This window comes from Schistosoma haematobium, assembly GCF_000699445.3.
Source record: "Schistosoma haematobium chromosome Unknown HiC_scaffold_406, whole genome shotgun sequence".
Classification (NCBI taxonomy): domain Eukaryota; kingdom Metazoa; phylum Platyhelminthes; class Trematoda; order Strigeidida; family Schistosomatidae; genus Schistosoma; species Schistosoma haematobium.
Genome location: NW_026137108.1, coordinates 68,737 through 140,825, shown reverse-complemented (window position 1 = coordinate 140,825; position 72,089 = coordinate 68,737). Strand labels below are relative to the sequence as shown.

Genomic DNA, 72,089 nt, shown 5'->3' with positions numbered 1-72,089 from the left:
CAAAAGCTGGAATTCGCTGCCAGCCGAGCTAGTCCAAGCGACTTCTCAGGAGTCCTTCAAGAGGCAACTTGACCTATTCTTAAGGACCAAGAACAGCATCACATTATGATTTACCAATCTCTTTTCCTCTTTTATTGTTAACATACCTAGGTTCCTGCCTGGAGGATTTGGTGATCCCCTGCTACTAGACACGGAAGCCTGTTAAGCGAAAGCTTCTTCTATTCCGTCCACAACCATTTGAACCATTTGAATGATATACGATTTTACTACCGCGAGGTTTAAAAATTATAAAGCGCTATCTATAGATAGCGCTTTATAACAAACGGTGTATACACCGTTTGTTCTTCTACTTTATTGACCACGGTTTTTGATTGAAGACTATAATGGTGTTATAACATCCGTTTAAACCTTCCGAACACCACGTTGGAATTCTGGCACGGATTATTATATTATAATACTATTGGACGCAATCATTCTCAATACCCCAAGCAACCCAAAAAGGGGAAATAAAGGCGAAGAAAGGGGAAAACGCGCCAGAATGTCGCCTTTTTCGCCCGTCCGGGGGAAATAATGCGGATTTTCCCCTTTTTGTCGACAAATTCACGACTTGTCGCCTAAATATCCGCCGAATTGTCTCATTTTCGCCTAAATATCCTCTGAATTGCCGCATTTTCGCCTAAATATCCCCTGAATTGTCGCATTTTCGCCTAAATATTCGCCGATTTGTCGCATTTTCGCCTAAATATCCGCCGATTTGTCGCATTTTCGCCTAAATACCCGCCGAATTGCCTACGTATGCGCTTAATTTTCTACTTTTCGCCTAAATACGCACATTACCTCCTATTTTCTATCGATCGACAGAACCCCAAAGGTCTCCTATGTTCGCCTTTATTTTCAAAAACAGACCAAACGGCGTACGCCGTTGGTGCAATTACTTGCAGAGAAACCTTCGTTAATCGAGTGAACTTATTTGTGGTTGTTGTTCTCACGAAGCAGCTCACAAGTAACATTTATTCTATAGTAACTGTTATTGTCTGTTTGTATAATATACCATTTGTATCGTAACTATAATTTGTTACTCTTGGTTTTTACTCGCAGACAGGCACTTTGGATTTTTTACCATTAGTTCTTTTTTAGTATATTATTATTAAACCAGTGTATTGATATACCGTTTATAAGCTCCTTTTGTTGGGAACCACCAGTCTCAATTAGATGCAGCTGCCTGTGAACAGATGTTAAGAATCTTTTTGACAGCTGGGACTTTTAGTTCATCAGACACTAACTCTGCTTGCATGTTTTCCTGTTAATAAACTAGACGCAGATGTTTGGGAATACTTAAACGGGAGCAAAATAATAAAAGCATTGCAATACGGTACTAAGCCCATGTTATGCTTTGCGCAAGTAATAGTAGCTGACCTTATCTAATATTCATGAACTCAAGGTAATTCACAACTGCATAAATTCTTTGCTAAAAAACATGTAATTTGTTTATTTATCTATTTCACATTTCTGACTAAATTCATCATTATTTTTTCATTTAGAATGCAACAGGAGTGAGCCTTCACAGACCCTAAAAACTGTTTCGCCCTTGGAACTATGGCCCTATGAAACTGTTTACGGTAGACCCACCGAACAGCAGATACTAAAGAGAATGCTGGACGTCCATTTTAGTCTCACAACCACTTACAGTATCTTTTGACTTCTTTTACTCTTTCGTTTGGAAGAAAACAACAAAAACTGCAGCTTAACATTACCAATACAACTTTTAAACGGGGACTTGGTTTAAACCTTTGTTTGATATTCGATTCTTAATGAAAGTTGTTGAATAAATTTTCGAATCTAATGGTACTTTGTCTTATCTACTTAATCGTTGCAAGAAACTTGTGATAAGCGAGCCTCTCAGCACCTAGTTCATGTGTTCAAATGGTTGTGGACGGAATGGAAGGAGCTTTCGCTTAGCAGGCTTCCGTGTCTAGTAGCAGGGGATCACCAAATCCTCCAGGCAGGAACCTAGGTATGTTAACAATAAAAGAGGAAAAGAGATTGGTAAATCATAATGTGATGCTGTTCTTGGTCCTTAAGAATAGGTCAAGTTGCCTCTTAAAGGACTCCTGGGAAGTCGCTTGGACTAGCTCGGCGGGCAGCGGATTCCAGCATTTGACAACTCCTAAGGAGTAGAAGTTGCGTCTACAGTCCGTTCTGCTATGTTGTCTCCAGTTTTTGGGTGTTACCTCTTAGGTTAGTGTTGGAACCAAGCTTAAGTAGGTGTTTGAGAGTGTCCAGAAGTGTTAAGGATACTGTAAGCCATTAGAAGGTCACCTCTAAGACATTTATACTCTAATGGGTAGAGGTTAAGTGATTAGAGGCGCTCTTCATAAGTTGATTTGGTGCATATCTTCGTCATTTTCTTGAGGAGTTAACAGACTCGAGTCCTCTCACAACTTATTCTAGCCATCATGAGTTGCCACGGCAACTGATAGATGGACACGCGTTACACATCCTAACCGTCCCTGCGTCTAATCCCATAGCTTCTTATTCAAATGTCATATGATAAGCAAGTAATGTCTCAACCGACACTAATGGAACACGCGTAACTCAGGCACTCTGTTTGGTACCTTACATTGGTCTACGCACTCACTCAGCACTTCAGTGAGAATGTTATTACAGTCGTGCTAAAAATCCCATGAACCCCTACCTCCATCAAAACAAATAAGTCTGTATTTGCTGCAAATAGCAATTTTATTTTTCAGAAGTAAGATATAACAGTTAGAATTACAGTAAAATGGCAGTATCCAGCAGATACATGTGGTACATATCTTCATCGATTAACTGAAATATTTTTGACACCATGAACGATGGAATTAGCTTGATGCAATTACCGAACATTATGTTGTACACTTTCGAAAAAATAACTAGCGAATTCTTTAGGTTAAAAATACACATTGATATGAGTGTTTTCATTAATTCTATATTAGCATATCATTTAGTCCCTATTACTTATCGAAATTAAACAGAAACACACAAATATATCAGGTTAATTAATACGTAAACGAGCGTCTTGATATGATATTATTTTCACTATATCCAGGAAAATCATTTACTTTCCAGTGGAGAATTATGACTAGTTATCTGTTCTGTGCATTTTACAGTTATCATGTAGATTAGACTGAAACACGACTAACCTGTATGTAACTGGATGTGGATATATGTCCATACTAATTGTATGCTCATGGTATGTTTCCTCAAAATATTGCATATTTACGTTAGTGTTGTAAACTCGGTGAAAAAATACCGACCTTTGAATTTGAATGTGTTACTCACCGTCATTATCCAAAATTTCTCTGCATTTTGCTTGGTCTCAGCTCTATTCGCTTTTGAGTTTATCATCACTCTCTCAATAAGATACTTGAGTACATACAGTTAACCCATGATATATCGATTTCCGCGTGTCAGGCTTCGAGTTTTATTATGCTGACCAGATAATCCTACTACGTGCATGTCGGTATTTGTTATATTCAGTTCCTTTATAAGCACAACTTCTTTTGTGACTTTCAGAGTAAACATTCGTTCCATAGTTTAAACTGTCTAAATTCTTATCACATTTATCAGATATGATTTGGCTACACGAGTTCGCGCTTGGGTCAAAACAGATTTAGATATCCAAATCAGTATGGATGCTGTTAGGTATCATTTGAGTCATTTTATGGATTCGCGTAAAACACTTTGTGGTCGTTTATGCACAATCGAAGCCAAAATAAAGTTGCCGACAAGACGGTCAACCTTATGATATGTATATTGAAGAAGTGAACAGTCTTACTGAATCGACTCAATGTCAAACACAAGTGATTAGCGATTTGCAACAAAAACTTATGGATGCCGGTGAAAGATCGTCGACAGATGCCTCCGGTCCACCTGATTCGACTGGTCAAATGCTCTCGTCTCGTTTATGCCAACTACATAGCATCCAAGAAGCACGAATAGCTTTGAAATATCTATTCAGACAAGTAGGTTGTACTTTTTATTCTTTTCTAACCAGACTGACCAATTGATGAATCTGTCCAAATTGTCAAGCTACATTTGAATATAAGTGGTCACTGGGTAGACATATAACAACATACGTCCGTGCTATATGGTTTATTAATTTAATGATGTAAGTTACAGCAGAATGTCGATTCTGTAAACAGGCTTCGCAAAGTAATACCAATAGGATATGAATTCCACTTATTTATTCTCTATAAAAATGTAGTGATCTGATTTGACTAGTGAACAGTTCTTTATTTTGCTTATTCTTGCCCTTTTTATTTATTTCATAGGCATCGTCATCTGAAGTTTCTAAGATTAATTTAGAAACTGAAATATGTGAATTGGAATCCCAACTGAATGCAGAGAAACGAAAATCTGAGGAGAATGTAAGTTGGAATGAAAAGTTTTCTACTGAAACACCAATACTCGAATGCATTTGTGAAGTTCTTAAGTCGATGCAAAAATCCTATACCATATGTGCCTTCTTGAAGAGGAGCGTTAGCCAGTATGCTACTACACAAATAAATTCGTTTGGCATAATTTTAAAACTTATGTTTGAATTGATCACGACATCGCTGAGAAATCGGCGAACGGAACGAAGTATCAATGACACTATAATGCGTCCCAGCCGGTATATTTAGAGGTCCTTCTGCTTTCCCACTCTTGATTTGTTCGATCGTTGATGGATTGACATCCACAATTGCTTGAAGCCAGTCGCGCACGGACTTTTTGTGGGAGGTTTTTGACGTGTTTGCTCCGTTCTTCAAAGGGCCTTAACACCGGAGACGGAAATCCATGAGGTAACGTAAGTGTGACATTTTAGGGTCGACCTTTTCTAACCCCTTCCTTCCTTGTGAGAAGGCCGCATCGCTGCAGATGCTGGTTGTCCGAGAGAAACAACTTACTGCTGTCACACCCATCTACAGTCAGCAGTATGACTTCGCCCTCCGACCTTGAGTTGCTGCTTTTAGTCTAACCGTTCTCCAATCGACCTGCCTGTCATGGTAGAACCTACAGGAAATATGTTCCAGCCAATATAGCTCGGTTGGGTCATCACGGTAGGCAAGCCTGACCACTGCGTCAAGGTAGCAGCTATGGTCGAGTGTCAAAGTTATGAATGGTCTGGAAATACAGTAGTGATAATATTTGTGTTGGCTGTGATTCTCCCCGTGTGCCGGAACCGAAGCAGGTGGTTATCTGAGGAGGAGAGCGGGCCCACCCCACTCTCGGCCATACCAGGGCTTTTGGGGTGATGTGGCTCAGAACTGGTTGTTATAAGGCGGATACTCTTACTGTTCGTTTTCTCTTAGATATTAGGTTTTAAGGTTGTCATATGACTTTTCATTCTACCTATTTATTCTTCTCTTGTCACTTTTTATAAGGGTTTGATACAGTTTTATACTGTCACTATTGCTACCACTTCTTCTACTTGGATTTTTCTTGGTAATTTCATCTTGTGATTAATTGTTGGGGCAACCTGAACCCAGCACACGTTGCATATGACTGATTGGTAGACAATCTGTTAGTCTGTGTTCATTAACATGATTCACTCCAACAGTTAGTGAATTCACGGCCTAATCCCAATTCTTTGTTTGATTGTCTTCAGCCTTCTTCGTTAGTCATGTAGGATCCATGTAAAAGATTTAAAAAAGCCTTATTTCAAACCAATAATCCAAATAAACTTCAAAGTCTTGAGGATTTGACTGACTCATGAACTGGTCCTAGGTATCATAGAATTACGTCTCCTGACTTTTCTTCCCTGTCTTGGAGATTAGACCTCCAGATTGAAAGGTTGACGACGCTCCTTAATAAAACATTCTTCGATCAATAACTGAATCGACTCGCAAATACGATCGTGAATACTTATGATGGATTTGATGATATACTTTTCCCATTTTATCCATTTAATTCAAGTGCTTCTTTTCATTCAATGTTAATTCTTATTTCCTAGCTCATATAGCAGCTTGCTTATGATAAAAGTTACTTCTAAACAAACTCAAGCTGCTGACCGGTCTAAATTTTCACTGCTCTCACCGATTATGGATTCCCAATAGGATTTTATCAAGGTGACAATAGATTACAGCCCGAATGTTATTAAGGATGAGTTTTGCTTCCAATTGGATGATCTCAAAAAAGCGTTTTTGATGGTTACTATAGTGTTGACCGGAGATTTAAATGCACAGGACAGGTCTCTAGCTACATAAAGGTTGCTTCGGGTGCTAGTTGTGGCTTGTTAATCTCAGGTCAGATAACTGTAATCTCCTGTTGCAGCTGTGCACTGACTCAACCGTTTCCTGATCAGCAACAACTTGCGGTACCGATGTGTCACCTTGGGGTGTCCTCCTAGCCTGGATATATCTTGGGCTTTGGTGGCCGGTCAATGTCTCATCCTGAACGGATTGGTATACTAAAATGGACCTCTGCTTCAGTTTCAACTAATTACCAAAAAGAGTTAGGTTGAACACTAGTAGTTAGTCTACCAAATAGTATATGAGCCATAACTAGAAAGAAATCTGTTTAGGGCTAGCAACTGTCAGTGCTTATGACTAAGTGGTCTGAGGTATTACCTGAATTAGCTGATGATAGAAGCCAATAGCATTTCTACTGTAGTTTTTTATTGAGTTCTTCATAAGGGTCATGGAAATTTTTTATCTAAGAGAATTCTAAAGCAATTAGTCCCTTTTATAAATTTCGATAGAACAATGAGAAGACGGATTTAATCTGAAAACTGTGATGTATTTGCTCTATACATTCGAACAATCTGGTCACACATACTTGTCAGGGCATTTTTTTATATGAAAATTAATAAAGGTCAATTAAATGAAAGTCCAAGTGAAAGAGTAACAAAGGGGGAGAGAAAGAATAAGAAATTGTAATAATAGGTATTCTCGATGGCTGCTTTCAATCTCTGTCTTAAAACTATGCTGTTGGATTCGCTTCTATATGGTAGATTGATATAAACTTTTTCTTTGGAACTGAATAAATTAGAGGTCTTGGCATCAACTGACTTTTACGCTTTTGCTATTAATGTATCAGTCAGTGACTTTTCATCTTTTTCCACCATGTCAAAGGTACAAATTCTATGAGCCTCCAAATGCCCTGGTACGGCCGAGAGTGGGGAGAGTCCGCTCTCCCTCTCGAAATGCTCTCACATGGCCACGCGTATATAGCTTCTGCCAGAGAAGTCCTACTCACTGCCTTCTCGTGGCGGTGGTGTTGCTTACGAAAATGAGTGGACGAGAAGCGAACGTCCGGCGCTTTAACCGGTTTCCAAATCAATGGTGCACATGGGCTCCAGTATTCTGAAGGAACAAATGGCGTATGGATCAATTGTTGGTCACCGGCTTCCATGGGACTGCATCTCCTTACGATGCTGCATTCCCTTGTGGATCAGACCTTCAGATCGAAGGCTCGGGGAGTGGCCTCCTAAGAAAATCACCTGCTTCGGTTTGGGCACCCGTGCAGTATCACAGCCCTCACACATATCGAATGAGATTTGTGTGGCGCATATGTATTTGGTGCCTCCTTGTACCAATATCTATGTGTTAAAATAAATAAATAATAAAGTCCCCTTAAAGAGACACTTAACCAGACCTCTTTTGCATTGCAGTGGACAGAAACTATGGAAATTTAAGTATTGTCCCGTCCAGATTGGTTTCCTACACACTGACCGTCTAATAGTGCCATCATCCTTTCGACTTAAAAGTATGTCTAAAAAGACTAATTGGCCATTACTTTCTGATTCATATGTCATCACAATATCATCTTGAACACCATTGAATTTATCCAATAATCGGTAAACATCAAAATCCTTATCACATATAATTAGAATATCATCCATGCATCTTCTATATAGAGTTGCCGCACTAATAAGCTCGCTCGTCATATTTTCCCACATATGACATGAATACATCAGCTAAGATAGGCCCAAACTGTTTTCTTAGAACGGAATGGTCTCTGTGATTGAAATCAGGTATACATATATCGTACATATTCTATCTCTTTATGGTTCTGACGTGAGCTATTTCATACTTCCTGTAAGTTTAATCATAACTGTCAACCATTTACTCTTTGACATGGAAACGTGAATTGAGATGTGATATAAAGTGTGTTCTGGGTGAGCAATTCAAGAGTGAGTTCACTTTACAGTTTAATGTCGAAGTATTTACTTAACAATATTTGTACATATTCATAGTGAGGTTAAATAGTTATTAAATAAATTCATTTTTATTTCCATTAATCAGTCAAAATCTGATGCAGATTCACATAAACGTCGATGTAAATGCCGAGGAACATGTCAAGCACGGTGTAGTTGTAAACGTTCTGGTCGTCCGTGTGTCCCATCACATTGTCACTGTGTATTAGGTCTATGCAAAAATCGTTTAGATTCATCATCGCAAAACAGTCAAATAGTCACTTCAATCGAAAATCCTGCAACTGTTATGGGACCACCATCTGGATTTCCCGTTATATTACGTCCCAAACGTAAAACTCGTGCATTACAAATTTGATTGAAGAACAACAAGAATAAACATATGACTCACACGCTGATGAATGAAACGTATAATTTAAACAAACAACAGACCCGTACATCCATATCAGAAAACAATGATAATGATGATTTACAATCTCCAACTGACTGTTCAACTGTAGCTTGACAATTTGGACAGATTCATCAATTGGTCAGTCTGGTTAGAAAAGAATAAAAAGTACAACCTACTTGTCTGAATAGATATTTCAAAGCTATTCGTGCTTCTTGGATGCTATGTAGTTGGCATAAACGAGACGAGAGCATTTGACCAGTCGAATCAGGTGGACCGGAGGCATCTGTCGACGATCTTTCACCGGCATCCATAAGTTTTTGTTGCAAATCGCTAATCACTTGTGTTTGACATTGAGTCGATTCAGTAAGACTGTTCACTTCTTCAATATACATATCATAAGGTTGACCGTCTTGTCGGCAACTTTATTTTGGCTTCGATTGTGCATAAACGACCACAAAGTGTTTTACGCGAATCCATAAAATGACTCAAATGATACCTAACAGCATCCATACTGATTTGGATATCTAAATCTGTTTTGACCCAAGCGCGAACTCGTGTAGCCAAATCATATCTGATAAATGTGATAAGAATTTAGACAGTTTAAACTATGGAACGAATGTTTACTCTGAAAGTCACAAAAGAAGTTGTGCTTATAAAGGAACTGAATATAACAAATACCGACATGCACGTAGTAGGATTATCTGGTCAGCATAATAAAACTCGAAGCCTGACACGCGGAAATCGATATATCATGGGTTAACTGTATGTACTCAAGTATCTTATTGAGAGAGTGATGATAAACTCAAAAGCGAATAGAGCTGAGACCAAGCAAAATGCAGAGAAATTTTGGATAATGACGGTGAGTAACACATTCAAATTCAAAGGTCGGTATTTTTTCACCGAGTTTACAACACTAACGTAAATATGCAATATTTTGAGGAAACATACCATGAGCATACAATTAGTATGGACATATATCCACATCCAGTTACATACAGGTTAGTCGTGTTTCAGTCTAATCTACATGATAACTGTAAAATGCACAGAACAGATAACTAGTCATAATTCTCCACTGGAAAGTAAATGATTTTCCTGGATATAGTGAAAATAATATCATATCAAGACGCTCGTTTACGTATTAATTAACCTGATATATTTGTGTGTTTCTGTTTAATTTCGATAAGTAATAGGGACTAAATGATATGCTAATTTAGAATTAATGAAAACACTCATATCAATGTGTATTTTAAACCTAAAGAATTCGCTAGTATTTTTTTTTGAAAGTGTAAAACATAATGTTCGGTAATTGCATCAAGCTAATTCCATCGTTTATGATGTCAAACATGTGGAAAGGCAAGCCTCGAAATAAACTAGTGTTATAACACTAGTTACTGAGATCTATAGATCTCAGTAATTCCCCGAAATGAAATTCGATAAATAAATAGCAAAAGAAATCGAAATAATCAAATGGTAATGATAATAAGAAAAACTAAGTACCGAGAATATTTAGGGAGTTGCAACCTCGCAGCTGGGTGATTTAATCATGGGGCTTTCACAGTTTTTCTTGATAATACGAACTTCAGATAGAGGTGAGCTATCGGAATTTCTCTAAATGGCCTATCCTGTCAGCTTTGCTCTTGATTGTTGTCAGTCTTTGATCGATCATTCCTTATGTGTTCACCTTGATTTATTATTGCTTCAAATGAGTGATAAATTGATTTTATTTTGAAAAATCTCTTGACTACTGATTGACCTGAGAACCGAGATTCTAAATAATTTTCTGACTTTCCTTGTGTTGCCTCAGTCCAAGATACCGTTCCACAGTCAAACGCGTATACGCAATTGCCTTCATACATTGACGTAAATGAAAATACGTCGTGACCTTGAACACGTAACTGGTGTTCATGTAAACAAAGAGTAAGATCGGGGCTATCGTGCCAGATGTACTTTTTATTACAGTTGGAGCAGTCTATTTTGTACATGATATCCAACTTATTTTTTTGGATCATTTCATTTTATCGTTTGTATAATATTTATCGAAATTATTTTGCAGGTTTATGAGCCATACCTATACACTAGAGAGCCTCAAAAATCAGGTTGTACTTTCTGATGTCCTTCATATATAGTAAAATAATCGGTTTGTGGATTTCTATATTAGATTTTGAGCTTGTTCATAAGTTTTATAGATATTTCTTAATATTGCGTGGACAGCTGTTCTTTTGGAAAATTCACCAGACATTTTTCTACATCTAGCTTCTTGACGACTGATTCCTACTATGACTAACATTGAGCACTGTACACGGGTTCTAAACTAGGACTAAATGACTGAATCCCCGATTTTTCGAGTTATTAATGTTTGTGATAAACAGTAAATTTGAAGATATTCTGACCAAAATTTATGCTAGTTTTAAACAATCATATAAAGCAGATAGACGTGGGATATTATATTTTATATCATGGCCTATCCTTAGATGGACAATCATTTAAAAAAGCCAGAAAGTATTTGAAAGTCGTTTGGTACTAGAATGGGACGCAATGAGCATCCACGACCACACCGAGGATTAGGCTTAAGAACTTAAAGTCTCGTGACAAGTGCTTAGCCTTTGGACTAGTCCTTATTCAACAGTTTTTAATTTTTCATATTATTCAATAAGCGATATTGAGCAACTATCTAGCAACACCTTATAACCTATACAAGTGGACCCGACTAATCCACGACCTTCACTGGAATTCGGGGAACTACCTCTCGACGTTAGTCGCTAGTGAGAACAAGATTGTTATTATTAGTATAAGGGACAAATGTACATTCATTCACAAAATAAAATACTTTCTTACTTTTTAGCATTGTTCCCTTCAGATACACATTTATCACGTCCATTTCTAATAGCCTTTTGACATAACAACAATTCTTTAAGTCGACGTTCAGCAGCCGCAGCAGCTTCAACACGGCGCTTTAATACAGCTTGTTGCCGTTCGTGCACTGAAACCATACGAGACATTTCACATTGAAGCCGGCGATCATGTTCTTGAAGTTTTGTCACCTACATAAAATGATCAAAATTATATCATCACAAAAGCTTTAAAAGATTATCTGAATAACAGTCGGAGCGTGTCTTATTAAATAGGATTTCTTGAAACTTATAATTTAAACATTTGACGAATAAGGTGATTTAAGTGACTATTACGCATATTCAGCCCACTAAGAATAAATTGAAGTGTGATAAAATAAAGTGGCACGATGAATTTACAAATTCTAGGGGTTATTGAACTTAGATTGGCTAGTAGGCAAAAACTTGTTAGTAAGGGGATTCACAGTGTAATCATGATTTATTTCAGTCAGTCAGCTATAACATATGACCAGGCACATATATGCATCGATCCAAATTGCCATAATTACTTAGCACAACAAGATCAACACCGAATTCATAGAAGCAGTTACTTCAATGGTAGTAATATATTCGACAAAAGATTGCGTATAAGGATATGACACAGGGATAAATAATTGGTTCATACAAATAAAGTAATTGTAATCTCATGGTTTAAGGTCAGACCTTCGCCATTGTGATCGACTCTGAGTCATAACACCCAGGGTCTCCAACCACTGGTTATAATAGTCGCGCGAACCCCAACCAAATAGTCAGCATCTACAAACATGGCTCAGACCAGAAGTTAGTGACTTCAAGGACTGGTGCAACGTTTTGGTTTGGACGCCCCTAACTTTCTCTCATCCATCCCTAACACTAGTCAGCTTTGGGCACCGTGGTAATCGATGTTCAAGCATTCGAAATACGTGGCCCAACCATTTCAGTCGATGTAGACTGACAATCTCATCAACTGATTTACCATCATCCCTAATACGCTGGCGTCTAACCTCACTATTACTTACCTGGTGATCCCAGTAGATACGAGCAATATCTATAAGACATCTGTGGTCAAATAGTAGTACCTTATGAGTATCCTCTACCCTTAATGGCCACGTTTCGCTGGTCGCGATATGATCAATTTGAATCCAGGCTTGAGATGCGACGGAGGGAGCCAGGTAGCACATCGACGATGACTGTGCTGACGCCTGACATGAGCACTCAAGTTCCCGGTTAGTACTACAATATCCGTCGAAAGCACTTTCTGGTGAGCACTTAACTGGTGGTAAAACTCATCACTGATCGTATCTGGGTTCTAATCTCTCGGAGTGTAGGTAAAAACTCTCAGTAAACTTACTGCAGCTAATGATCTTATCTTCAATAACCTATCTTGTTGACTTTTCGAAACTTTTCATAGTTCAGCATTTTCGTTTTCTAACTGGTCAATGTGTTCATTAGCGGCTTGAGGACGAGATTGAATGTCTTTCATCTAGACATGAACAAACCAGGAGAAGACATTAGTAAGGACGTGAATAGACTAGTAAAGGTGGTTGGTATTTCCTTATAAATGCTTTCGCAACAAGGAGTGATAAACTGAGAGTGGAATAAAGGGGTTTAGTAAAGAGGATAATAAATCGAGTGATTAGAATGGGAATCTGTGCCGTTTGGTGTGCCTGAAATGTGTCAGGCATGTCCAGCCATCGACTGTACGACACTTGAGTAGATTGAGAAAGAAGTTTAATATGATTGGACTAATGAATAGCATCTGCCACTGACTGTTAGGCTGAGACTGTATTGGATGAGAAAGATATCATTTTTCAGAGTTTCGTATCAAAAACGATACCTATGAATGAACACCATAAATTTGAAATCAATCGCAATGGAACAGATGTAGTTGTTCTGCTCTCTTCTCCGTCAAATCTTGGTATTTTAATATTATTTCATAGTTACTGTTGTGATATTTCACTTGTCTTATTCAACAGCATTTATTATTAATTTCAAAGACCATGTTGACATTCAGATAATTTTTTTCACTTCCTCAGATGAAATGAAGTATGACATCTTAGATAGATGCTTTCACGTTTGCCAGCCGATTACATGCAGTTGATTATGAATACAGCACCAAACCTAAGTGGTGGTGGTGATGATGACTAACCTCGAGCACTACTTTAAACGATAGTCACGTACTATTGGGACACTTTATATTGAACTTTTACCAAGAATTAGAAAAGATATTAAAAACACATGAGGATAACTACCAAAGGTGTGATATTAGGACAAAGCTGTCGAAAATGAAAGAATGTGTTCTCCTAAATAATAAAGTTGTTTCAACCATGGAGAAGAATGGTTATCTAAGAATCTGGTAATGAGAAATTAATTCAAAGTACTTTCTATTACACTAGCAACTGCATAGCCTAATGGGTATCTACATAAGCATGTAGATTAGGATGTGACACAGTAGTTTATATGATGTTGGGGGACAATGTATGAGTTTTGCTCTCTTAGTGGTGGTGAGACGTCATTTACAATGACATCTTTATCTTTCCATTCCACCCTATTGCTATATACTACTTATCAATATTCAGTAACCCATTTTATTTCCAATAACTTTTGGAAGTATAATGGGACATGCGTCTGCAATCATAACGTTCTTGAGAATTTACATAAACTGATGACATTCAGTCCATTGATTATGGTAACTATATCTTCGTGACATTTGGAATAGATATTTTTACTCCGATTGTTTCTGTTAAACCTTATCATACTGTAAAAGATTCCATACTTTGGTGTTCTTCGTTCTTACTTTGAGACTCTACAATTGTAATGTAGACACAGATAATAGCTGTCACATATCGTACGGTATTATGAATGACTGCGTACAAACTTGCCAGACACTTCATGAGTTCAGGGCTATCAATGCACTTCATATGATTTTGTAATAACAGTATCGTCTTTCCAGTTAATAACTCCGTTTGCAGCTATTTCAGGGTTACTGCCGATACCAAACACGCTTAAAGGGGTCAACCACCCCATCCCATAGAAAACAACTTTGCTAAAAATACGCCAACATAAATAAACAAATTAAACCATTCAAACACTATCGTCCGAGTTCAAGGGAGAATCATGACATCTCATGGTTAAATCCAACATTCTTCGGAAGTCACAAAGCTGATGTCCCTTCTAACAACCACAGCAACAATTAAAATAGGAACATGGAACGTTCGGACAATGTGGGAGACCGGAGGTATTAGTAAAATATTTGTGGATCCTCGGAGATACAAATTGACGGTTTTCGGAACCAGTGAAAAACAATGAACACATGCTGGACAGAAGAAGCTAGATACGGGAGAGATACCTCTGTACTCCAGTCACGAAGAACATAATTCTTTCAACACTCAGGGAATCGCTCTGATGCCGTTCAAAGAAGTACGTAATGCATTTATAGGACGGGTTTCTCAAGGATCCAGATTCATCAAAATGTCCTTCAAAACAAAGAAGGAGGGAATCACAATGAATTTTATCCAAGGATATGCACACACCATTCATTGCAATAACGACCATAAAGATCAGTTCTATGGGAGGCTGCAGTCAATCATAGCGAAGCACTCCAGATAGGATCTCATCATCCTGACAGTAGACCTAAACACCAAAGTCGGAATGGATAACACTGGATATGGAAATATCCAAGGACGACATAGACTGGGAGAGAGAAACGAAACTTTTGAATTCAATAAAATGGTCATAGGTGGTACAATATTCATGCATAAACACATACACAAAGCTACATGGGTCTCACCGGATCACACCACACAGAACCAGATTGACCATATTTGTATCACTAAAAAACTCACAATATCATTGGAAGACATGACAACAAGCAGAGAGGTTGATGCTACCACATCACCACCTAGTTGTGACCAAGATAAAACTGAAGTTAAAGAAATGCTTGACAACTGGAGAAGGTCAATTACAAAGGTTCAATAGAGCTTTCTTTCGACATACTAACAAAATAAAACAATTCAACAAAGCTCTCAATAACAAGTTCCAAGCCTTAAAATATCTGGTTTAGTATGATGAGAATACGATGGAGAATAACTGGAAACGGATCAAAGAAGCATTAACTTTAACGTGTCAGCCGTTTCTGGATTGCAAGTGATATCATAACAAGCAGTGGATCACTATCGAAACCCTGGACAAGATTCAAGAACGGAAGAACAAAAAGACAGAAATCAACAACAGCTGAACAACGACAGAGACAGTGAAGGCACAAGCTGAATGCACAGAAACAAACAACCGATTGAAAATGAACATTAGGGCTGGCAATCAGAAACACATAGAAGATCTGACAACTACAGATTCAACATAAAGAAATATCAGACAACTATATGACAAAACGAAGAAACTGGCACGAAAATGTAGTAAACCAGGAAGACCGTTTCAGGACAGAGAAGGCATCCCCATCACTGAAATTCAAGGACAGATGAACAGATGGGTGGAACACTTCGAGGAACTCTTGAATAGACCACCTCCATTGAGCCCATTATTAGACATTGAAGCAGCACACACAGACCTTCCTGTGGATGTCACTCCATCAACGATCGAACAAATCAAGAGTGGGAAAGCAGAAGGACCTCTAAATATACCGGCTGGGACGCATTATAGTGTCATTGATACTTCGTTCCGTTCGCCGATTTCTCAGCGATGTCGTGATCAATTCAAACATAAGTTTTAAAATTATGCCAAACGAATTTATTTGTGTAGTAGCATACTGGCTAACGCTCCTCTTCAAGAAGGCACATATGGTATAGGATTTTTGCATCGACTTAAGAACTTCACAAATGCATTCGAGTATTGGTGTTTCAGTAGAAAACTTTTCATTCCAACTTACATTCTCCTCAGATTTTCGTTTCTCTGCATTCAGTTGGGATTCCAATTCACATATTTCAGTTTCTAAATTAATCTTAGAAACTTCAGATGACGATGCCTATGAAATAAATAAAAAGGGCAAGAATAAGCAAAATAAAGAACTGTTCACTAGTCAAATCAGATCACTACATTTTTATAGAGAATAAATAAGTGGAATTCATATCCTATTGGTATTACTTTGCGAAGCCTGTTTACAGAATCGACATTCTGCTGTAACTTACATCATTAAATTAATAAACCATATAGCACGGACGTATGTTGTTATATGTCTACCCAGTGACCACTTATATTCAAATGTAGCTTGACAATTTGGACAGATTCATCAATTGGTCAGTCTGGTTAGAAAAGAATAAAAAGTACAACCTACTTGTCTGAATAGATATTTCAAAGCTATTCGTGCTTCTTGGATGCTATGTAGTTGGAATAAACGAGACGAGAGCATTTGACCAGTCGAATCAGGTGGACCGGAGGCATCTGTCGACGATTTTTCACCGGCATCCATAAGTTTTTGTTGCAAATCGCTAATCACTTGTGTTTGACATTGAATCGATTCAGAGGGACTGTTCACTTCTGAACCAGTTCAACCCAACAGCCAATAGCTTCAGAAATTGCTCCCTCATTTCTATGTGGCGAGTTGGTATTCTTCTAGCCTACTACTCCATTGACCAACATCTCGCCTAAAGGGAGTCAGTAGTCGGGGCCTGCGTGATTATCCTGACCAATGGTTGGAAGAACAGGGTGATATGGTGTAAAGTTCAATACAGTGGCACATATGTAATTACCACTCATCTTCCTTTACATCTTCATTTCCAGTGTTCCTCCATACGTTCCTTCTTTGAGAACCATATGTCCAATATGTTGTCATTCATTTTATCATTACCACCACGATTACTTCAATTACTTGGCTATTTATCGAGGTAATTTTGTCGCAGTGTTGATTTAGTAGGAAAACGTGGACCAAAGCACATTTGTGCTTGCGTCTACATCGATTAAAACTAACTGAATTCATTAATTCCTTAAGATTAAATACTTGCCACGAGTTGAAGGTCTAAGATTTGATTCTTGGAAGTATAATATATGTACACTACTTAAAGATTACACACTAAGAAAAAACAGTTGTTCAGTTTGCTTATTGGTTTTCTAGATAAAAGCTAAATCATGTCAACTATCTCTACCTAGGTTTGTACCCATATTCTACAATATATCAATAGTACAAAAAATCCTGGCTATCCAGATAAATATGATAGGCGATGAAGAGGAGAGTGAACATTACACATGTACTCACATTAATATCAGTCACTACCGTAAATGGTAAACTTCGTTCGCTTTCAATTTTTTTAAATTCACACCTTCTTTGTCTTCATCACTAGTGTTTACATCATCACCGAAGTTTAGGAATTTATCGGTAGCAATGTTTGTTTGCGGATATACATTCTCATCCTCATCATCACTTAACAAAGTAAATGTACAATTATTATTACTGCTATATTGACGAAGTATACGGGTGTTGGATGATTTGTTGTCGACAATCAGTCTAGTAGTAGGTGGACTATTCTAAAGAAAAAAAGATGGACAAATAAAAATATTAATCAAGCGACTGAAATTATTCAAAATATTTAATAATACTGAGTACAAGTAACACCGCGTAGAGCTAGTCCCGGTCCTTTAGGACCACAGTTGATCGTAAGCTTAACGAATCTACCTTGTGAAAAATAAGTCTACTGAAAAGAACGCTAACCACAGAAAACTAATTAGACCTTCAGCTGTGACTTGATGAGTCTTCATATAGAAGATTTATAGTGTCGAATTTGGGAAGTCGAGATTTTTTGAAAGTCAAGATGCCGACGCTTTTTCTGACAACCGAAAACAATGACGAATAAATGGACGTGGAATGTTTGAACAATGTGAGAGACGGAATGAGTTTTTAAGATAGTTGCAAAAATAAGACGAAACAATCTGGCTGTATTTGTAAGAAGCGAAACCCATTGAATATAGTCTGGGTAGAAAAGACAAACTTTAAAAAAGGTGTTGTCTTATTATGGTCATGAAGCACACGATGCTTCCCATATACAAGGTGTTGGCCCATAAATGCCTTGATAGGACCAAGGGTGGGGAGAGTCCGCTCTTCCTCTCGAAACGCTCTCACATGGCCACAGTATACATAAAAGCATCTTTCAAAATAAAAGCGGACATGAGTACAATGAACATCATCCAGTACTACCAAATCACCAACAGTAGGAAGGAGGATGACAAAGACTAATTTGATGAGAGGCTGTAGCTCATTCTAGAGAAATGGTCAGCAAGAGATCTGACCATTCTGATTGTGTACAAGACTGCCGCTTCTTTTCGAGTACCTATCTGGACTCTGAACATACCTTGGTCTGCGCCAATCTTGCCTTACTTTTCATTGGACAACGAAGTGACCACCACCAACGGATTGATGTTAGCAAGCTGGTTGCCACTTCTGTTGCAAGTAAGTATCGAACCGGGTGACCGTGAGTTTGACCATAAACGAAGGATGTTACGTACTGAAATTGGGCAAAGCTTGCGTAAGGACCGAGAAGCCTGGTGGTCGAAGCCTGCTAATGAGTTGGAAGCAGCAGCTGCATCTGGTAATTACCGGAAGCTCTTCCAACTCATCCGAGCCACTGGCAGCAAGAAGTCTGGTGTGAGTGAAACAATCTGCGAGGATGATGGGATGCCAATCACTAACATCCATCGACGTCTTGGACGATGGGCAGAAGTTTTCGAAGGGCAGTTCAACTGGCCTGCTGCTCCGGCAACATCGGTCAGACTGTCCTGCCCTCCATGGCCGGTGACGACTGATCCACCAAATGAGGCGGAAGTCCGCAAGGAACTCCAACTCTTGAAGCGTTACAAATCACCTGGTCCAGATGTTTTACCTCCGGCTTTTTTTAAACATGGTGGTGACTTTCTGACTAAGGAATTGACGACGTTGTTTACAAAGGTTTGGGAACTAGAGAGTGTACCAACGTCATGGAATGAGTCGATAGTCGTCCCTATCTTTAAAAAGGTTCACGTCGTTCCTGAAACAACTATCGGGGGATAAGTCTACTTCCGATTGCGTCCAAGCTATTGGCTTAAGTCATACTTCGTAGGTTGTTCAAAACCCGAGAAAGATTGACTCGCGAGGAGCAGGCTGGGTTTCGTTCTGGTCGAGGATGTATTGATCATATCTTCACCCTCCACCAAATGTTAGAACACCGCCATACTTATCAAAGGCCAACAATCGTAGTGTTTCTTGACATCAGGGCTGCCTTCGATTCGTTGGATAGGACTGTTCTCTGGGATTGTCTATTGAAGAAGGGTGTGCCTGAGAAGTTTATTAACATCCTTAAAGCCCTATATAAAAACACCCCAGGCGGAGTGAGGGCATACAACCACCTCTGTCCATTGTTCCATTCGAACAGTGGGGTTAGGCAGGGTTGCCCGATCTCACCATTCCTCTTCAACTTTGCCATCGATGACATTCTGGAAGCAGCTCTGGTGAATGTAAGTAATGGTGGTGTGGATCTGTTGCCTGGAGAAAGACTTCTTGACCTTGAGTATGCGGACGATATTGTCTTACTGTGCGATAATGCCCAAGGCATGCAATCCGCACTTAATCAGTTGGCAATCAGTGTCCGTAGGTATGGTATGTGCTTTGCACCTTCGAAGTGCAAAGTACTTCTACAAGACTGGCAGGATTCCAATCCTGTACTCACCCTGGACGGTGAACAGATAGAAGTAGTCGAGAAGTTCGTGTATCTAGGTAGCCGCAAGAATTTTTATTATTTGAACACATGAATATTGGTACAAGAGAGCGCCAATTTATATGCGCCACACAAAACAATGAAAATTCGAAGAGAAGTACAATAAAAAAACAATTAAGGAGCGCTAAAGAAAGAGAGAACAATAACGGAGAGATTGGTGTAAAGGTAGTGTGGTAGTAACGAGGGAACGAAAAAGGTACAATTAGAAGAAATCTTTCAGGTAAGGGAGACACTACCACTTTTTATGAAGAAAGTAAAAGGTTACAGCAGGATCGCCACTGGCTTCTATTCTGAGCCATATCTGATAACGTCTCTAGCCACTGTGCTGCACCATCTCTCGGACCCCAGCCAGGGAGTCGTGAAGGACCGACTGAAGCCAGCCCTTTGCAGCTTTCTTTCATACCACGACACCATGTCATGCACTGACCACCTCTCCGCTTCTTCCAACCAGTCCCAGAGTCGGCAAATAATGCACGACGTGGAATTCTCTGGGACGACATTCGTAGAACATGTCCAAGCCACCGAAGTCGGTGTTTCAAGATGGTGACATCAATTGAATTATCATCTCTGTGCCCGAACACACGATGCCGAACCACTGCATTACTGACATGGTGTTGCCACTGAATGTCAGCAATCCTTCGGAGACAGCGATGATCGAACACAGAGAGTCGTCTAACGTCCTCAACTCGGAGAGACCAGGTTTCACAAGCATAGAGCAGAACTGCTCTCACCGACCTTTTACAGCCAGACTAATATCACGAAGGCGCCAAAGGTGGCCCAGATTGGCATAAGCCGCTCTGACTTTCACTATTCGTGCATTGATCTCATCACTCACACCACCACCAGCACTTATGATGCTACTCAGGTACACGAACTTCTCGACTACTTCTATCTGTTCACCGTCCAGGGTGAGTACAGGATTGGAATCCTGCCAGTCTTGTAGAAGTACTTTGCACTTCGAAGGTGCAAAGCACATACCATACCTACGGACACTGATTGCCAACTGATTAAGTGCGGATTGCATGCCTTGGGCATTATCGCACAGTAAGACAATATCGTCCGCATACTCAAGGTCAAGAAGTCTTTCTCCAGGCAACAGATCCACACCACCATTACTTACATTCACCAGAGCTGCTTCCAGAATGTCATCGATGGCAAAGTTGAAGAGGAATGGTGAGATCGGGCAACCCTGCCTAACCCCACTGTTCGAATGGAACAATGGACAGAGGTGGTTGTATGCCCTCACTCCGCCTGGGGTGTTTTTATATAGGGCTTTAAGGATGTTAATAAACTTCTCAGGCACACCCTTCTTCAATAGACAATCCCAGAGAACAGTCCTATCCAACGAATCGAAGGCAGCCCTGATGTCAAGAAACACTACGATTGTTGGCCTTTGATAAGTATGGCGGTGTTCTAACATTTGGTGGAGGGTGAAGATATGATCAATACATCCTCGACCAGAACGAAACCCAGCCTGCTCCTCGCGAGTCAATCTTTCTCGGGTTTTGAACAACCTACGAAGTATGACTTAAGCCAATAGCTTGGACGCAATCGGAAGTAGACTTATCCCCCGATAGTTGTTTCAGGAACGACGTGAACCTTTTTAAAGATAGGGACGACTATCGACTCATTCCATGACGTTGGTACACTCTCTAGTTCCCAAACCTTTGTAAACAACGTCGTCAATTCCTTAGTCAGAAAGTCACCACCATGTTTAAAAAAAGCCGGAGGTAAAACATCTGGACCAGGTGATTTGTAACGCTTCAAGAGTTGGAGTTCCTTGCGGACTTCCGCCTCATTTGGTGGATCAGTCGTCACCGGCCATGGAGGGCAGGACAGTCTGACCGATGTTGCCGGAGCAGCAGGCCAGTTGAACTGCCCTTCGAAAACTTCTGCCCATCGTCCAAGACGTCGATGGATGTTAGTGATTGGCATCCCATCATCCTCGCAGATTGTTTCACTCACACCAGACTTCTTGCTGCCAGTGGCTCGGATGAGTTGGAAGAGCTTCCGGTAATTACCAGATGCAGCTGCTGCTTCCAACTCATTAGCAGGCTTCGACCACCAGGCTTCTCGGTCCTTACGCAAGCTTTGCCCAATTTCAGTACGTAACATCCTTCGTTTATGGTCATACTCACGGTCCCTCGGAGTATGTCGGCGGGCTTCAATGTGTTGTAAGGAGCCTGAAGAAACCCAGTGCTTATAAGCGGGACGTTTCGCAAACCCACAACTGACTGTTCCCGCCATTGTCATGGCGTCATGCAATTGCAACCAATGCTCATCTATACTTTTCGGTGGAGTGGTAGCTAGCCTTGAGGCTAGCTCGGTTCGATACTTACTTGCAACAGAAGTTGCAACCAGCTTGCTAATATCAATCCGTTGGTGGTGGTCACTTCGTTGTCCAATGAAAAGTAAGGCAAGATTGGCGCAGACCAAGGCATGGTCAGAGTCCAGATAGGTACTCGAAAAAGTGCGGCAATCTTGCACACAACCACGCCAGCGGTAGCTGATCGCGATGTGATCAATCTGAGTCCAGGCTTGAGATGCAGACTGAGGACGCCAGGTGGCACATCGGCGATGACTGTGCCGAAAGTTAGTGCTAGCCAGAAACAGGTTGTGTTCAGTGCAAAGTTGCAGTAGACGGTCCCTGTTATCTGACCTGCGACCAACGAGTCCCCGTCGGCCACGTAAACGACTCTCTTCTGTGCCTAGACGCCCGACCTGAGCATTCAAGTCTCCGGCTAGTACTACAATATCTGTCGAACGCACTTTCTGGAGAAGAACAGATAACTGGTGGTAGAACTCATCCTTGATTGCATCCGGGCTGCAATCTGTCGGGGCATAGGCGGAGATGACGAAAAGACATCGTTTCTCACGCCGATTTCTTCTCACTTTGATGGAACTTTCTAATCTAACAGCACATAACCGACTGTTAATGGGGATCCAATCGACTAGTGCTGCCTCAGCTCTAGCGCTTAGTGCGACACCAACGCCAGCAAGACCAGACGAAGATGCCACAGGGTCCCCGGATAAGCGCACGTAAAACAAGCTTTTCGAAGCGACAGATGGAGATTGAATTTGTAGTACTTCGCCAGAGTCTTGAATACGGGTCTCGGATAGACAACACACGTCGATATGAAGACTTTCCAAAGACATAGCCAGCCCTATCTGTTGTCCGACCTGCATAAATGTGCGAACGTTGAAGGCAGCCAGTTTGAATGGTGCACGTGGTTTCAGAAAAACTGCTTCAGTTCTCGTATTCGGTGGTAACATACAATTTTCAACCGGACAGTGACTCGAGAACGTTTAGATACAGTCGAATTTCCACCAAAGACGGGCCTCTGTATAAGTATAAAAGAGGGTGAATAATGTGGAAAATAATAATAATAATAATAATAATAATGACAATGATAGTAATAATAATAATAGTATTAATAATGACAATAATTGTAATGATAATAATTTGAATCAATTGATTGTTTTTCGAAGCGAGAAAAATAATTTCCATAGACATAAAGAGTTCATCATTTGTGTGTGGGCTGTGATACTGCCCGGGTGCCCAAACCGAAGCAGGTGGTTATCTTAGGGGGCCACACCCCAAGCCTTTGACCTAAAGGTCTAACCCACAAGGCAGTGGAGCATCGTAAGGAGATGCAATCCCATGGTAGCTGGTGACCGAGAATTGGTTCATACGCCATTTGTTCCCGCAGGATACTGGAGCCCATGTGCACCACTGGTTTGGAATCCGGTTAAAGCGCCGGACATTCGCTTTTCGTCCTCTCATTTTCGTAAACAACACCCCCGCCACGAGAAGGCAAGAATTAATACAGAACAAACGCCTACACTGTATACACACCCCTCGGTAATAATTCGATGTTTCTCCAGAACCAAGTATTACTAGTCGTAAGTTTTCCATCATCGGTTGTTATGATTTGAAGTCACAATATTATCTGCGCCACCTTGTCGCATCGTAACAATCATCAATATATGATGAAGAACACACTTAGGCTAGAGATAGAATAATATATTTAATTAGAGTATAAGGTATGAGGTAACACTCAACAAGGACAACGCCAGCAAGTCCTAGCCATGCCATTTGATCAACTCGAATTAATTCAATTTATTCTTCCCGCATTCCTTATTGTTGGGTTTTTCTCCACGTTGAATATTGAATATCTATTTTCCTAATTGTACCGTGTTCAGCTTTCAGGATTTTGTAGTTAGGGCCCAATCCCACTTTAAATCCACGAAAGTTTGAGATCTTCTATAAAACGCAACCTTATTTCTTTCATCAACATCTGAGGTAATAATGGTGGCGCAGAACGAAATCAGCTGTTCCATATGCTTTATCGGCGGCATATCTTGAGGGGGGCTGGAAAAGGAAGTAAGACAAAGGAAGGACAAGAAACAAGATAGACGACGTTCATGCCTATTGAAATTGAGTCATATGTGGTGAAATAGTGAAGGTGTGACTACTAAATTCCCATTATTAAGGTACTTTTTAAGCAAGAGCATTCTAATAGGTTGAAGAAAAAAAATGTAAATATGGTTTGAATGGACAAACAACTGTATGAAGGGAGGGGGTTAGAAGAGAAGCTGAAAGTATAAGATTATGTGTAGTTTTAAAATATAGTTCTGAAAAAAATTTCTGATACACAAATGGATATCTCCCTTTTGTCGAAGCTATTTCAGCTCACTTTTATCTTTAGTGAGTTAATAGGCTCATTAGCACGCCTCGTTTATAGTGAAATGTCCAGTTTTGCTTAGAATAGGATTACTCGGTACGAAGTGAAACCAATTCAACGTCACTGTGGTGGAACAAAAAGTATATTAACCAAACATTAGCAATAAAATTATTACGTCCAAAAGTCAATATAACACTAGTAATTTATAAATTAGTAACACAAAATAAAAGTTCAGAGACGTTACTAAAATCAGCTAGTTGTCGCGTATTCCGTTGAGTTTTGGTACCAAAATCCACAATTATAAATGAGTAATAACTCCGATGAGGTAAATATGACTCCAGTAAGTTTCTTTGACGTAGGATGTAATAGTAATGACACAACAGTCTAAAATGTGGATAATATTCGATTTAGAATGCAATTGGCTCGATAACGAGTGAGAATAGAACAAGGAGTGTGTGCGTAATAGTGTATTTGCGAACAGCCACAAGTGTGTCACGCTATGTTAATAACACAACGGAAAAAGTGCTCAAGGTCATTTACTAAAACAACAGGTACAGTCATTTAATGACAAATGTACATAAAGTGCAAAATTGACAAAATAAATACAAATAACATTAAAAACTATTTACAAAATAAGCTTGTCAGGCCTATCTACACATCACAAACACGATTTAAATGGGTATTTTGCATAATAAATTAGTATCAATACCACTGGTTCGTGACGTTCCAATTGAACACAATGAGTCGTAATTAAATAAAATATTCTGCCTTGAACACATGGGTGAATCGAAGTTATCTCCTCACCATCATGTTTGCCTGTCTGTAACGACATCTTCCCTCCTTTGTCATGTTGGACTTTCTTACGTTTGTGGTGTGTATGAATATCGTTTTATTCATAGAGTCTTGTTGAAATACACTGTCACTACTTGTTCCACGTTACAAGTAAATCAGATGGTTAAGTCTTCTGTTTTGTGGATTAGATATAGATTTAGTGTGTCACACTGCTAATCGTGAAAGTTATGAATCATAGGTCAGATTATGTGGTTTAGAGATGGTAAGGATAGAAAGCAAATCAAAGAATATGCAAAAGTTTAAAGTTGAAAAAAACCTTGAAGTGAGAAAACAAAACATTGAGCGACTCACAAGAATTTAGAACATCATGAGCTTCTTATGATAGGTCATGGTTGATCATCATTCATGATATTGGTGAGTTATCTGTCTAAAAACTTACAAATGACGGAAACTAAATGAGAAAAACTGAGCACAATCTTGGAGCCGTTCAGTGCAGAATCGCCAGACTGTACACAGAAGAAACCACAATGTAATTGTATGAGCAAAACAATCTTCGCACAAGAACTCTTTTTCCGCAATTTACGGAAGATTTGCTAAAACAGGTCGACAAATGTATAAATCACATGCAAGCCAGTTACAACAACCGAATACCTTGAAATGACCCTTGTGAGTTCGTTCCATATTCGGTTGTTAATTATATTTCTTATGACGGCATTCTAGATCATACAGTCTGTGTCCAATACACAACTGGAAATACCCAAGATGGAGCTAAGTTGTACAACAGATTACGGGAATCTGAATGTCCATTAAAGCAGTGGTGGCTGTGGTATTTCCACTGACTAGTGATTCCATTGTACCTGATTGAGCACTGATTAAAAATTTAAAACTAAATACATTCACTTGTGTTCATCTTTTTGTTTGTTATAAATTTCACCATTCAAGGAATTCTTGGTTAGTACATTAATTCAAATACTTTTTAGTATCATAAACTGACGTATTCGGTCCAAGTTAATACTCATGTTACCATGGTAAAAGCGTTACATATATAAGATCAGTTTATTACCAGGAACTATTCTAATATTGAATTGGGCTTGAAAACAAAACTCTGCTGATATTTTCAACAGTAGGGGATTGGCGACGCGTATTCTGTCAGTGCTTAAATCGACATACCATCATCCTGAGCAGGTTCCAAGATTAACGCTCCACCTGGAAGAGGACAAGGTGGAAACCGACTCCTCAAGACAGGTCTAGTCAAAACAAAAATTTAAAAAATGAGCTGGGAAAATTGTCAATGGGACGAATAAGAACCAATTCCCCCAGTCATGTTTGAAAAGTTGACCTCTGACATTTTTGACGGTTCTGTTATTTTCTAATGAATCAAGTAGAGCAACGCCTCAGAAACCGTGATTCGTTTCTGTCATGACAATGGATTAGCTGTTCGCCTACTTTAAGCACCAATACCTCATGATGTCACTAAGTACATGGCTGTGAAATTTCATTGACTGAAAAGCCAGTAACAGTTTAAGAAAACTAAACTTAGCTACTCTAGTTGATATAAAAAACGTAAAGGGATTTGATGCTATAAAATGGACATAAATTTAATGAATCTGAGGATTGTTCGCCAAGTTTTATCACTTTTAGTTTGGATTAGAGGTGGTAATCTGAAGCTAGAGGGCTGTGAAATGATGCAGCATTTTTTGCGAATGTGTAAATGGAGATCACTCTATTACACACTATGTATTAATAGTCCCTCTTTTTTATCGCTAAATGTATGGTCACTACATTTCACTCCCTTCATTTCGTGTTTTACTGGTTCAAGATGAGACTATTATCATTTGTCCTTATCCCACATTCGTTAGATCACTTCCCTTGCGCGAGGTTTTCTTAATTAACAATGTATTTTGACGGCTGCCTCGTTATTCCATCATGGCCGGTTGTTCTCATGTTATCTGGTGAGTTGCCATACCGATTGTGGTAGAACTACGCTCGTTGTTCCTTGGAAGCGGCTATTCTATTTGAAATGTTGAGCCTATCATATCTATGAGCACAAACTTTGCTGTACAGCCCAGACAAAAAAACTACTTAGTTACAGTGATTACACCAAAAGATTGTATTCTGGATTATTCACCAGGACAAATGAGTCGGGATTCGTGTATACTATTAATCTATAATTCTAAAAATTCTTAGCCTTTCTGAAGGATCTGACTGCAGTAAATGTCTGTCAAAATATGCCCACTTTTTGAAGTTTTCCAAAGAATAACATTTAGGCTGAGTTTCGGAACCGTAAACCTGGGACGTAATAGGAGAATAACTACAACAAACCCATTATCTTGGACATGGAGAAAAACGCTTATTGTTATCATTAATCACAAACAGTTCATTGGTACGTAGGTGGTGCGAAGAAACCATTTCATGTCTCCCCAGAAATACAATTGTACGTTATTTTAACATTGTTTATATGACGTTTGTTACATTGAAATAGATTCTCCAGTATTAAGAATAATATTTAGTTGGTCTGGAGGAAGAGCGATGAAAATTAAAAAAATTGTTAATAACCGAATAAGCATGTTTATAAAACAGGATAATGATAAAAGTTAGTATATGTAGAGAGAGAGAGAGTTAAAAACAAATCATCAATATAGTGTGGAAGTATGCCTGACAAGCCTATTTTGTAAACAGTTTTTAATGTTATTTGTATTCAATTTGTCAATTTTTCACTGTATATTCATTTATCATTAAATGACTGTACGTGTTGTTTAAGTGAATGACTTTGACCACACTTTCCGTTGTGTAACTTCATAGCATGACATACTGTTGACTGCTAACAAATACATCGTTGCACATATATCCCTCGTTCTACTTTCGTTTGTGATTGAGTTAACTGAAATCTAAATCGAATATTATCTACATTTATAGAGTGCGATTGGGAATATATCATACCTTGCATTGGATTACACTACTGGAGAGTTCATCAACCTGATTGGAATTACCAAACATTTATGATTGTGGATATTCAACACCAGACCAAATCCGAACACGCATCAATTTGGTGAATTTAAGTAAAGTCCCTAGTTTCTATTGCATTTGTAACAATTAACTTATATATATTAATATTACTATTGATCCTTAATAACTTTGTCAATACGTTTTACGTTCGTACATTATCTGGTCCACCACAATAGTGATATTTGATGGTAGAAGAAGAGTTTGCGCAGTAATGTGATAATAATGTTTATGTATTTAATAGAGCAGGTACATAGGATTCTTACAGGGATGATCGGTAATTTACAAAACTGGTTCACAGATAAGATGCTTCCCAGGTGATGTCGTCAAATATATATCAATAAGAATATAAGGCAGTATATTTGTACAGATATATGGAAGAGTTAATAAGTATTTTTTGTTAGTACCGTGCCATGGGTGCAGTTTTAATTATTTGTTTCAAAGACAGAATCGCGTCCACGCTGTAACCATCGGAAGCGCACAGCAGGTCCAAACTCGGAAATATTGTGTAAGAATCCCGGTCATGCCAAATATTTATGCAATACAACTGTTTAGCAAGATCATATGTGTTATAAAGTGAACTCGAAGAGCACTTACGATGAGTTGTGGCTTTAGAAAAGCGTATGTCATTCTGTTTCGGGCGTAAGAAGCCCCATAGCTGTGCACTGAGAACGTGGTGCCGAAAACGAAGCGAAACAAAGAGACAGTAGGTCACTTGGATATAAACTGTAAACAATGCTTAACAGTTTGTAGGAAAACAGCCAAAGGTATGAAAAGTTAGTAGATTAAACTCATACTAGCTGCCATTAACTCCGCCCGTAGCCTTTCCCGGGTTACCGCCGGTCGCAAGCACATACAAAGTAGAAGGGTTGGGCATGTGATCGGCAGTCCGATCCCGTAGAAAACAATTATTTTAGAAATACAGTAACCATCTGCAGGACCGCGCGCTACGGATTGGACGTTACTTTTAGGCCGAGGTTTTTAGTTTTATTTTTCTATGATTCTCGCAGAGCTGGATGAATTATTTTTTCTTGGAATTATGGAAGTTAACTCTATTCTTAACTATTAACATATAAACTGTGAATTTCATGCCATATGATAATTTCTGAGTTTAACTTATGGTATTTATGATCATATTCATATAATAATTTATAATCATATAATTACATATATTCATTTTGACTATACGATCAAACTATACTTTGTCACTTTGAAACCATATATAATCATATTTGACGAAGATTTGCATTCCATATCTGTATTCTATTTCTTAAGGAATATATGGTTATATCGTATATGAATGCCTTAACCCACGCACTTTATGTATCTACAGGATCTATTCAAACCTCTACCTAATATCAAGAAATATATATAACCGTGTATGTTAAAGGACTGTATTCAATATTTTATGAACTATCATTTAAATTGTATTTGGAAACTATAAATTATTTCATTTTCGAAATTACCTGTCCAGTTCGGTGAGTCTGTCATAGTTTTTTTGACAGTGTTTTTTTCCCAAAAGCTGTTTCATATATTTGTTCAAGAAGCAACATAATGATCTTAGACGGTAATAATCTTCTAAACTACTTATCTAACCACCTCCCAATTTTTACTAATACGGACTTTCAATTTATATATGTATCACGTACCGTACTTTTTTGATTGTTTGATACTAATTATCGACATTTCTAAATTACTTTACTATATAAGGCTATCTTTCGTGTCATATATGTTAAAATTTATACACCTTGCTCCTTTATATTCTATTTTGCCTCCACACAGATACTGACATAAATACTTCATCTACACTACTATCTTCCTGCCATTGTCATCTTTTGTTTTTAACACCACTAATCCTCACGATACATCCACTCTTGGTTAAAACATAGATTTTGATTTTTAGACTAACTTGAGCCCTCGGAATTGATTTTTTTTCACCCCTTTCTATTTCCAACATTCTGTTCAATCCACTTGCTATACGTCACTTTCTTATCATGCCACAAAAGAAAATGAAGACCCCTGCTCCTAGGCGTTCAGCCAAACGTAGGAAAACGACACAATTTAACACCACTACTGACACGATTTCCAACAGTTTCAACGAGACGAGCCACTCCGCTCATCCGGAAGCAGACAAGCTTTTACCAGTTGTCTCCATTCCAGACATGTTGAAAACTCTGATGGTAAACAGTGATGATAATCGCAACTGCAACCATATGGATGCTATAAAAAAGTTGCAAGTAGACATGAACATTCTCAATCCGCTTAAATATCTCATCAACCCCAAGCTCACAGAGACTTCAGATCAAATGAATGACATAAATATTTTCCTAGATCGTGTTGCATCAGAGGTATTTGGAAGAATAAGACGATCTAGCAATGTAATTGTGTTTAATATACCGGATACACATGCCCTTAAAAATATCAAATCTAGTCTGCTTAGAGCCAGCAATATGACACACGTACCATGTGTATGCATAAGATTAAAAAGAAGTCATCCTGGTATGCAATCACCGATCTTGTTCAAATTCAACTCATCTGTGGACGCCAGTGAATTTTTAAGTTCCTCCAATTCATTGAGACAAAAACAGATTTTCAAGGATATTAAGACTCTTCCGGATAAAACATCATGCCAGCGAAAAGCAGGAAGAAATAACTACAGACCATCAGCGTCAAACTCTCAAACGCATCATAATCCTAATGGTTGTAAAGTTAAGTCCGATTCTAAGAGGACGTCTAGCTTAACAACTTTGCCGCCACCGAAAAACCCTACTGAATCTCATAAAGTTAAAAACCCAGAAGAAAGTAATCCCGATGTAGGTGGTGTCCATCCTCTTAAAAATGTTGACTTAGATTAAACCCGAAGTAGTTGTGCTGATGAAGAATGAGATAACACAATCCAAACTCCTGTTACTGCAACACCCAGTTACAGTAACTGTGCAACGGATAACAGTAAAACTAATCATAACACTCATGTAACTGACCACGCACTTAACGTTGATATACTCAAACATCGCAAACCATCGCAAGTATATTGGTGGAGTTTTGTTCTCTGAGCTGGATGGTTTGGTCGTGGAGCTTTCATCGTTCTTCTGAACGACATCATCAGCACAAACTTCAGATAGAAGTGAAGTGTTCGAATTTCTCCATATGTGTTTCACAGCTTGTTCTGTGCACCTCGATGTTGATTGGTTCTTGTTGACCTTAAATTTATCATTGTTTACTTCTTTGTTTTGGTTATGTCTCCCATTGGTTTGATTTTTGTTTCTATATTTATGCATGATTTTCCTGATTGGTTGATAAATTGGATTGATTTCAATATGTTTGTTGATTGCTGATTGACCTGAGTGCCAAGCTTCAAAAAATTCTCTGGTGTTTTTAGAGTTTCTTCTGTCTAAGATTTCTACATTTTCCCAATCGAATGAATGTCCGTAGTTATCCACGTGTATTGATATAAGTGAAGAGATATCATGGCGTTTGACTGCTAATTGATGTTCATGTAGGCGTAGGTGGAGGGGGCGTCCGCTTTGTCCGATGTAGTGTTTGTCGCAGTTGGTACAATTTATTTTGTAGATGATGTTTGATTTGTTTTCCTTTGTTATTTCATCTTTTGGTTTGCATAGGATTGATTGTAATGATTTTGTTGGTTTGTGTGCCACACCTATCCCGAAGGTTTTCAGCAGTCTCGTTGCGGTTTCTGATATTCCTTGTATGTACGGTAGGGTGATCCTTTTGTTGATTTTTGTGCTTGATTTGGGTTCTGATGCTGTGTGCCGTTGGTGCTTTTTGATGAAGTTGATTGGGTAGCCGTTCTTTTTAAATATGTCCTTCAGGTACTTCTCTTCATTTTTCGTGCTGCCAGTGTGCTGCAGTGTGTCCTCGCCCTCTTGAACAATGTGTGTACGCAGTTGATTTTGTGAGCTCTTGGGTTGTTGCTGTTGTAATTGAGGATTTGATCTGTATGGGTCGGTTTCCTATATACTTGAGTTTCCAGTTTTCCTGTATCGGTTCTAGTGATCAATATATCCAAGAATGCTAGTTGGTTGTTTGACTCCTGTTCCATTGTAAACTTGATGTCGTTGAAAACGTTGTTGATCAGTTTGTATGTGTTTTCCAGTTCATCCTTTTTGACGATGACAAAGGTGTCGTCTACGTAGCGAATCCAAACTTTTGGCTTGATCACTGGTAATATCGTGGCTTCTAGTCTTTGCATCACTGCTTCTGCGATCAGTCCTGATATTGGTGATCCCATTGGTGTCCCTTTTGTTTGTTCGTAGATTTTGTTGTTGAATTGAAAATATGTTGTTAGGCATAAATCGATGAGTTCCAGTAGACTTTTAATTTGAAGTGTCGTGTATGTGGTGAGATTTGTGTCGTTGTTGAGTAGCAGGGATATAGTTTCTTTTGCTAGCTGTGGTTCAATTGAGGTGAACAGTGCTGTTACGTCGAAGGATATCATGAGTTCGTCGTTGTTGATTTGAATATCCTTAATTTGGTCCAGGAATTGTGTTGGGGATTTGATGGAGTGTTTGGCTGAATCTACTAGATGTCTCAGTATTCGTGAAATTTCTTTTGACAAATTGTATGTTGGCGTTCCGGGGAGTGCTACTATTGGACGTAGTGGAATGTTTGATTTGTGTATTTTGGGTCTACCGTAGAATCGAGGGAGTACTGGTCCACTGGATTTTATTCTCCATTGGTCTTGTTTTGTTATTTCTCCTGCTTTGACTAGCTTGTTTAAAGTCTTTGAGATTTGATTGTTTAATTTTTTGACGGGATTTGTGTCCGTCAGTTTGTATGTGCTCTTATCTTCGAGTAGTTCTTCGGCTTTGTTGATGTATTCTTCTTTGTCCATGATTACTGTGGTGCGTCCCTTGTCCGTTGGTATTATGGAAAATGGTATCAGGAAAATCATGCATAAATATAGAAACAAAAATCAAACCAATGGGAGACATAACCAAAACAAAGAAGTAAACAATGATAAATTTAAGGTCAACAAGAACCAATCAACATCGAGGTGCACAGAACAAGCTGTGAAACACATATGGAGAAATTCGAACACTTCACTTCTATCTGAAGTTTGTGCTGATGATGTCGTTCAGAAGAACGATGAAAGCTCCACGACCAAACCATCCAGCTCAGAGAACAAAACTCCACCAAAATCATCCACCTGAGCTACAAATCTTCTCCACCATCTCAAAATCATATGAGCGTAATACGCTTCTCGTTGTTCGAAAATGGGAGAATTTCGCCAAAAGGCAGGCTTCCACTCGAGAACAACTATATTTTCTCCATGAGTGTCTTCGCCAGCATGTTCTACCAACAAGTGTAAGATATAGACCTCCAATCAACTGCCCATTAGGATGGAGAATTGCCGAGCAAAGTGGAAGAAAAATGGTACACCTAATGATAACGGATGCACACTACAGGATCTGCAAATACCAACACGTCATAGAAGACCAAAAGATAAAGCTACAAAGGATGCTCACATCAGAACATTTGGAAATCGTGACAACAGCCATCGAGATATCATGCAAACGACATAGAGAACAAAGAAGAAACACCTTAAAGAAAAAACTAATCAAGATCTCAAAACCACCCATGGAAGAAAACACAAACAACTGCGTGATCAATCTGTCAAAACAACCACTGACAAATACGGAAGAACACCTGCTCCAAAAAGGATTAAACTACAATACAAGCGACGCCTCAAAACTACAGTTCTTCGCAGCACTAGAGTCATCACTCAAAACTTCCGGAATCAGTGAAGAAACACAACAGGAAATAAGGCAAACTATAGTACCGATAACTCAACAGGTGAAAGAAAACAACCAACCGACTCCACAAGAAAAAAAGGCCTTGAAAGAACTCAGAAATAGAAAAGATATTATCATAATACCAGCGGACAAGGGACGCACCACAGTAATCATGGACAAAGAAGAATACATCAACAAAGCCGAAGAACTACTCGAAGATAAGAGCACATACAAACTGACGGACACAAATCCCGTCAAAAAATTAAACAATCAAATCTCAAAGACTTTAAACAAGCTAGTCAAAGCAGGAGAAATAACAAAACAAGACCAATGGAGAATAAAATCCAGTGGACCAGTACTCCCTCGATTCTACGGTAGACCCAAAATACACAAATCAAACATTCCACTACGTCCAATAGTAGCACTCCCCGGAACGCCAACATACAATTTGTCAAAAGAAATTTCACGAATACTGAGACATCTAGTAGATTCAGCCAAACACTCCATCAAATCCCCAACACAATTCCTGGACCAAATTAAGGATATTCAAATCAACAACGACGAACTCATGATATCCTTCGACGTAACAGCACTGTTCACCTCAATTGAACCACAGCTAGCAAAAGAAACTATATCCCTGCTACTCAACAACGACACAAATCTCACCACATACACGACACTTCAAATTAAAAGTCTACTGGAACTCATCGATTTATGCCTAACAACATATTTTCAATTCAACAACAAAATCTACGAACAAACAAAAGGGACACCAATGGGATCACCAATATCAGGACTGATCGCAGAAGCAGTGATGCAAAGACTAGAAGCCACGATATTACCAGTGATCAAGCCAAAAGTTTGGATTCGCTACGTAGACGACACCTTTGTCATCGTCAAAAAGGATGAACTGGAAAACACATACAAACTGATCAACAACGTTTTCAACGACATCAAGTTTACAATGGAACAGGAGTCAAACAACCAACTAGCATTCTTGGATATATTGATCACTAGAACCGATACAGGAAAACTGGAAACTCAAGTATATAGGAAACCGACCCATACAGATCAAATCCTCAATTACAACAGCAACAACCCAAGAGCTCACAAAATCAACTGCGTACACACATTGTTCAAGAGGGCGAGGACACACTGCAGCACACTGGCAGCACGAAAAAATGAAGAGAAGTACCTGAAGGACATATTTAAAAAGAACGGCTACCCAATCAACTTCATCAAAAAGCACCAACGGCACACAGCATCAGAACCCAAATCAAGCACAAAAATCAACAAAAGGATCACCCTACCGTACATACAAGGAATATCAGAAACCGCAACGAGACTGCTGAAAACCTTCGGGATAGGTGTGGCACACAAACCAACAAAATCATTACAATCAATCCTATGCAAACCAAAAGATGAAATAACAAAGGAAAACAAATCAAACATCATCTTCAAAATAAATTGTACCAACTGCGACAAACACTACATCGGACAAAGCGGACGCCCCCTCCACCTACGCCTACATGAACATCAATTAGCAGTCAAACGCCATGATATCTCTTCACTTATATCAATACACGTGGATAACTACGGACATTCATTCGATTGGGAAAATGTAGAAATCTTAGACAGAAGAAACTCTAAAAACACCAGAGAATTTTTTGAAGCTTGGCACTCAGGTCAATCAGCAATCAACAAACATATTGAAATCAATCCAATTTATCAACCAATCAGGAAAATCATGCATAAATATAGAAACAAAAATCAAACCAATGGGAGACATAACCAAAACAAAGAAGTAAACAATGATAAATTTAAGGTCAACAAGAACCAATCAACATCGAGGTGCACAGAACAAGCTGTGAAACACATATGGAGAAATTCGAACACTTCACTTCTATCTGAAGTTTGTGCTGATGATGTCGTTCAGAAGAACGATGAAAGCTCCACGACCAAACCATCCAGCTCAGAGAACAATACTCCACCAAAATCATCCACCTGAGCTACAAATCTTCTCCTCCGTCGCAAGTATGTTTAACAGTACACAATTCTCTCCAACTTATGAAGAAGCCGAAATCAACCACAAGCCTTAGAAATAAACATCTTAAACACGTTACTCATACGTCAGGTATAAATAGTTATCCGAATTGTAATTGGCCACTTGGTCACAACCATATACCTGATAGCCTTCTTGGTCCGGCTCCCAATATGTATCAGATGTTATATCCAATAGCAATGAGAAAAGTGTTTTTGTAATTCCGCCGGCTTTCCTGCCGGCAACGGTAAACATATTCCACATGATGACAAATCGGTTGAATCTATTTCCCCTCGCAACACGACTCTTACCTGAGCTAATCCTATGAGTATTCATGAAACTACCAATCGCGATTTATACTCTAACCTGCTTCACTATGATGACTCTGAGTTTCTTATTCTTTCGTTCAATGCCCGCTCTCTGTCTAATAAAATTATTCATCTTAAAACTCTTTTATTCCTTGTAAATCCAACCATTGTACTTATTACGGAAACGTGGTGTAGTTCATCTATATCCGATCATTCCTTGAATGTAGATAACTACGTTTTCTTTAGAACCGATAGATGTTATGGAATAGGAGACGGTACAATTATCTATGTCCGTTCAGACACTCAAGCGTGCAAATTTGAGGATAAATCCCTTGATGCTATAGACGACTCCACTTGGGTTACTGTAAACTGTGGATCCCAAAATTATTTACTGGTGGTATGCATATATAGACCACCTCATGCGGATACTAAGTTTGACAGATTACTAACAAACATATTTTCCATTGCTTCGCACCAACCGCATACTTTTAAAATCATCGGAGGCGATTTTAATCTGCCAGAAATTACATGGGGCTTGACTCCGGTACCAGGTCGATATAACAAGCCAGTTGAAACATTAGAAATTTGTGGATGGGTTCAACAGGTCCGAAAACCAACCAGGGGCAATAATACACTCTTTAAACGCCATACAATTGAACTCTAAAGCTTCAATGACATACCAGAGCAGACATTTTGATCAATAAACATGGGAACGGATTGGAACTCTCATTCAATGTTTACCATGGGAAACTTATTTTACCACAAATAATGTTGACATTGCGCTTTCCAATCTATACCACAACCTGATATATTGTCTTGACTGCACTGCTCCAGTTATTGGCCGTGTGGCTTATAATGCTAATAGGGGCCAAAATACTTTTAAATGAAAGCTGAGGAAATTAAAATACCGCTACTATGAGCAGAATGATGTGTATGCACTTCAGAGTATACTTAAATTAATCGACAGAAATGCTTCATCTAAACGTAAGTATTTCATGAATATAGAAAATAAAGCTCTACGTAGTAAAAGCCCAGAATTATCAATACTTCGACTTTTTAAATCCCGTGTAAAGTCAAATTCCCTTGGCACGACTAAATTCTTCATAGTTAATGGAAGCATTGTTAAAGACCCGAATACTATAAGCGAACGATTCAGCAAGCACTTCTCGCAGTGCTACAAAACTGGGACTGAAAACTCCATCATTACATTTCCAATGCTGACATCCAGACATCTGTCGAAAATTGATTTTACACCCTCCAACATCAAGCAGGCCATAGCTGCCCTGAAAAAGTCTTATGATGGTGGACCTGACGGGACACCTTCATCATTTGTGAAATATGGAAGTAGATAATTTCCACTATTTTGTTTGAAACTTTTCAATCTATCTATGGAATATGGGACCTATCCATCTGTATGGAAAACATCCCTTATCACCCCTAGATTCAAAACATGACCACGTAGTGATATTATTAACTAAAGGCCAATTAATTTGACATCCGTGCTCTCAAGAACCATGGAAAAATCATCCACAAACAGCTACTATCATTTTTACTTTCGGCTAGTCTGATCAGCCCATCCCAACACGGGTTTATGACTAAACGCTCATGTTTCACATCGCACCTGGAGTTTTTTTTATCGGATTACCCAGAGGAGAGATGTTGGTCAGTCAGTGATAGTTCTTTACTTCGATTTTAGTGAGGCTTTCGACAGTGTCTCACACAAACTTCTTCTTTTAAAACTCTCTTCATTTGGCATACAGAATCCCCTTTTATCTTGGCTCAAATCTTTTTAGAAGAACGTAGCCAAATCGTTCGCTTTGGATCTTGCTACTCTAAACCTGTGAATGTAACCAGTGGGGTTATACAAGGAAGTGTGGTTGGTCCATTACTCTTTCTCCTTTTTATCAATGATGTGTGTTCTCTCTTTCAGTATGGTAAGCCTTTCCTTTTTGCTGATGACCTGAAAGTAGTATATTCATTCTCTTCTCCTACAAAAGAAAGCTATATCTCAGCGGTAATCCAAGAGGAAATAAACAAGTTGTACGAATGGACTATTTCGTGGAATCTGCCACTTAATGTTGACAAAAGTGGATTTATTCACATTGGTCGCTGTCTTAACTTAAATCTGACTGTACAGACACATACACTCAAACCTCTCAACACTGTTCGTGACCTGGGTTTAAGATATAGCAATAGTCTGAACTTTTCTGAACACATTATATCTCAAGTATCCAAATCTAGAAAGCTCATCGGATAGATAATAATAAACTTCAATAATATCGAATCGAGATTGTTACTATACAGAAAATGTATCTTACCCATTCTTGAATATGGTATTTTAGTTTACAGTAATTGTAGACATAATGACCTGATTAGAATTGAGGGTGTTCAAAGAAAGTTCACCAAAGCTATTCTGGGGTATTCCGATAACAAAGACTATTACCAAATATGTCAACAACTCAACTTGGAACCTCTTTGGATCAGACGTATCAAATTAAATCCTGTCTTTGTCTACCGGCTTATTAACGGTATTTCCTACTCTTTGGTATCCACCCCTTCATACCTTATGATATCATCCCACAATCTACGCAATAAGGAGAATATTCCAGCGATTCCAAGAACCCACACAAACTTATGTCAGAATTTTTTCCTTATTCGCTACTCAACCATGCGGAACAGACTGCCAGTGAACCTCCGTTGCAGTGAAACTACAACCCGGTTCAAAAGTCTCCTTGACGATTTTCTTTCCGAAAGTGGATTATGTCACCTATTGAATATCAATATATTCAATAATGATTTATACAAACAAGGTCCGTCATCCATTTAATTGCTTGAAAAGCAAAATAAAACCTTTAAATCTTTTCACGTCTATTTTATTTTATTTCTATTTATCTTAATATATGAAGTCTGCTTACGTTCGTGTTTATCATTATTACCGTTATTAATATCATTATTAGTTCCCCGACACATTAGATATTCTTTTTATCTCTTCTTATCCTTCTAAACATATTTAACTCCAGATTGTCCTTTGAAATCAATTGTGACTTTCATAGCATCATTCTTAATTATTATTGCACAAATATTTATACCAATATCCGGTTTCATTCTGTATACTATTACATAAATTTAAATGTATTCATCCGAGTGCACTGAAGAATTTTTATTTTATTTTTCTAAATTGTTGGTTTCCTTCTGAGGTTGATATTCATTACACAATTATTATTCTTATCATGAATCAAAACTTTTCACTACGTGTTCACTTCTTTTCTCTCTCTTCTTTCCCTCTAAATAAATATTATTCTTAAGATTACGAAGTTTGTAATTAAAACAATAACTTGTGTTACACTTAAATTAAATTCTCAGACCCGTTTTATCTTCACTATGCATATAGGACTACTCATACATATTGATATTTTATTATCCTTTTCACTCAATTGAGACTTTCATCGCATCACTCCAGGCTACGTGACTGCACAAACATTTATTCTAGCGTCATATCTTACTACAATAATAAGTTATTTTTTGTTACTAATTTAACGATACACACATAGTCGTTTATTCTTGTTCTGTGTTCATAAACACGCCTATTAGACTGTTTGCGTATTTCACGTCTCCTTTATTTCTATTTCCTTATTTCCTCCATTTCCTTCATTAAACTCAATTCAATATTCTTCTCAATTGCACAGACCCGATTTATTATTATTAATATTCTACTATTATTGCTCTAAATTTTTTTTATATGGCAAGTATAATACTATCATTATTGAAAATTGTATATTATTGCATTTTTTGAAGAAACCCGAAAAGGTTTCCTCACAACACTTATGTACCCATAAGATGTTTGTGAATAACAATAATAATATGTTCACGTACATTGAGATTTGTTCTGGACGATTCACAACAGCTCTTACTCGTCATGTCATATGGTGATACTACACCTAACTGTCGGTCTGAAATGTCGGACAAATGAAAATCTGGCAAATGCGATGAAAATGATCTTGTTGGGGTGTTTTCATAGTATTCCGACAGCAGACAATGGGTTTTAAGCGTTGTTCAAGAACTGAAGATTCAGGCTGATCTATTTCCTTTACTACACCACATATGTGTGGTTTACTGTATAAGTTATATTGCTATGTAGGGCTGATGGTCTCATATCACACTGCACGTTCACCATTCATACTGACGATGGTTCAGCATGATTACTTTGGCGAGTTCCGCTCCCTCCTCATACGTAAAATTGGTTTGTTGGTTAACAGATTTCATTGATACGTTTTGCATCTCACTCATTCATTCATTCATTAATTCATGCATTTTATCATTCATGTATTCAATCATCCAGGCATCCATGAATCCTCTCACTCATTCATTCATTCATGCATTCATGAATTCACTAATTCCTTCCTTCAATCAATCATCCATTCATTCATTCATTCAACTTAAATGTGTTGTAAGTTATCAAAGTGATATTTGCAAGAGAAATCCCACACAAAGTGAATCAGCGAAATCGGTTTAGCCGTTCAAACGTTATGGTGTAAAGTGTGTTAGGGAAATTGACTGTCTCGAGCATTTCTATATGATTTTGATGCGCGGACTTTCTATAGGATGTTTCCCAGTCACATTTTCATTCATAACTGGTGAATGGATTGAGATTTTTCAATGTGGCGTGCTTTGTGTTACTTATCCAATTGAGTGCTATGCAGTGTTGTACAATATGTACACGTACATTGAGATTTGTACTTGACGATTTACACCGGTTCTTTGTCGACTTTCTATATGGTGATTCTACACCTTGCTGTCTATTTGAAACTTCCTACGCCTGTTGCTCTTTTTGAAACTTGTTTAAGATTTGTTATTTCTCATCTTCTGGTATGAAGACACGGTGGTTCACCACATAGTACGAATCGTTATTTTTCAGTGAATCTTGTTGACGAAAATATTGTTTGCATTCTTCCTGTGGTCTAGATTATTTCAAGTGTTTGTGTGTACGGTGCTGAATGTCTCTCAGTGAATTATCCATTTTGCTAGCTTCTTTAATGGCTTTAAATTTGTTCAGCAATCCGGAATCTGCATCTGCCAACACCGTATGAACCTCAGCCTCAAATACTGTGGTAGATACTTTCAGCTCCCTTTCATGTTTCTTATGGGAGTCAATTAATATTGAGAAAGTATCTGATTGTCGAAAATTCGTTTTCGTTTGATATTTTATCTTAAAATCACAGATCATCATTGTAGTTTCCTATCGCTGTAGACGGTTTGCTGTATGAACAGAGATACTTCTCTTGAATCCAAAACAATGTCAGTGGCTGTTAATGGTCCATTATTGGAGTGAACTACCTGCCAAACAGCATCTTGTGGAACGTTTTACAGTGAATATAATCGAGAGGACTTGTATCAATATAATGGCTGATCACTTCCGAGGAGGAACTTCAACTTGATCCATCTGCCGGTGGATGCATGGCCTTGATGGACTCAAAGTTTTCTAGATCAGGTTTTCTTCCGTCTTTGTCAACTGCGAATCTCAAATATCGGACCTGCTCCATGTGTAAATCACATTTCTCAGCATGTACCCGAAACTATAATCTACTATGTGTCTGAGAACCATATCCACATTCTTCTCTAAATCAGCGTAATCTGTGCTCATGATTAGTACACCATCGACATAGGCCGAGGTACAAAGAATATCTTTCAGCATAGTGTCCATAACTTGTTGAAAGACTAAAGGGGAGGCTTTCGCTCAAAAAGGAAGTCTCGTAAATCGGAACAAACTTTTATACATGTCTATTGTCAAGTAACGCTTGCACTCTTGAGCTGCTAAAATCTTTACATAAGCTTCTGAAATAGAGCTACTTTTGAAATATACCTTCACTCATTTAGTTTCCCATATAAGTCTTCTGATAACGCCAAAGAATAGTGATCGGCTTCAAGTGCTTTATTTAATCCAGTCGAATAAACTACACATCGCCGGATGCTTTGATTCGGCTTCCTAATAATCAATATTGGTGCTGTCCAATCAGAAAAATTTACTGGTTCTGTGATTCCACTCCTTTGCATGCGCTCTGATACTTGTTCAAAAATAGGTAGCGCAGGATAAAATACCGGACATCTTGATTCAAAAACCAAAGTGGATCTCAATTCAAGGAGTAGTAATACCTTTACCTTTTGCATTCCTCCAGTTCGTCCGTCAACGCATGAATATGTCTTTCCAACACAACACTCCTCAGATTCTTTTCCGCTGGTTTGTTGGTTGTCATTCAGCTGCATGTGTGGTTGATGGAGTGGTTTGCTAGCTGTAGTGTTTCTATTAGGTCTGGACCCAGAAAATCTTGTCGTGCATTCTCTAGGAGGTATAATGTCTCATTCGTCTCGGCATTTGTTTTTGAAACTGTAAACTATATCTCTCCAAAAATGTTTGGTTTCCTTCCAGGTACACTATGGATACACTACGATAGGCCGTGGTTAACTTCATTTGCATCTGTTTGTTCGATTGATTTCTTTGACTACATTCAGTGTGACGTTGCATATCAGGTTAGTTTACAATCATGATCATGGGTAACATATCCGTTGAAAATTGGCAGCAAAACAATTAAACAATAAGGATATTAACCAACCACTCTATTTCTGCTCACAGAATTTCCTCTAAACAATAATAAATTATCCGTGAATGGTTTTGTGGAGAATGTAGAATTGTCATACACTAAAACAGCTTAGAGCAATCCATTTGATTATATAATCTATGATAACAGTTGGAATTGAATGATATTGGTCAACCGTGAACACATGAAGAGACTTTCAAATTTCATAATTCGTCAACTGAAACCGAACAATAGATCTTTGAATATATTTGGCAGGACGTACAGCACTCCATCATAATTACTGTACATTCATGCATGAAAGAAAACCACAATTCATTTTACCTAACCACCATACTACTAACATGACAATCAATATCATGAAAGTTTGAGAGAATATTTATGCAACGAAATAGAGTGATGCGAGTTACGAAACACACATGTAATTTGATGTAATGGAGTTGTCGCTTGAAAACATGTTAGCGCTTGCAAATAAGAATCAAACGAACAAATTCACGATCGAATTCATTACATGATGATTTGATTTTGTACAAAACATAGCATAATCATGATTGAACAGAAATCCTGATTGATTCCCATTCAAATATGAATTGTGAACGATAAAATGAAGCGAAATTGACGATTAATATTTATGTGATCCATTCAAGTTGATGAATTTGAGTGGATAAAGAAATGTGCCGTGGTACACATATAATACGTGATTGACAGAAGTCTTATAGCCTTCAGGTACCAGACGAATATGGCACCGAAAAAGCATTGATCAATGAATAAGTATGTGTCCTTTCTGTTAGAGAGCAGTTGTGTTTCGAGTAACGTAATAGCTCATGTTGCAAATTTGAGTGATCTGAGTTTGGATCACATGACGAGTAATAGCTCCTTCAACATCGTTATCACATCTTACAGCATTATATCAAATACGATAAAAAAAACACGAGATTCAGGCATTTGACCGACAGCCAGCGAACACAGAACACGGCTAAAATAAATTAAAATATTAACGTATTAGCATCAAAAATAAAGATGAATAACACTGGTCAGGGGCGGGATCGTGGATGCGCACCGCTGAGGAGTCCCATACTAGGATGAAATGGCTTTCCAGTACTTCCAAGTTTTCATGGTGGTCTACCTTCAACTGACTCATGATTTGAACCTGTGAAATTTCTAAACTCTCCACAAAATCCCTTCTGAAAGATGAATAAGAGTCTTCATTATAGTTATGTAGATAATGTACATATAACGTAATAACCAGTCAAATGGACGAATCAGGATTATTCACGGCAAGACATGAAAACAAGGAGGTTCTTTGTGAAAACCACCATTATATTGAATTAGAATTAGATGGTTAGTGGTTATTATTGTCTACTTATAGCTGAAGCCAAAATGTCCGTTGAACTGACTGCCAAAGTATTTGTTTCATTAAATATTTTCTTTTTTAATTACAAAAATGCTAATTTCATTCATATTGGTTACGTTTGCGTGGATGAATATATGATCAAATAAACAAAGGCGTATAATTAGAAAGAAGAAGAAGAAAAATTATATTGTGCTCACACCACAATTGAATATAGTTCACCTTATATGGTTAAATAGTCAAGAATGTAGTGATAGATGATAATAAAGTATAATTAGTGATATATTTCTATAAACAACGAAAGTCAACAGACGGATATTGACAGACAAATCCTCAGATCATTTCATTATAATTGTTTTCATTAAGTATTTTCACAATGAATGAACCATGTTAGGTTTATCCGGATTCAAATAGATGTGGTGATTATGTGTATTATTCAACCACACATAATAGAATTCAAAGAGATATGATTGCTGGTACACATAATGTCAAGCGTATAAAAATTCCCTGGTATATTTCGAATTTCCTCTATCCAAGATCTCAATACTTCCCTAGTCGAATGTGTATTCACTGATGTCCACATGGATTGATATAAACGATGATATATCATAGCGTTTGACCGTCAATTGATGTTCATTCTTGCAAAAGTGAATAAGGATTCTGTTTTATCCAATGTACTGTCTTTAGTGTTTTTGGAATTATTTATTTTTCAGATGATGTTTGTGTGGTGCTTGAATGAACTAATGATCCATTTGTACTTGTTGAATGCTTGATTTCGAATTTTAAACACAGTACATTTGTTCGTGCTTACCTTGTACCTGTTGATCCAATTGCTTTATTTCTGGGATAATTAGTTCATACTATAATTTAGATACTCCTAATCATCATATTGGCGCCGCGATTGATTCTGTGGTGGAACTGTTGGATAGACATTCAGATTTCGATGCGTTTGAGGATTATTTTGAGAGATTCGAAATCTGGGCTGTGACCAAGGGAGATGATGAGGATGTTAATATTGTAGCACATTTCCACACATTCATCGGAAAAGAAGCATACAGCTTAATAAAAACTCTGGCTTTACTGGAGAAGCCCGTTTCGCTTCCTTATACAACTCTCAAGGGACTACTACTAGACTATGTTAAGTATGCAAATTTCGAATGTGGTATAGGCGGAAGATTTCGTAAAATGATTAATGAGGTTATAAAAATTCCACTACATTACGTCATCTCAGTCCAGTGCATACTCAAGGTTATGCAGATATTAATTCATTGAGGAGTTGCGATGCAGTTCACAAAGATGAACACAAGCTTGGTCAATATTTGTCCTGTAGCAGGTTCCACTCTGGTAATTCATGTGCAATTCGCAATGCTATGTGCTTTAAATGTGGTGATATTGGACATATTCAGTTAGTTTGTAATACTACTGCTCACCCTGCTGCAACGAATATTAAGTCTTGTAATTCTGATTCTATTAAGTCTAGTTTTCCTAATGATCATTCATCTTTATCAACGATTTCAAAAGACAGTGTAGAGTCATATAGCAGTTCAAAGTTAAATGAAACTCAGAATTCTTGCAAGTCAACAGTTTCTAATCAATCGACTTATCAAATTTCTCATATTATTGTACCAGATATGGTTTTTCCTAATGTTTCACATATTTCTGATGAAATTCCTTGCAAATCTGAAGAAAATATGTTGAATGAACATAATTATGATCGAAAACCTGATGTAGTTTTGATAGATGCTGATTTTTCTAATGATCCAATACTCTGCAATGACATTGTTAATAATTGTCATGAAAATATTTCAGAAGAATCAAATCCTGATGTCATATCATATATTATCTATCCTCACAATGCATTTACTCCTTGTAGGAAACTTGTACAATCCAAACCACGAGTATTAAGTGAGCTCGATTTTGATTACGATTCGTATGATTTCATATCAACTGCTGTTCATCCTTATCACAAAAACACTTCTAATGTTTACTCTAATCAGTGTGAAAAATATGTTTTAAATGAAGCCACATTATTCCGAACTTGAGGATATAAAGATCCACCATTATTTCGTGGGCGGAGGATAGTGATGAAAAATCTATGTTGCGAATTCTCACTATCAATGACTTTAGTACACACAACCGACATTTTGATCAAATACAATTCCAGGAACCAGATAATACAGAGATTTTATCCAATACAATGTCGGACAGACACAGGATGAACCTGAGAAGAAGACGTACAATCGATTGCAGGCACTTAGACTCTAATTTGAGCTGTGGCGGATGTAGTGTTTGAATAAACTAAAGATTTCTTTGTACTTGTTGAATGCTTGATTTCGAATCCCAAATACAGTACATGTGTTCGTGCTTATGTAGTGCTTCTTGATCCGATTACGCTATTTCTGGAATTCTTAGTTCATACTAAACTTCAAATACTCCTAAACATCATAGTTCGATTTTTCTTCTTTTGTCATTTCGTCCTTTTTTATTTGCGTAGGATTGATTGAATAGTTAACGAAGACATTGAGGTCAATCCAATATTATCAATCAGTCAGAAAAATTGTGAACAATCATAGAACCCAGGATAAAGTCAATGTCAGATGCAATCAGAATAAAGAGGTAAACAATGACAGGTGAAAAGTCAACATTAACCAATCAATATATCAATGTCTTCATTAGGAGCTGTTAGCCATTTGTGTAGAAACTCAAGCACTCCATTTCTGCAAGTAAGTTGTTCTGATGTTGTTCAGCTTAACGACCAAATTATCGGGCTCAAAAAACAAAACTCCACCCAATTCATTCACCTAACTCACAAATATTCTCCAAAATATCACGATGTAATCTCCATAGCTTTAAGTCACAGAGTTACATTTGTTAATTCGTAGCTGAAAAGTAAGTGTACTGGATGGCGGTTTCATTCTTGTGAGTGATTTCATATAAGCGCGCCTTAATGATTATTTAACCCACGACCTTCCATTTGGTTTCGTAAAAAACGGCTGACTCTCTAGACCACTGAGACAGGATTCATATGTTTTTATATACCTCTTACAATCTATCTGAATTGATAGGCGTCTAAAATATTCTTTCTAAATAAATTTATTTTTAGCTTTCATCACCACCACTGCCCAACGAGATTAGCCTGGATACTAAAATAAGGATTTAAACGATGAATTTCGCATTCATGGTACAATTATTTATCTGTGCTCATAATTCATTGTCACAGTATAAACAATCAAAGCTAAGAGATTGAAAATAATGGAGACCATGAAGAATAAACCTAGAATGGTAGATAGTTGGAATGCAGGTTTGCCAATAGAACTGTTAGTAGATTGATGTGTTCTACCGACTTTGACAGGTATATGTAGTATGTATCATTGGTCGGAAGTGGAATGCTTGGCGGCAGCAGGTAGAGGACATCGAAGAGAAGAGAATGAGAACAGAGAGTGATTGATATAGAATCGAAAGATTTAAACTGTTTGAGACAACTGTTGGATATTTTGCAAATGAAGTATTTGCTGTTTGTTTCTCAGATTTTAATAAGAAATTCTGTAATTTTGTATCCAAGTAAATATGCTTGTTCCTTAACTATGTTCTCGCTGACTACAATAGTACTGGTGGTAGTATTGGTAATGATTCGAGAATTTTAATGGATGTTCGAAAGTTCGTACATTCACATGTCGAGTAGTATGTAGTTTTAATTTACAGCAACAAATGTCAATACCACATGATTGATATATCGTAAAACATTGAATTGCTTGAACAGTCCAATCTACTTCAGTCGGCTATCATATTCAATCTAAGTCAATATAATGAATAAAAAACGTTTGAGCAACAATAAAGTCTATCTATCCAAAATATCGGGTAACGATGCGTTTCTTTATCATAATGTTGCAACTAGTGTGATGTGAAGAAGAACTGCGTAACAAACACTTATGAATGAGTTCACCACAGCAAAGCAATATTGACAACCGAATCTTTATGGATGCATAAATATAGTTTATGTCATTTTATGCCAGTTGTTACGGTAAATCGTGGTAAATTTAACGTTCTTTGTTTGAAGGACGTTGATACATAAACACCATGATCACTGTCAAGTAGATTAGAGCTTTCACAATTTTATGATAGAAGAGCAGCGAAATGGTTTCAGTACTCAACTATATGATCTTCGAAGCCAAACAAGCAGTCGCTAATAGGACTGACATTCGAGGTTTGTCAATTAGAGAAGATGAAAGATGATGAAAGCGGAAGGACTAAATCGGTTTGGCATGGCCTGGACGTGCATGATCAATAACATAATATGACTTCCAAGTAAGTTGTGGCAGATCAGGTAGTTAAATCATAAACATTCTACAGTCGTGGAATCGGTCTTTCATTTTAGTAGCATAGATACCTGTAATGATGCCGACACAAATCACAATTCTACAAATACATGAAAGAGTTTTATTGTTATTTGCACATCAATTCGGTCCAGTATATCTATAGAGGCGCTAGGATTTAAGTCTATCAGTAGCTTATCTAATGTCTTTGATTCGTCTAGAAGTCCACTCATCTTATTTACAAATTAGCTTATTGTGTCCGTTTCTTGTGAAATTATGTAGGAATAAATTTTGTTGTACATTAGTTGTTTTTAAATGTTGTATTTTGACTAACCTTGTGTGATTTCGTCACTTATAATTGAGCAAGTCGATGAAACCAACCACTGAATTTGAAGAGTGGTGTTTGTTGTACGAGCCTAAAGTATGATGTAATATTAAGCCTAATGACTTTCTCAAAGGGGTCTCAGCCCCAATGTATTAAATAGTGCAGTGCAACTCTGGTCACAATCTATTCCTCAAATGGTTTTGTGAAGTATCTCCACAGTCCCTCCATTTTGAACTCGTCGCTTAAACAAACGCTACCGAGTATTAACGGATAATATTCAACCACTGGACGAACACAGACTTTATATGGTGTTGGCCCCAATTCATGTTTGTGAAGAATACGAATACAACAAGATTTCACGTGGCTTCGACATGAATGACGGTTGTTTTCCTAAAACCTATGGGACATTCGAGCACCTTAAGCCATGCTTCAGGATACCACATTAGAATTTCGGTATACTAATCACTTCAAAGTGGTTTCCTAGGTTGCCACATCTTTTATTAATCCAGCTGCATTTATTAACATTAAAGTGAAGACGGCACGTTGTACAAAATACTGCCGCCTCCTACTGTATAATTTTAGCAGTGTTATATTTTCGATCTCTGTTTCATGAGTAGACTAAATCTAGGCCATGGCTCCGCAGTAGCAGCTACAAATTCAGTGGATGCATGTTGCCTCTAGCTCATTCCCAAGTGTAACCTCATTAGTTACTCTCTTAGAGTGCTGATGTTTTCAAGTTAACCTTGATATTTTGATACCGATTATCCAAGAACGATTTAGGCCTACTTAGTAAGTGGTAGTGAATTTTAACAGAATATAGATCTCCAAATCATAGGTAGTGTGGTATTTTGTCAAATGGCCGGAATTTATCTGAATAAGGGATCTAAGCTATCTTTTATGGTTTGCGGCAATGCGCTGTGGTTCTTAAGCTAAAAGTGTCAGATCATGCACAACCTATCTGTTAGGAAACCACTTTGTGACTTAGAGACAAGCGCTTGTGTTACCAACTAAAAAGAAGGCCCAAGACAGAGTGAGTTGGAGAATGCAGGTGGGCGGCCTATGCTCCATGGAGATTAACGGGCGCAAGTAATTAATGAGAATTCTCCTGCCTAAAAAGTATCTTGAGAAAAGAGAATTAGACCATGAATTCATACCATAACTATTCCTGCCGAAATTAATATAACTCAGTAATCATGAAAATTATTTCATTTATTTCTCCTCCTTTCTTTTTATTGCTCACGTTTTCAGCCGTCTTAAAATAAAACACCGAAAACACCTGTGGAAAGGGCGACTTTGCCCTGCGCCATCATTAATGCTTTAAATGTTTTAGAAGGATATAAGGTCACGGTTAATAGAAGCTCTCAGCATTACGTAGATTTAATGTCGACAATCAGTTACACATCTCTACGCGACCTTCATAAAGCGCGCTGATTCTCATGTTCACAATACGACCATTAATAATATCACTTGCATTCATATGCGAGAAGTGTTTTCCCGTAGTACAATAAACAACGAACCATATGACATATTTACCTAACTGAGTAACCCACTTCAGTAAATACTATATCTTGTGCAGCAATTTGATCTTGCCTGTAAACTGGCATGCGCCACATAACAGGCTATTATCTGAAAATAAGTTATTATTAAAACCACATACTTTTCTGGGTGCAGTGTGTAATCACTTATACCTGGTTCTACATCTAGTATGGTAAATGTGCTTAGCAACTTGGGCGATCGTCTTCTGTTGTCATTCTGTTATTTGTAGAGCGTGAACAGACCATCGTTACCTAAAAACATAGCACGATGAATAGTCTAGATGAGCATCTACCTGTTTACTGTGATAAGGACGAAAGTATTTCGTTGTACACTTTATAAATGTCACAAATCCAGTTCCTGTTCCCTATATTTCTTACTAGATTCGTTTATGTCGTGCTATCCGATGTATTTGGTTGATTGTACTCAGATATGTTGCGTTGTGGGTTCATGCTGTTCTTGACATGGGTTTTCGGACATTTCTCAAAGTATCTCTAAAGCGATGGGGCAGCGTGATGGAATAGTGGCAAACTATCGACTGGATGACAACCAATGTTATTAGAAAGTTAGTGTATTTAATAAGCACGGTTAGTTTACTCTTTATATCGGCAGTCACATATTTGGCGCTGATTTTTAATGATTCTGTCTTAAATTACCTAAGTAGGTTGACAAATTGTTTTTTATTCAATCACGGTTTATTGCCGCGAGTTGTTTTGTGGCTAGGATCGCGTCTTTCATTATTAGTCTGTTTTGTGTTGGGTGGTGCATATGCATTTGCACAGGATGCAAAGCGATGAAGAGTTTCGATTTGTCATGACTTGAAGTTGAGTCGATTTTTACCCCGTGCCAATTGTTGTGTCCTTGACTGAAAAGTTTAGAGAGCAGTGTATTATAGATCGAATCAGTGACTCGTAAAACACTCACGAACGGCCTAGAGTCCTGATTAGTCCTGCTTCCATGTCTAGCCCGGCCAATTGAGTTCAGAACACAAGTCACAGCCTCTGAGATATGAATCACTATATTTCAGACATACTCTATTTATATACCAATCAACCAGACCACATCGTACCATAAAATAGAAAACAACATTTGTACAGGATTTAACAGGTGAAACAAATATTGGCCAATAGAGAATGTCCATTTAAAGTCCAAGGACACCATTAGACTTAACATGATAATTATTGGTATATTCCTCTGCATCCCTAACACGATTCATTGCTTGATATCATCAAAGCTCCATGTTTCCTTATTGTTACTCGTGTTTCGTGTCTCTTCGTGGCCTTCCAACTAGTAAAGGTGCCACAGGTATTCAGAGTTTGACAACACCGTTAGTCGTAACACCTTTACAATCAAGAAATATCGATCCAGTTAAGTTAGAAGTTAGGAATGAGTGAATTTGGAGATATATTTAGAAGGGTGATCGATATGTTGAGAAGCGTTCGATCACAGATGGGGAATGCGCAGCTTGGTCTACTTACTCGTGAATTTGTGTGGATAATTGATCAAGCGCCTTAGGCTAGGGTGTGTTCAATAGAACTACGGTCAGTATCACCATTGAGTGCTTACAGAACTATTTATTTTGGAGTTGATTTACCGCTACAATGGGGTGATCGTCACTATCTAACCTGTTATGATTATTTCCTACATACATTTGTAGGGTGGCATCAGTACCTATTTTATTAGTGATTCCGTTAAAATCTCAGTCTTCTGAGAGGTTGTCACCAAAAAGCCCTACTTATTCATTTAAGCTATTTTCCACATCATGTATAATATTCAAAAATTTGGAGAATTGAATCCCGGTTTCGTGTTTGGCATGTTGATCAGCTAGGGTTGTATTATCGTAGTTAGGTGACGCATGTTCCCTAAATAAATTTTTCTTAGTGTTGCCACCTGAAAAGCTAGATTTAGATCACTTGGATCTATTGTGCGTCACTTTCTCATCTGCCAATATATCTTCTGGCCCATTAACGCGTCGAAAGTACAAGGTTATGCAGATCACGGTAGTTGGAAAATACACAATTGTCACAACGAAGTATGCTAAATAAGTTAATTACAAGAAACACTACTATTTTAAACAGTAATAATGAGAGTTGTTCGAGGCAGTTAAACGTTTAACACGTGAAAATTAACGACAATTTTAGACAAATCGCGGTATATAGAGATATTATTGCCCATGATTTTAGTCGATCAGGAGCGCGACATACTACTGATCACGGAAGCTTGATCACATTCTTTTTCAAACCGACGTCACGTTCACCGTTTGATAACTTGCAGTCATCATCAAGAAAAACTCGTTAACGCATTTACGGGTTATTATTTAGCATACATACGCAGTAATTTAACATAGTGATTTGGTAGTTGTGAAGAAATCATTCTACAATTACGAGACAAACGACATAAATTTGTCTTAAGAAAAGGAACATTGAGTTCTGTTATCTGTCCATCAGAAAGCAGAAATCACTAACGGATACGTATTGAGATAAGATATGAACAGACAGTTAGGAAGCTTAACTCATAATGATCAGTCACGGTGTCTTACTTATACATTTTAAATGGTGATAACAGACTAATCTGATGCTCGTGTTTATTCCAAAGCTGTTCAAAATGAATTTATAGAGACTATATAAAGGACAGAGATCTGGGAAGATAGTTGTATGGGGATGAGTGTCAATCACCAAACAATGGGAGGAGCCAGTTGAACCACTATACTGTGTATCTATCAATCCCATCAGCTCCGATGAACTACTTTATATTAAAGGCACAAAATGACGTCGTTTCAAGCCAGTCCAGCTATTAAAAGCAAAATATATATTAGCTTTCGAACACATTGTTGAGTCTGCTCACATACCCATACATGAAATATGAATAGATCATTTCGAATAAATTGAGCATTGGGTTGGTTGTTTACTCTCTGAAGAAGTGACTTACACCAAGTTACGAAACATCAGAAAATACGATTTTCTACTCATTAAGATATTACAAATATATTAGTTATTTGTGAATAAATCAGTGCAATACAAGTGTCTATTGGAATTTTGTGTACAATATATCATCCAATAACTCAATATGTAGTAGCATTGGGTCCTAATACGAGAAAATGTGGGAAATATGCATTCAACGTTTAACACGGAGAAAAACCCAACGATGAAGGAGGAGTGAATAATAAATTGAATTAATTCGAGTTGATCGAATGACATGGCTCGACCTTGCAGACGTGGTCCTTGCTGAATGTTATCTTATATCTTTTATTCATATTGAATATATTGTTCTGTCTCTAGTCTAAGCTTGTTCTACTTCATGCATTGGTAATTGTTACGATTCAGTGAATTGGTGTAAACGATGATGTGATTTCCACGTGAGATCTTATAAATTAGGCAGTTATATCACGGCAAAAGTACAATTTTAGGATTAAATCTATTGTTAGAGCAGTACTAATATCATAGTAGACCATAGTTCTACAAATCCTCAATCAAGATACATTTTGGATTTTCATCTATGAGTTTTGAATTATGGATTATTATCACTAATGTGTCTGGTATTCACGGCAAACATTAAGGTTTATTTCATTTCAGCTATTCATCTAAGTAGATATTTAAGTCACTTAAACTAATCAAGTCACCCGAGGAAATTAACTTCGTACAGTTTCAACCGATTTATCTTTGTAAGTGATTATATGTTGAGCAATGAAAGTAATCCAGTCGAGCTGTTGTTTCTTTAACACGTGTAGCCGATGTAGTACTTGAACTTACACCATCTGAGAGTAGTCGGTAGTCTGTCAAATCTTACGTGCTCACTCTACTTCAGTCAAAATATATTATATGAATGTTTCATGTAGTGTTTTTGTGGGATGTGGAATGTGAAAAATCAACTGGACACAATAATCAAGATCATCTAAGATGAGAGATATCCGAAGCTTATCACAACAATTAGTCAATTCGTCACTTTCTATACATTCATTTGTCTTCCGTCTCTTGTTTACAAATATGCAGACAAATTTCTTAATTCAATTTCACTCACACTGCACCACACAAATGACTGATTGGTGACTCAAGCATATTAACGATACCCTCATAAAATAGATTCATCGTAAAATCGGGAGTGACTTTTAGCATCACATGAAAGATGTAGCAGCTTTCTAAGGTTAACCAAAGTCATTGTAATTACATTCTCTTAACGCTCGTAACAATCGATTTCGGTTTTCGTGCATTTCTTCAACATTCGCTCATTTGCAGGCATAACTCACTCATGTGTTTCGACTCTTCGACTGAATTAACATACATGTAAGAACTGTGAGCTTGTTCCAAATCCTTTTTCTTCGCATAAACAATCATAACTTTAGAACGAATATTTTCGTTTTGTCAATAACCGACTTTAATTTGTCAATGTTGTTTCATGAGTCACGTCTATTCGGTAGCACCGTACAATTTCAGTAAAGAATTAACTAAAACATACATCAGTGAAAGTCAACAGATTTATAAGAATGTGAATATAAGTTATTAGCTGTGCATAAAATATTGAGCAGGATAATGTTAGGCACCAAAACCTAAGCTGAATAAAAATGGCAGTGTAAAACTGAATCTAAGTTGATATGTAGTCTGTTGAAACAATCTCACTTCGTCAGTTGAATCCAGTCATGTTTATTTTCGGTCTAAACTTGTAAGCAGGTGCAACGAATTTGTTTCCCATACCCTTTCGGTTTTTATTATGTATATCTTCACTTGATTGCACTAGTTTTACTAACACTGAACCGTCCCAGTAAGTTTCGGAAATTTCCACTACATCACCATACTTCAAATTTACCTTCATATCTGGAATGATCACATCAAATTTCATTCTTTGGTAATCTTCTTCATGGAATAACTTATCGATTGAATGAACTAATTGTGTTGCATCACCCAAATCTACATGACGTGTTTGCATTAACTCATAGGCTAAACGACAGACCTAAGAAAAATAACAATAAGATTATATATGTAATATGAGGATATTCACTGAGATTATCTGAATATTTCATCGAATTTTGTGGATGAATTGCAGCCACTGTGTTTTCATGGATTAAGATTTTGAATAAAATTTTATAAAACTGTAGACTCTAAAATAAATACATTCAGTTTGAGGTGGTGGAGATTGTTGAGTCTCATTAAAATCATGAACGGATCTAAGTTAGACAGCCATTAAAATCTGGCAGCACTGGACAGCTGTATCGTGCTAGTGTGGGAATCATTGGCTGTGAGCACTCAAGACTCTGCACGCGGGATCGGTACTCACTAGTGACTAGCTTCCAGAGGTAACATGTTCAAAACAGTTTTCCACGACTGAGTTTATACACGAATCAAACAGGCCACAAAGTAGCATAAAATAGAATATAACATTTGTACAAAATTTGGCCAAATGTGCATGTGAATGAGGGAGGTAGTGATTAACAGACAGGGTATAATTCAATAATTGTGAAACGTAAAATAACAGTTTATGGGTCAAAATAAAGTTTATAATAAGGGGATATGAATATGAATAGTTTAGTTATTTACCAATTATACTATAAAATATACTTTTAGTATTGGTCCATAAAAAGGATCCTAATGTTGCCATTCATTATGTTTATCGGGACCTAACACTACTTCAACTTGTAACTATAGATTCGTCATAGTAACTAAGTCGTAATAAATAGTACGGCATTTGACAAGATAAAATTCACAATTATATTTTAATGAACACAATCTAAATGTTCTGCTGATAATATTTGAAGTAGACAGACTACTATACGCTTTATTTTACATTATTTTGAACCTAATATTAGTTGCTTTCTAATACTATGATTTCCGATCAAATGATTTTAGCGGAATAAGTCACCATAGAACTGAATGATAAAAGACCACTATATTTCTCGGTCATTACTAATCAACGATTTCCATTCAATCTTGTGGTAATAACAACTTCACTTCTGTAAAAATCAATGTGAATTCTGTATTCAAACTTGTTTGTTTACTTAAAATTCCAGTCAAAAGAGACAACGTGTAATATTGTCGTCAATACAAGTCAACATATATATATTACTTACATTCGATGAAAGTGTACACACAAGGAAATCCGTCATTGAAAGTGCAATGATGTCAATGATTGCATTATTCAATGAACTAACTGACACCCGCGTATTCATATTAGCTGACTGCGATCTACTTTGACTACCATAAACAGTGTAGTTTGGATAACTGTAGGTCAGTTGAGCAAAAACATTCGGATCATCTGTCGACAAGTAAACACTTCGCTTAGCCTGAACGGAATTTTCTCTTCCAATGATTCTTTTAGAAACTGATCCAAATGTCTCCACATTCATGTCCTAACAGTTTTGAAAATGACAAATTAGATTCATTCCGTATAATAATAATAATAATAATAATAATAAAGTAGTCGGTCTGAATACGAATTGATACAATTATATATAATAGAACATTGAAAACATTTCTTGTTCTCATGACACACAATTCCCACTCATTCAAACTGAACTCTCAAAAACAAAAAAATGTGAGTTCTTCGTAGTCCATAGTTTGCATTGACCTAGACTCAATTAGACAGGAGTGGAAAACTAGGGTGTATAGGACAGCTATCTCGTTTTATTAAGGGTCTATATCAATGACCCCTTATAGAATAAACTCAGTAAATCTCAGCACCACAAATAAAGTCTAACCTTTAGACAAGTGAGCCAAGATCAATTCCTGAACCAAACATGCCCACTGCTCACACACTTTTAATGACCGTCAACCTGAGATTGAGCTGTAATGTAAACAATAAAACTTCACAGCCTCAAATCTACAATAACAAGCAAATATTCCACAGCATTTCGCTTTACATGTTTACTAACAAATTGTTCGCAAATAATCTTTGATTAATATTTAGCACTAAATCACTACTGTTTCTCATAGAACCGATATCATAACGTTGAGTCATTGTATGTTAATATTCTGAAAAGCTTTCAGGATAATGCCAGTGCTTCCCGAGAAAACTTTCCATGTTTCCTTCATACTACAATAAGTGAGCATAAGTGCCAGAATTACATTTCTCAATGAGTCAGATTAACTGAATGTAGCAGTTTTGATATTTATAAAACCTCATTATCAAAACATGCAGACAACTAACCAGTTGGCATTATCATGCTCATCTTGCTTAGAATACCGATTGACTTTTATATAGTGCAACGTTGTACTGATTAGCTGGGGAATTTAACACAGAATAATCCATTCGTCTACAGTAAACCAACTGAGATGTTCAGTAGATTAGTTTACAATTTGCAGAGGTACACATATTCAAGTGGAATGAATAGCTGAAGGTTTTGATACTAGTAGGTTAATTCATCGACAAAGTGCATTTGATCTGATTGATTTGCTAAAGCAATATCTTATTACATCTTCATTATAACGTTTTGAAATCACGGAAATCATATGACATGAAGACTGACTTATAACTGTGGTTACATATTTGGCTAGCAGTGGAATCCAGGATGCGCGTTTCGTACTATTTGGGACTAGTCAGCTGGATGTACCTGCAAGCTTGTGACCTAAGTTAATATCGATGCAGTCCGCACACGATGCGCATATGGTAACAAGAGACTAATCACTTGCAGTCTTAGATTACAATGGGGAAATAAAAGTGAACAACACCATGAACGATTCCGTAGTTTAATCCATCATATAAATTCCTTATGATGTCGACTACTTTATCAGGAACGTCACAGCGTCGAAGAAGCCTCCATAGTGTTGTCTTGTCCACTCTATCAAGTGCTTCCTCGTATTCAATGAAGTTGATGTAGAGTGATGAATTCCATTCAATTGATTGTTCCACAATCATCCGTGGTGTTGTGATTTGGTTTCTTCACGATAGATCCTGATAGAATCCAGCCTGTTGATCTGGAAGTTGAGCGTCTACGGAGTCCTTCATTCTGTTTACCGACACCCTATTGAAGACTTCTCTTGATATTGAGAGAAGAATGATGCGTCTGTTATTATCACACTTACTGAGGTCTCCTTTCTTTGGTATTCAGAGAGCTTCTTTGTTGCACCATATCCCTTACTTGCACCGTTCTCCGTCGTCGTTGCTAGATCTTCCATATATTTACGTTTATGTGGTTATATGGTGACAACTATGATATGTTTGTTGAAGGTATATAGGTTTGCAAATCTCTCACCAATTTTGTTCCTTTCTCCTAGTTCATGTCGTCCCATAATGTCCACATATCCGGTATTATTCATTACAACTTTGGCATTTGGGTCTTCCACCAAAATGGTCAAGTCCGTTTTTGGGCATTTCTCAACGACTGACTGTAGCCTATTGTAGAATTGATCTTCAACGTATTCATTGTAGTCGTTCGTAGGCGCATAGCAATGAATGGCATTCATTGTAATGCACTCTTTCTTTGTTTTGAAGGAGGCTTTGATGATCCTAGGTCCAAGAGATTCACTATTGTTTCTAACTGTCAAAAATCATTAAATTTCGTCCATGAAACGCTATATTACATTACAGTTCATGTTCTTGTGGTTTACAAACTTGCCCATAGAATACCATCGCACATGTTCTGTGCCTCAACAATCTGTTCCTTTCATATCATGAAAAGGATGGCCATGCATATCAGTAAGTTCATGTTTTATGCACATAAGTTGTACACAATGACTTTGACTTTCTACTTGGAAATGCATGTAATTTTATTCCTTCCAGTTGCACTCAATTTGAATTTTATCATTCACTTCTTACCTAATCTGTTTAAGTCATTGAATCATCTAATTATACGTGCATCCATTTTACGAATTACATATTCTTATCATTAGGGAAAACACTGAGATCCATAGTTAAGCTGATCAACTATCATTTACCTACTACTGTACTACATACTAATGAAGAACTATAACTCAAAAAACTCACTTGAACAGAATACATCTTAATTCAATTTACATACAACTGAGATAATCTTATTGACTTACATGTCTCTTTGACATTGTCAAGAGATGAACACTTTGTAAATCGAAGAAATTATCCACGTGTTCCATGTACTCGGATAAGTCATGTAACTTAGCCTCTGAAATTAACTATAAAAAGGACAAGTGCAAGACATGATCATTAGAACATTCAATCATGAAAATATTACACTATAGTTGTCAATGACAAGATGCTCCAACTCAACCCCCTTACATTTTCATAAACTTTATTCTTCATGAAGTATTTACCATAAAACTTTTAAACTTGATATTCCTACTCAATTTCTATAGTAAAGTCAGCTGGCAAACTGACCCTTGATACACTATTCTCTCATATGAATTTCGTTTAACTTCAAATTTATTTGACAAATATCATTGAAAACAATGGAGATTCAACCAACACTTGAAACTTGAAACTGAGTATGCGGAAAGATAGACCACACTAGTTGAACACTCACTTATAGCAGCGACAACGTACTGACGCAAAAATATGATATTTACAAAAACTATCCAAAACAGTAAAGACATTAAAGCATCACAGGGAAAAGAAACTGGATGCATTTTGGAAAAATGGTTTGATACAAAATATCAACAAGGTATGTCTGTTAAAGGTTACGTCAAATAAGAAAAAGAGAATTCAGCGAAGAAAATTTTCTTTTCGACGAAATCATTTACTTAAGCTATACATTCATTAATATAGTAATGGGTTATTTTAATAACGTCACATACAAAATCAGTACCAAACTGCAGCAAAGGGTGAAATTTTACTCCATCCGAATAACATTCGCAAGATCACGAATAGCTTTGTAAGACTATAAGAAGTAAGTACAGCCTATAAGCCGGTACAATATTTATTGTAAACACCCACAGCTACAATGACAAATAAATACAAGGAAAACATAAAACACAAGAGAAACTGCGACAAATACGACACAGTGAAAAGCGGTCCCACTTTCAGTCCATTCCTGTATGAGCATTGGTTAGCCGTTATTTGCCTTGACGTAGATGTGCTTATATAAATGTTTGTGGATAATTTTTAGCGTAAATCAAATTGGCGAAATGTCCGAACTTCGACAGAAGAAGCACAAAAATCTCAAGGAAATTTAAAAAGCCTGAAAATTTATTCAATCAGCAGGTACATCGAAATCAACCAAATCTATCAACCAGTATTCTGTTGAGCAGGATGATAATGATTTCTGAATGACCATCCCAGTTTTCAAAAGTAGTTTAATTCAAAGACAAAACTGAAAACGTGTCTTTCATTCTCAACATTCACTGTTTAAATTCCGAACAATTAAGTGCATCATAATATATTCTGACAACGTTTATGAACAAACACCAACCTTATCGGTACGCCTGATATGCACGCCAACAACAGGATCACCAATGGTTTCAAAGCTCTTCAAGGTTACATTGATTAATTGTGCAAGTTGTGGCTTTAGACGCATAATGTAGGCTGCTAGTTGACCACCAAACCAAACAAAGGGTGCCTCATGTAAACGCAGTAATTCTTCACTCATATCTTTCGGGAGAACATGTGGTAACCATTCATGATTGGTGAAAGCCTTTCGAATATGAAGACATTCGATGTTATCTGAAGTAAACAAGGGAATAGAAATATTTATTAGGCTTGATAAATTGTAGTTTGTAGATCGACTGCCTACCAACCAAACATTATAGCTGATTTGTGAGGCGAAAGCTTACTCAGTCGTAAAAAGCGATTGAATATGATTTTATCCATATTAGAAGGAGCAATGGAATATGAAATATTACCAATAATAAGGTTTATTTACCCGCTCTTTCACGTAGATAGTAAACAGCGTTATGTTATTTGATGGGTTCTAGTCAATGATTTATTGTGTCGTGTTGTTTTGTCGAAAAGTAAATAAAAATATTCAAGTAAACAGTTCAAGACAATCACTGGGGTCTGACATTTACAACAAACTAATGATAAATATAACGTTTACACACCTGATCTACCATCTGAGTCCAAGTAACTGCATTTGTCAGAAAGTGGTAACATGCTCTGATGAAGCCATTCTCGAAATATGTCTCCAGAATGATGTTTCTTTAATACAAAAACACGCTCATTTTCAAGAGCCAATTGTAAGCAGTACATGAGTTGATGAATGCGACAACCCAATCCACACAGATTAGTGAAGTCTAATGTTACATATTTGGCCTTTTTACAATCTGATGGATTCTATATGTATATGATCACAAGGTAAAATCCAAATTTTGATTTATTAATAAGAATCAAACACATTGTAAAATTGATTAACAACAATTTCACAGATACAAATATTAAAGTGATCTAAAGGTACTCAATCAGTCAACAACAATGTCAAACTTCGTATGTATACACATCAGTTCAAGTTGTCATACCACATTAGAACATTGAATCAACTGTCAATTCAAATCGCATAGTGGTAGAGATAGCAAGAGTATAAGTAGTTATCGGAAACATTAGGGTTTGAAAATGTTATTCGAAGAATATAATCTAGTGAATTAAATTTGGAGAGAAAAAAAGAGACAAGGAGAATCCAAGATATTAAACTTCGGAAAAATATAAGGAGTGAATGCTCCTGCGTACACCATTGAAAACGGTTTTGAGCCGTATCATTCAAGGTCTCTAACGTCCGATTACTATCGTCTCGCGGATCCGACCAGGTAGTTTACACCTACCAACATGATTCAGTCCACTTGTCAGCGACTTCATGGATTTGTGACAGGTTTTGGTCTGGCCGCCTCCAGATTTCTTCCAACCTACTCCTACACCATAAGACATCGCTCGTCCGGGCAGTTAGTGGTTGGGCATACGTAACACGTGTACCAGCCATCTCAACTGGTGAAGTTTCACTACTTCATCAACTGATTTGCCGTCCTTACAACCGTATTACTTACTCACTATAATGATCTGAAGGATGGTGATGATTGTCAATAATTTGATTCAGATACAAAACATTCTGAACCTGTGTTTGTAAGTTCCCTTGATCTAATCTGATAACCTTTTGAATATGAGTTGAAACCTGCAAACTGTGCTGGTGATGATGTAAACAACTGCTTGATATCATACCTTACTGATACAAAATATCCAACGAAATTGGAAAATTTAAAGTATTTGTCTTTCAGTTTGCAATCGACAGATTGTCGTATGGGTGACAGTGTAGTGAACGAGAACACAAATGGGAATCAATCAATCAAATTTGGGAACCATACAGCAAATTTGTCATTTACAAAATTTCAATCAATCGTCTCAAAATTCATTGTTTCTTTGCTTTCACACCAATCACATTCTATTCTCGCCCTGTTTTTTCATATCTCCTAAGCCTTCTTCCTTCAGGCATTTCACTTTCGACCCGTGATACATACTACTTATTTCTGTCAGCATCAATAGCACACAACACAACAGTGCACAATGGTTGCTGTTGGTTCACACACCAGCATAGATAGACAGATAGATATCATACCCTTCATAAATATTTTCCTCCTTACTTCTTTTACAAGTTCAAGAACTTGACTTATTTCAAAGTGATAAAGTAATAATAAATTCTAACCTGTTGTTTTTGAATCTTCTCCTGTAATCGCTGTGAAAGCTTATTTAAGCCATTCGCTCTGATTTGTGAAAATTCATCTAATTCACCTAGTTTAATAAGTATAATTTGAAAGTGTGAAATAGTTTCCTCCATATTCTGTCGATAGTGAAGTAATGATGTTTGTATCGATGAAATTGTTTCAGTGTCCAATTCCTTTTGATTAACTCTTTTTAATTGGTTCAAAATGTTGCGTAAATTGTTCAAAGTGTATCGTGCTTCATGAACGTAATTCAAAGCACGACGTCTAAGTGTCTCATGAGAAATACCGATCACATCTACATCTAGAATAAAAACATTAAAGTTAAATATTTCACCTTATTATCATTATTATTACACACAATACAAACTGAACATTTCGGTGAGACTATAATTTATGGACGAATCAATCGGGTATGAGACAATAGGTCTCGGATAACCCTGATTTGGTACCAGTTATTAGGCGGACATTCAATGTCACTCTAGTATCGTTCAAAGATCGTTCACAAATTATAATCTCATCACCATTTCTATTCTATAGTTCATTTATAACAATTTATCTTCATTCATTTGCAAATGGCTAGTTTGTAACTTATAGCATATAAATCAAATAACAAATAACTGGCATGCTACATGAGTGTTCAAGGATGTGAGAAGTAATGTCAACGTCGTTTACGTAGTTAGCTTGTAAAGCCCCGATTTGGGTACAATAGAAATTCATAATTAACATCAGCATTTGCCGAATCGAGTTAGTTTCCAGTTAAACTTTTTGCATAAGACCACTTGCACTTTTACCTTAGTGTAAATACTGATGATATGTACATGGAGAAAAGAGATTGACTGATCTCGCTAACTTTCTAACATGACGTCTGTGGAAGGGTGGCATGTGTTGATGGAGTGTAAGATATCTTCTAATTCAAAATTATCGTCAGAAATGACAAATACATCGTCTATGTATCTTACGTATATAAGAAATCAATTAATCATCAAATCAAGATGTAATAGAAACATTATACTACTAGATTGTATACATTATTTATACCACTTTGACATTTATTAACCTTCCATTATTGTAACAAACGCATTTTAATCGTCATACTACATTCACGTTATAATTTGTTACTAACTCATTAAAACCACTGTTACTATTTCTATTACGTAACCCAATGTTATAATTCTTCTATTACATCATCTCCACTATTCCTTGTTCACATGTACTCATGGAACTAGTACTTTTATATGTAAACAACTGTGAAGTTTGATAAGTAATTCGTTGAAAAGAGATCACTTCGCTAAACTTCCTGTTCTTATTGTTTAAATCAGAATTATCTGTCAAATATTGATGAGACGTATTGACACTAAGGACGACTTACTGTACTTACTGACAATATTCAGTATTGTTGGGGATGTTAAATCCTCAAAACGCATTTGATAAATGCCTTTTGTTGATAATTCAATTTTTTTAATTTTTAATCTTTTGTTTTCACACCAAAAGTGCCCATTTTCATCTTCATGTCGTATTTCCCACTTCGGAGCACTTTAAATGTCATAGGTTTATTATCTCTTTTTATATGCTATTTTGTACCGTTTCCCAAGGACATTTTTATCCTGTATATATATGCTTAAGTTGTGTGCTTTTTGTTGTTCGTGCTTCTGACTATTTGTGGAATACATTACCCCTCTTTGAACCTAGACTGATATTCACCTTGAGCAACTCTGTATCTAGTACAGGTCCTAAGTCCGGATAAAGGAGGAAGATTAGGCATGTGTGTGGCAAAGTGCAATAGCCTCCATGTAAGATAAATATATTTTATATTTTATTAGACAATACATAACTCAGATTGGAAATAATCAAATCTCTTCATCAGTTCACTATCGACTTTTCAAACATTTAAACTACACACTATAAATCATTCGAAAAGTTACTTCTGTTTCAACTTCCAGTGATTTACTTTAATGCACTGCTATAATATCTAGAAGGCGATCATTCACAAGCGATCTACATAGAGATCATTTCACTTATATACGTATGCAGATATATTTCACATTATAAGAAGAGTAAGAGGAACTTTTAAAGATATGAAATGATGAAAGTCCAATATTTTGTTGAACCCAGTACTGAATAAAGCCACTATCATTGTTCTTATTACGTTTATTATTGAACAATAAATAATATAACCTACTTTTTATCTGATCCTCCTTGATTAAGACATTTTCACTGAAATAGAAAAGTTAAAAGTTCCTTATTATTATCTAATAAAAGCTGGATTTTGTATGATTGTTGTTATGATGATGTTAGTTGTTCTGTTGATGTATGCTTTCCTGAACTACATCATTCAATAGAATAATACAGATAACTAACAATGCATAAATAAGAAGTTTTAATAAATCCCATGACAACGAAATATGGAATTGTACTCATTCTTAATGTCTATTCATACTATGAATTCATTGTTCAATATTTTGTTCTCGTTGTCAATCAAGCTATAGTTTCCTTCTTTAAACAATCAAACAGTCTCAAATGTAAAATTATATTAGTTGCATTAGAAGTGATGGTTAATAATTAATATAGATTTATGGATGATCCATTGTCTTGGCAATATAGAATATATGTACAACATGTGACAGTTTAGTCATCCACAGTTTTACACATCCACAGAAAGCACATAAACATTCCCAGTAAAGATACTTTTACTGGATATCCCGAAAACAATAGTTAATTAAATTAACAGGTACCATGATGATACATTGTTGACACAAGCTTGGATGATTAACTACTAAATATCAAATGATGGATTATAAAGTAAAGGTGTAAGCAAATACTTAATTAGTTAATCCACCGAAAAACAATTTTATCCATTTGATAACGGAGATCACTTCTTCGCTCACTCCATCATGAATACTTTTTCAGTACCAATGAAAAGACTATGGAAGTGGATAGGAAATACACTAGGCAAATCGTCAAACTACATCACGAGGCAAGTCCTAACTTGGAATTCGGAAGAAAAGCGGAAAACAGGAAGGTCAAACAACACATTACGTCGGGAAATAGAAGCAGATATGAAAAAGATGAATAACAACTGGAAGGAGCTGGAAAGCATTGCCCAGGCCAGGGTTGGATGGAGAATGCTGGTGAGCGACCTATGCTCTTTGACGAAGAGTAACAGGCGTAAGTAAGTAAGCAAGTAACCACTGAAAAAGCTAATTGTTCTTAAAATATTCAGAGTTGTGTATAATAATAAAAGAAGTGATATTTTCATATACCTGATGTCAAATAATCTAGGATGAGAAATCTCATCTGTGATCCAATTCACTCCTTCACTAGTAAGTGCTACGTTATCGACCAGACCTTCACGGCATAATTCCGTTTTCGAGGATGTTTTCTTTCTGAAGTAATCTCTTATACAAAACATCAAAACTGGCAATAGAGATAACCATACGACAACGAGGAATTTGAATTCATATCTTGAATATCTGGATGAATGAATGAACAAACTATGAACATATTTTACCTCATGATATTGTATTTTGGCCTTCACAAAGTCCTGTGCTTTTCTTCTTTAATAGTCAAAGAGAAAATTGAAACCCTGCCTGAAATAAGTAAACAAGAAGAGAAAACTATACTAACGACTCATAACATGTTTTTTTCGTTAAGATTTACTCTTCAGAAAAGTAATTAAACGAGGCATTCGCAGTCAAAATAGTGGCATGCTGCATTGTAGATAGAAGTGCTTGTATCTCAACACTTTGTTAACGCACAACAACTCATAACGTTTTCAGTATCAGCCAGTTACAAATACACAGCGTAGGACGTAGTACATTGGTTTAAGTTCCCATTCCCCATCAAAACAGAAAGATAAAATCGTCAGAGCAAATCCCAGAATAATAGAGGCAGTAACAGTACTCGTATTAATAAAAAAGACTGGGCATCAAAAATATGATTGGAAAAATACAAACTAGTGAAACACATTTTTGGAGGAATTTAGAAAGTTAGGACCTTTGAGGAAGAAAAGGTGAACGCACATGCGCCATAGCAAAGGATTTTGATCCATGTCATCTAAAGTCTTTAACCCTTAATAAATATAATTGATTTTCCGAACTTCAACTAGGTAATCTACACCTGTTAATATGGATCAGTTCAATGATCAGCCACTGCATGCACTGGCTACGTGTTTTAGTTTGACCACCTTGGTTTTCTTCTAACCTACTTCTACACCACCAATCATCAGTCGTATCAGATTTGCGAATCGCTTGGGTTTGCCGACCCTCCTAATTTACCCGTGCTTGGGACCGGTAGTAGCGCTAGAAGAGCTACAGACGGAGTTTCATATTCATCTACCTGCATTTAAATTGTAATTGAAACATAATCGATATGCCTTGTCTTTAAAAACTAATTGATAACTGAATAATGGAGGCATCTATATCTCATGTAATGACCTCAATACAACAGTTATGTCTATTCAACCTTTAATAAATTGGTCACTTTAGGATATACCTTCTAAAATAGAACATCTACTCGTTATTTACCTTCGTTTTTAGGTTTGATTTCTCACTAAAACGATTTTAATTGCAATCACTCAAACAGATCCATATAGATTCAAATACGTCCTAGTGATTTCAGATAAGAAGTTTTTGCTACTTGTGTCAAAAAATAACAGATTCAAATGTTTTGCGTATTACTAGTAATATATTCTTGCATAAAGTTGTTGCTAAATTAGGTATACCATTGAGAATGTGATTTATAATTAGTGGGAGCATGGCTAATAACCCGCATCTATTATATCATTACAAACCATCGTCAGCATTAAGCAAGTTGTTACTAAGCTAATTTAAACGTATAGAATTTTTAGTAGACTGCATCGACTAATGTTTCATGTTCGTGCTTGCGATACTAGACTGCTAAGTGACTTAGCAAGTTGTTACTTAGATTTGTAGAGGCTCATGAAAACATCAACATTATCGAATAAGAGATAGTAGTAACCATGAGAATAAATGTTAGTGGGCGATTGGATTGATAGATAAAGCCAATAGCGTAATTAATGATCCGAAACATTATAAATAGCGTTAACTTGGAAAAAATACGTAGCAAAATTAGGCGCATTCACGTACTTATATTATGAGATGAAACCAAGAAGAGTACTTCATATAACATCACAAAATTTATCTTATCGTCGTAGATAAGTATGAGGTGAAATAAAATCAAAATGTAAACGAACTCACTTTAAACAATAAAATGTTTGAGTTGATGAATCATTATAAAAGATATATCATTGCATTAGGTCTAGATATTCTTAATTTAGTCACCTAAATTTAATTATTAACAAATTTGAGAGATCCAAATAGTTGGTAAGTGGTTAGAATGAATCCGAACACTTAGATATGCGTAACTGAGTTTGTATTGTGAGTTAAATGTGTTCGGCTTACTGCACTAAAGTCGTTTGTTGATAAAATAGTTTGTAATAGATTTGTAATGAATATAAGTTATTTCTGTCTTCTTGCTGTGTTTGTAAGAAGCTGTGTTGTTAGCGTTTTTTTGAAAATCATTGCCGACTGTGTTAAGTACGTAATCTGTGTCCAAATCGTAGGTTTCGTCTATTTTGATAGTTAGCGTCTAGTCTTTAGTCAGTGACCTCTTCACTTAACTTTGTCAGAAAAGCAGCAAGACAGTTAGCTTCAATACGCATGATAATTGACATAATGTCTGAACCTAGTAAACACGATCACTGATCACACGCCTACAATATTCGCGAATCGAAATGTCGACCAAATATCACGTTGCCATAAATTTGGAGAATAACGCTACTTAGTACATTTTAGGTAATATGAGTCCATGAGCTAATCGTAAACTATTTGATGCCCACACGTCATTGCAATAGTTTATATGAATTCGATTTGTTTTTAATTTTATCAAATTGTCACGAAACAGTGGTCGAATAACAAACGAAAAGTTTTTCTACAACTCTGAATAATGCATAAATTCTAGGTGATGGTTAAACCATTTTCAGTGAGATTTTGTTCTGTATTCAATTAACCCTTGTAAAAGTCCGAACTTCCATTTAAACAGTAGCAAATGGCCTAGTATTGAACAGAATCCCGGCACAGACTCAGCAATTTTGATTGACTCTTTACCGAATTCTACCATTCAGGGTTTTATCTCAATGATGTTATTCTGCTGTGCTACCAATGTACGACATGAACTGATTTACTCAAATACGTACCACGTCCGATGCGGTGTATGTTGGACTGACTAACTATTATAATCAGAAGTATTCAAATTGACGTATCAGTTAAGAACTTCCGAAATAGTTATTTGAAGCAGGTAGAAGTATTTGAAAATAAATGAACCTTATGTGTTTAAATTCTATAATCGGCTGGCAATCAAGTACAAAAGGAATCATTTGTTCGTACAAATACCACCATAACTGGCCAACTGTAGCCAATATCGGATTTGTAGTAAATGTTAATGACTTGGTAAAGAGCTATGCGTTTCATCCTTATTACAGTAAATTACTCTAATATGCATAATTAACCCTCGATATGTTTCCACAAGTAGCCACAAACGTACCAGAGAGTCAGTCAGCTACAACCTAGAACTAGGCATATATATGCATCGGTCCAAATTGCCACACCTCATTAGCACAAAATGAACACCAAATCCATGGTGTTAGTTAATCTGGGACGATTGTTGTTTTTTATTTTATGGTACATTGTGGTCCGTCTAGTTGGTATATAAACTCAGTATGTTTAAAATACACGATTCATATTGTGGAGGCTGGGATTGGTGTTCTAGACTTAACTGATTAGGCTAGGCTGGAAGCAGCACCGATAAGGACTCTAGGATGCTCGTACTGGTTTCATGCGTCATTGGTCCGGTTGATAAATCACTGTTCTCTAATTGGCTGTATCACTACGTTGTCCATCAACAGGACACACAGACCACAACTTATAACAGTTACTGCAATGGTAGTAATGAATAAAAGAACGACTGTTTATAAGGGTATAGTACAAGAAGTAGGAGTTAGTTCGTAGAAACAAAGGTTTTAAACTTTTTAACCTCACGGTTCAAGGGTAGACAGTGAGTGTATACACCTAAGTCACAGTGATCGATTCTGGGCCATGTCACTCAGAGTCTCCAACCATTGGTTACGATAGTCACGCGGACCACAACCAAGTAGTTTGCATCTACCAACATGGCTTAGACTACAAGTTAGTGACCTGAAGCACTGATGCCACGTTTTGGTTTGGCCTTACCTAACTTTCTTCCAACCACTTCCGACACTAGTCAGCAATGCGCGTCATGGTAGATGGTGTTCAGGCATACGTAACACGTGGTCCAATCATCTCAGTCTATGAAGATTCACAACCTCATCAACATATTTATCGTCATTCCTTAATGTCCTGCGTATAACCATAAAGGTACGTGAATTGCTAATCTAGAAAATCTCACAGAGTACATAAAGCCTTTTATATTGATTATTAAAATGGTTCTATGTTGTACCAAGAATACATCAATTTCCTAAATAATGTCTCAGCCCTTACATCCAATAATTAATGTATGAATATATTAAACATAATCTATACACACAAGACAAATATACAGGACGTTACTTAAATGGTCAGGAATCTAAGTGTTTGACTTTATTGCGGTCTAAAAGTTGATAGTAGTTGATAATTCCAACCACAATTGTGTTGTAGTTAGAAATGTATATTCAGACAAAGCATATAATGAGAATAACACCGTAATGTGCAGACGTAGGTAGCAATCATATTAGAGCTCTTTTATCATAGCACCGGGTAATTGAGAACAAAAGTGTGTGTGTAAACAACAGTGTATTTGTGAGCGATAATCAGTATGTCATACTATTGTGGTGGATAGTGTTGCGTCGTGTCATTTTCAACCTAAACATAGTTTATTATAGCTTCCTGACAAGCCAATCTATTCATTATTCATGAACCACATTTTGAACTTGTCAGCTACTGCCCTGTTTATTCTGGTTGTTTTTACATGAGCGTGTGCACTCACATCTCATCCTACCTACTACATGTCTGTTGTTTATTTTCTATTTGACTATAAATATTGATTGAATCCAGTTGGATTTTATGCCTTCTTTAATCTGCTTCGTTCTTCCCTTTAAAGGGAAACATAATTATGTTTCACCTCCCAGATTGCCTGTTCAAATCAATGATTGCATAAAATATACGTATTCAAGAACTCATTCTTGTATTTGGCTTATTTAATTCCGTTATTTATTAACTCGGATTAAGTCGACAACCATTTGCGTGGATAGGATATACATAATCAGAATCCATTCTCATATTTGACGGGTAGTTTTGAAATTAACGTTGTCATGTCAACCTAATCAATTTCAGTTTTGAAAGGTCAGTAGGATTGATGGCCTGTATTAGTCCTGGCAATTATAGTCTTTCTTTGATCAAACATTTTTTGAAAGAGTTGATAAAGTAAGGCTGAACCGCGTGTTGAGGAAATGAATTCCACTCGTTGAAGACTCGATGGGAAAGTCAATGGAAAGCTGACAAATAAATTGTTCTGGGTTTGTGAAGCTTTCTGGAATGTCCTCGTAAATTCTCTGTTTTGGAAAATAACAAAAATGATAGCCTATCAAGTGCAAACTTATCACTAAGCAACTTGAAAACTGCAATCAATTCGCCTTTAGTTCTATGATAGGACAACGGGAATAGGTTAAGTTTGCCCAGTCAAGCATCATACGGGAG

General features: G+C 37.1%; 1 protein-coding gene across 1 annotated transcript; it reads right to left on the bottom strand.

Annotated features, from left to right (window-relative positions):
• Window positions 1–17,653: 17,653 nt before the first annotated feature.
• FUT8_14 (Alpha-(1,6)-fucosyltransferase) lies at window positions 17,654–67,774 on the bottom strand (the record flags this gene model as incomplete). The annotated part of the gene is made up of 7 exons (XM_051219264.1): window positions 17,654–17,908; window positions 55,622–55,765; window positions 56,880–57,158; window positions 61,128–61,378; window positions 61,756–61,987; window positions 63,342–63,661; window positions 67,696–67,774. The coding sequence occupies 7 exons, from the start codon at window positions 67,772–67,774 to the stop codon at window positions 17,654–17,656; spliced, it is 1,560 nt and encodes a 519-aa protein (XP_051063973.1).
• Window positions 67,775–72,089: the final 4,315 nt, after the last annotated feature.